The following is a 67,805-nucleotide window of genomic DNA, read 5'->3' as shown; positions in this document are numbered from 1 at the left end:
ACAGGGCGGGGGTCGGGCGAGGGTCCACGCATGCGTGCCGGGCGCGGCTTTCCCTCCCCGACTCGCGCACGACGGGAAAGCCCTGGCGCCGTTGAGACAACCCCCGCGCAGGCGCAGTGAGTGTCCGGCGTCCCCGCGGCACCGCCTGGTCGTCAAGGCAACGCGCGCGGGGAGGGCTGGGAGCGCACGGAACTCCCGTCTCACGCCCCCTCCCGCGCACTGCGGCGAAGCCGGGGATTCCCTGCTGCCCGCACGCATGCGCCAGCCTGGGATTCCGCGGGGATGAGGCCAGAAAGCGTCAGAAGAGGATTTTCTTTGAAACAGAACAGTCGTTATTACCGTCGTCTTTATGTGTGAGGAATGAAGGCGGCCCTCTCAGCACCTGTCCTGAGTTTTACCTTCATTCTCTGGCCTACCAGCCGTCCGCCTACAAGTCCCCAGCAGAGCTTGCCACGCGCAGCTCCGGTGCTCTTCCTACTGTCTGCTCACACACCTGCCATGGCTCCCCGTCGCCCTGGGGTGAAGTCCCATTCATCGCCCCATTCTTCAGCGTGGCGTCCAAGGCCCTGCACGCTCCGCTGGCTTCTTCCCTCCAGTTAATCACCATTGGTCCCCGACCTTCCCTAATCGCCGGCCACAAATACCCCAACGTGGCCATGCAGGAGGTTCCTTTGCCAAGCTCTTCTTCAGCATCTGCCCTTCCTAGGCACCATCTCGTTGATTCTCGAGATAGCCTAGGGTTAGATACTGTTTCAGTCCTGTTTTATATAGGCGGAAACAGGCTCAGACCCATTAAGGCCCTGGCCTAAGGCCCCCAGAGGTAAGAAGGGGAGCTCAAATGGCTCCACTTGTGGGGAGCCATCTGGGCTCCTCCACCCGTTATTCGGCTGACATCTCAATCCCCAATTCCGGGCCCCACCTCCACCCCGGTGGCTCACCAACAGTCTGGGTGCTTCCTGGCTATGTGACACAGGGAGATGACTTAGTTTTCCCATCTAGAAAGAAGATCAGTATAACACAGGGCTCTCCCCAGGGCTCAGTGAAATGCCATTACCATGTGCTAGGCCAGGGCCCAGCATCCAGTGGATGCTTCGCACAGCATCTCACAATGGATTCTTCTCACAGTCCTCCCAGGTGAGGGTTCAGCTCATTGGCACCCCCTGTAGGGCTCCTTCCGTCTGTCTCACTTCCCTCAACCCCTACTGGGTCTTCCTGGGGTCCATCCTAGATCCCTCACATGCCCCCTAGTCCTTGTCGCAGAGTTGGTTCCTGGGGAAATCCCCAAACTAAGCCAGTGCTCAATATATGTTGGTTAGTTTTTATGTCAGCTACCATTGTTTCAGGTACCTGCCATACTGCACTTCAGCTGTACCCAATTATTAATAGCACCCCCCCCCCCCGAACAGGAGTTGTGACCTCCAGGCCTTTGCATGTGTGGTCCCTTCAGCCTTTTCGGTCCCTTGTCTGTGTGGAGAACTCCCATCCTTCAAGGCCCTCCCTCCATGAAGACTTTTACCTCCCTACTTCTGGGCAGAGCCTGGCTCCCTTAGGCTCAGCCGTGACCCCACAGAGTTGGGGACATCTGTGAGGATCTGCATCTGAGACTTGACACCTGGGAGAATAGAGTTCTTGGCATAGGCCTGAGAGGGAACAAGTCTGCTGTGTTGGAGAAGTTGGGAACAAGGAGATAGTGGGGCCAGAGCTGGGGGGCTGGTGGAGAGTGAGGGGGATAGGGGCCAGAGGTGCAGGGGCAGGCTTGTGAGTGCAGGCAGGGTGTCACTTGGATGGGAGCCCATAGCAGTGGCCTGGTAAATGCGTGGACCCCACCCCAGACACTTGGGCCCATCTCCCAGCTACCCTTCCTCTCTACTGACTCCCTGAGGCCAACTAAGCTCTAGGAAGCCAGAACCAAGTTGAGTTCTCACCCAGCCCTTCCCAGATATTAGGCCTCCGATGGGATACTCCTTTCTACCCGGATCCACCTGCCCACTCCAGCCTCCAGGCCCTTGCCTGCCCAGTGCCCTGCCTCTGCGATGGAAACTGACTCATCTTCCACTAAGGCCTGCTCTAAAGAAATCCTCCACCAGGAAGCCTGCCCTGTTATTCCAGATGCCTCCCGTGTTGGAATAACAGCAGAGCAGCCTGCATCTCCTGACCCCAAGCACAGTATGTGACCTGGCTGCTGACTCTGAACCAGAATCTCAGGGTGCCAACAACTCGCCTCCAGCTCTCCTCTAGTTCCGCCTCTGAAGTGCTGTGTGACCTGGAGCCAGTGCTTCAACCTCTCTGAGCTACCCCCAGCAAGGCTTCCGGGGATGATGGTACAGGTCTCTCACTGGATAACTGGCCCAGCCGGGAGCCGACCACAGCTCTCAGCTAGCCTGCTAGGATAGGAGCGCGGTTGGGGGCCCCTTCTCTGGCTGTGGCCTGTGCGTTCCACCTCATTCCAGCCCTTCTTTCCCACCACCCACCCAGTCACGTAGACTTCAAGGGCACACTCTGCCTCACCAACTGCCTTTATTGGGCACTCAGCCCCAGGACACTGGCGCGTGCGGGAAGGGCGAGGGGTGTCACTGGAGCAGGGACCCTCGGGCGGGAGGTGTGGCCAGTGATGCCTCCTAGCCCCCAGGACACGCGCCGTGGCCCCCAGACATCTCTGTAACCCTCGGAGCTGACCCAACGGAAGGGCGTGTGGGGTCGTGACCCTGACCGCCCACGGGGCGTCTCCCCCAGTTCCAGGCTCACTTGGGGGTGTTGAAGGGCACGGCGCGCTGATTCATGGGGTTGTCCGGCGAACGCAGCCACTCCTTCTTGAGCATCTGCTTCAGCTGTGACAGCCGCATGTTGGGGTTTTCTTGCTTGAGCCGCGGCAGCTGCGCCTCCTCGAAGGCAGTGTACGCCGCCCGCATTCTGCGCTCAGGATGTCTGTCTGCCGCCTCCTCCGCCACGCTGGTAAAGACGCAGGCGTCAAGGGGGCTGGGGCGTGGCCCGCCCCGCCCCCAGAGGCTCAAGCTCCCCTCCGGGCCCCAAGCCCCACCCCAAAGACCTCTGCCCTGCCCCGTACCTGAGCACTGCGATGGCATCCTCGATGGTGCGCGCCTCCACGCTGCCCTCCTCCAGCAAGCGGCGGTTCACATTCTCCTCCAACGGCACTTCCAAGTGGCTCTTGGCTTTCTCGGCTGGGGGCGGGAGCGGCCGGGGGACAGAGACATACCAGAAACAGAGAGAAATAAGCAGAGACGCAGAGTTCCATGGAGATGAGAGACATCATAGGGGAAGAAGCAGGGGAGAAAGGGAGGGAGGCAGGCAGGCCGAGAAAGATGGGGGAGGATGGAAACGCAACTTGAGCTCCCCGCCCAGTCCTGCCTTTGGGATGGGCCAGTCCTGCCTGCCCAGTCCCCAAACTAACTTCCCTGCAGCCCACCACTCAGGAGACACCTCATACGTGGCTGCTGTCTCCTCACCTCGGGGCACCACATCAGCTGTGGGGACCCCGGGGAGACAAGCCAGGGTCAGGTGCAGAGTAATCACACACGTGTGTGCCTATGGCGACCGTGCTCAGAGCCAGGCCTGCCAAGACACCGCCCACCCACCCTTCACCTTGCAGAGCCCAGGCAGCTTCTCTGGAGGTGAGGAGGGGGGTCTGGACTCAGTCCAGGGGGTAGGCCCACTGCCTATTGCTCATCAGGTAAAAGGGCAGCTCCAGAGTGGGCCGAGGCCCCCACCTGTGTCCGGGGCTTCCTTGTGCTGATGGTCTCGGCGGAGCGTCTCCTCAATCTGGGCGCGGGTGACCTTGCTGGAGGTGGCCACTCGCGGGGCCTTGCTGCCCTTAAGCCTCGAGTCCTCCTCCTCCAGCAGCCGCTGTGCCTCCTTCTTGCGCTCCAGCTGCTCCAGGCGCCGCTTCTCCTTCTCCTCCTGGGGGATTGGGAGACAGGAGTGGACCCCGTCCCACCGGCATGGGGTCCAGTCTGCATCTCAACCAGTGTGGATGGAGGCCTTGCTGTGTGCTAGACCCCGTGATGGGCGTAGGGGACACTGATGGGAGCACGATGAGCCTACCTGGGGGCTCCCATCCTATATGACTAGGGAACAACAGGGAACCTTGGCCAAGGCAGTGGGTGGGTGGCTCTTGAAGAAAAAGTGATACCTGGGCTGGAGGAGGAGCCAGCCAGGAAAAGAGCTGGGGAAGAGGAGAGTCCTTAGTGGTGGGAACGGTGGGTGTAAAGGTCCTGAGGCAGGAACCACCTAGCATGACAGAGGAACAGCACAGAGGCTGGTGTGGCTGGAGGGAGGAGGGAAGTGTGGAGGACAAAGACGTGGGGAGGGCAGAGGTGGTACCATGGGGAGCCTCAAGGGCATGCGGAGGGGTTTGTACTGGATTCCAAAGGTGACAGGAGCCACTGGGGTCTGGACCCATTTGCCAGCTGGGACAGTGCTTCTGCCTTTATGAGCCAGGAGACCTTGGGAGGCACCATCGAAGTGTTCCCATCTGAGCGTCACAGGGGCTGGGACTGATCCCACCTTGGTTCCCCAGGGAGGCCCGCATGCCAGCTGGTCGAGGGGACATGTGGCCTGTAGGACTTGTCCTTGGCCGCTGCCCCTCCACTGCTCCAGGGACAGAGCAAGGCTCTGGTTCCTTTGTAGTGCAGTGTGGCTGTGCGGCCGTAGGCTTGGAATATTCTGCCGCCTCCCGCCCAGCACCCCCAAAGGGCCCTGCACTGCAGGCACTCCCACCTGCCCACTCACTGCCTGCAACTCTGCCATCTGCCCGCCAGGCCTCAGGGGCGGTCCCTATGCCTGCAGTGCCCCCCGTGACAGGGCTAAGTGCCCCAGAAAAGGGGTTCCTGAGGACATGTACTGGGCCTCTGACCTCCAACCTGCCTGCATGATAGGAAAGAAGCCGGGGGGGGGGGGTTGTGGGCGGCAGGGATGGTGGCGGTTAAAGATCAAGGCTGTTTGGGCACAGCTGCTAGGATCCCATGTCTGTGGTCAGACGCCTGGGGTAGCGCCATTGTGCTCTGAGTCTCAGTTACCCCATCGGTCAGAAGTAATGCCCTCCTTAGGCTCCCCGACCACTGCGTGGTGCGTGTACAGCCCACGTTCACCCTGTCCACAGCACGGCCTTGCCTCACGGCCTTTGCACTAGCTGTTCTACCCTGCTGGAGCACCACTGCCGGCCTCCTTTCCTGATTAACTCTGGCTCATCCTGAGCTCCTGGCTCCCTGTCCTGCTCTACCACACGGCTCTTTCCTGTGTTCCACAAATCCCTGTTTTCTAGTCTTCCGATTATCTGGTTAGTCCCTGAGGCAGAAGGCAGGCCCTGGCCCAGCACACAGTAGGTGCTTAAGTAAAAGTGTGCTGGATGAATGAGTGAATGAATTCCAGAAGGCTCCAATCTCAGGAAGGACATGCAGAATGGGGCCATTAGTCTCTAGGGACATGGGACTGAGGCGGGAACATGAGCATTTATACTTTGACATTCAGCAGACTTTTCTGAAAAAGACGCTCGCAGTTTTTTAAAAAGGCCAATTAGCAATTGGCAGCATCTGGTGATGGGTGAAGGATGAGGCTGCGGACGGAATATTCTGGAGCCATCAAAAATGAGCCTCCTAAATAATTGAGATGGAACCCAGAGAGTCAGGTGCTCATTGCCGAGTTGCTTAATATGGAACAAAGGGAAATGAAGTGCCAACCTCCGGGCGAGGCGATGAATTATGGCCCAGCCCAAGGCTGATGCCTGGCGGCTGGCAGAAATCTGGCTGTGCGATCCCATTTAACGGAGGACATGGCCTTTAGGGTATGGCATTGGGTGAGAAGAGCCTTTGGTGTCACATGGGTGGGAGGTGCTGCGTTTTTTTTAGTGTTTTGGAACAAATGTGGATTTGTTTCTTTTTCATAAAAACAGTATCTTTTTAAAGCAGCTGTCACATAAGGAAAGAGAGGGACCGGGTATGCTGTGTAGACTGTGGGCCCCCCTCACCCATCAGCAGGAAGAGGGATAAACAAAACCCAGAAAACCACCCCATGGGGAAGGAGAACCATCAATAGCTCCAGGTAAAACACTCAGGAGGGGGGACTGCCTGGGAGGGGCATGGGGGCTGGGAATGTTCTAGAGAGCAGGGGTTGGCAAACTCTGGCCCTTCACCTGTTTTGGTAAAGTTTTAGCCTATTTGCACATGGTGGCTTTGTGCTACAGCGACAGGGTCGAGTAGCTTTGAGAGCCTGTCTGGCCCCTATTGCCTGTCGGACCTCTGCCCTGTGCATTCTTCCAGGTGTGTGCTACACAGGTGAGTGGACAGGCAAATGCTCCCTGGGCCACACCCCTGGGGCATGGACGCTTGCAAGGCTATTAGTCAAACCTCATCACAAACCAGAAGGCAGATCCCTGGCTTCAGCTAGCGCCAGCCTGGCTCCAGCCCCTCCTCACAGCCCTGTGACCTGGACTTCCTGCCTTGTCTGTGCCTTGGTTTCCTCATTTAGAGGATGGGGATGACACCGAGGCCCAAGATGCAGGCCTGGGGAGGGCTCCTGGGGCCCTGGGCTGGGCTGCTGCCTCTGGGACTGTGGAAAAGTCTCTGGCTTTTCTGTCTAGATAATGGATCCCTGGCAGACATTAGTTTTCCTTTTGGGTTTTCAACCTTCCTATATTGTCAAAATGTTGGCAGTCAAAAAGAAAATTTAAAGACCTCCATGGACCCAGTGCAACATTGGGGGCGCTGAGGGGAGGGAACCAGGGATATTCAATTCCAACTAAAAACAAGGCAGGATCCAGCCCTGCACAGAAAGACAATGGGAAAAACTCACAAAAGTGCCCAGGCGCCCCCTGAACTGCGCATGCAGGGGTGGTGTGTCACCACTGCTATTCCAGAACCTTTAACAGTCCCAGCTGGAGCCTCCCACCAGCCCAGGGGACTAGAAGAGGCTAAGAATGGTTTCTGGTGCCACCTACTGGGCCAAGAGTGTCAGCATCAGCCCTGAACCACTCCCGGACACCAAGTAAGCACCCACTGTGTGTGTGGCGCTGCGGCCCCGCAGGAGACAGCCAACCATCCTAGCCCTCTTTTGTGTTTTTATAAACACCCGGAAATGCCTGCAGGCCCCAGGTCAGCAGGTCAGAAACAGGATCTATCAGCACGTGTCAGCCTCGGCACTGCTGAAGCCGGGCTGGCTCACTCTGCTGTGGGGCCATCCTGTGTGCTGCCAGGTATTGAGCAGTATCCTGGGCCTCTGCCCACCAGCTGCCCAGTAGCACCCTCCAGCTGCCAGTTGTGACAACCAAAAATGTCTCTAGATGTTGTCAAGTGTCCCCTGGGTGCAGAATCGCTCCAGAGTGAGGTCCTACCAGTCTAGACCAACCCTGGCATCACACGAAGGAGAGAAACAAGCTCGTGGAGGGCTTGCCGTTCCCTAAATGTGGCAAGTCCTGGCCACCCCTGGGCCTTTGCACGAGCCTTTGCCTCTGTTTCTGTCTCCCTCCTTGCCCTTGCTCCATGTCCAATGACTCCTCACCCTTCAGGCCAAAGACCCAGGGGCCTCTCACCACCTTCTACCGTGTTGCCCAGCCACCTTGCCCACGGGTGGGGCGCGGAGCCCAGGGCACACCCACCTTGCGCTGCTCCTTCCTCATGACGTGTTTGTCCTCATCTTTCCAGTAGGCATCCTCCAACTCCTTCTGCTTCTTGGCATCAGCTGCTGCCTTGGCCTCAGCCCTCCGTGCCCGGGCCGCTGCCGATTTAGTGTTCTCGCCCTGGAACTTCTTGGGCATCCCTCAGAACGCTGTGAGTGGAGGGCAGGGACCAGTGACTCTGGGGCATCCACCCTCGGCAGCCCCAGACTCACACCTGTGCAGCTACGACCCCCTTGGGGCCTCAATAGCTCTGTCTATAAAACAAGGGCTTTGGATTTATTCATCTCTCTTTTAAAAAAAAAATCTACTGAGGTGAATTTTACATAATACAAAATGAACCATCTTAAAGTGCACAGTTCAGTGGTATTTAGCACATTCACAATGTTGTGCAACCATTACCTCTATCTAGTTCCAGAACATTTCCATCACCCACAAAGGAGACCCGTCCCCATGAGCAGTCCCTCCCCACCTCCCCTCCCCCAGCAACCACTAATCTAATTTCTGTCTCTATGGATTTGCCTATTCTGGACTTCTTTCACTCAGCATCATGTTTTCGAGGTTCATCCATGTTTGAACATCTGTCAGTGCTTCATTCCTTTTTATGTCTGAATAATATTCCATTGTAGGGATGCGCCACATTTTGTTTATCCATCTGTCCATGATGGACACGTGGGTTGTTTCTACTTTTCAGCTCTTACAAGTCATGTTGCTCTAGATCCCCGCGGGCCAGTCTGTGTGTGGACCCTCCCACTCTGCCGGCTATGAGGCCTCAGTGTCCCGGCCCCACAGCCCTGAGGCCGAATCCCCTCCCCCTGGGTAAGCAGCTGCCATGAACTGTTCCCAATGATCCAGCCCAGGCTCGCACAGCCAGGAGATTTTATAACAATCGTAAAGCTGCTGTCCAGTGGGCACCTGGTCTGTGTGAGTCCCCTACTGGGTGCTGAGGAAATGATGACACCAAATGGGAGGTGCCACCCTCCCCACACCCGGTCCCTTACTAAGCATTTTATATGGCCCAACTACATCGAATGCTCTCAAAGCCTTAAACACGGGGACTGCCCTTATTCCCTTTCGAAGGTGGGTAAGTCAAGGTACCTGGCTAAGTTGCACAGGGCTGAGCCTGGAGTCTCACCTCCAAAGCCTGCCTTTCAGGTGAGGAAGGGAAGCCAAGAAATTAAGATCACCCCACCTCCAGAGTACTGACTGAGGACATAAGCACTCTGTGGTCAGGGCAAGCCTTCAGCTCTCTGGGCCTCAGTTTTCCTCATCTGGGAAATGGGCTGATGTCCCTCACTCCTGGTTGTCCTCTCCCCACTGAGAATCTTCAGCTCAGTCCCTTGCTGAACCTTGGGGAAGTAGGCCCAGCATCGAGAATGAAGGGGAAAGAATGTAGGGCCATCCTGACTCAGGACCACCAGGCAACCCCCCACCACCAACCTCCTAGCTGTGTGGCTTATGGGGGAGGGAGCTCCCATCTCTGAGCCCTATCAGCTCCTGTTTGCAGCAGTCATGCACGCTGGGCTAAATGCTTTACATACAGCGTCTTGTGAATTCTCACAACCCTGGCAGGTGACAGCCAAGCTGAGACCTGAAGGATGGGTTGGAGGCAGCTTGGTGGGGATGAAGGGTTGAGACTTCTGGGCAGAGGGCACAGGATGTGCAAAGACCCTGTGGCAGGAACGAGGCCATGTGCTACAGGCTGCATGGAGGCAACTGAATCCGGTGTGGGTGAGCGAGGGGGAAGGGGAGGGAAGAGAGTGAGTGGGAGGGTGTGAGGCTGACAAGGAGGGATGAGAAAGAGCAAGGATTTTATTCTCTGGGCACCAGGGAACTGTTAGGCGGCTCTGAGCAGGGCATGAACACATTCTGATTTACGCTGTCATGTGGGTGGGCGAGGGGCTGAGGGAATTACGATGGTGCAATGGGCAAAGCCAGGGGTTTGGAGTCAGATGGAGCCGGGCAATAATAACCGGAATGCTGACTGACTGATGTAGTCTAAACTATGTCATCCCCCGGCAGTAGCAAGGCCAGGTACTTTTCTCCCCATTTTACCGATGAAAAATCTGAGGCCTTGAGAGGGTAAGTGACATGCTCAGGGCCACAGAGTGGGTTAGTGGAGGGGCCCGGATTCCAATCGAGGCCCAGCCCCTCAGTCCCAACTTCGTCCTCCTAACCACTGCCCCACCACAGGGTCCCAGCTGGCCTCTCAGGGAACATCAATGCAGATCAGGTCTCTGAGGCCACTGGTGCCCCTCACGTGACACAGAGAGGCAGTTCCTCCAGGCTGAGACTGGGGGGCGAATCCCATGGGGCAGAGCAGGGCAAAGTAAGGGAGATCAATGGACCCAGGAGACTCAAGGTTGAGTCCTGGCTCTGCAATCGTGGCTGAAATGCTCCCCTAAGCCTCAGTTTCCTCATCTGAGAAGTGGGGTTGATTCCAGTCCCTCCCTACACAGGATGCAAGAGCTGCCACGGCGGGGCTGGATATGCCAGCCTGATCCTGTACTTCTCCCAGCTGCTCCTGGGCCCCCTGAATCAAGCATTCATTACTGAGCATCTACAATGTACCCAACAGAAAACCTCACCTGGATTCCCCAGAAGAGCACTAAGAAGTGGGTGGGGGTCACAGTCTAAGTGTCAGGTGAGGAAACTCCCCACATGCCACCTCTCTCTCCATCTCCCCCTCACTCTCTCAGCAGCAGCCACAGCAACCTCCTTGCCTTTTTTCAAGCCTACAAAGCATGTTCCCACCTCAGGGCCTTTGCACTTGCTCTGCCCACCACTTTTGCTCCTCTTTTTACCCAGTTAATTCCTATTTAAACTTTAGGGCTCAGCTCAGGTGTTGCCACCTCCAGGAAGCCTTCCCTGACACACCCCCTGACTCAGACCATAAACTTCTCTCTGAGGTACTTGTTTAGGTTGCTATCTACGTTCATTTACAGGATTATTCGACAAATGTCCATCTTCCCCACCAGGCTGGGAGCTCTATGAGGGCAGGGCTGGGACTGCTTCAGTCAGTGCCCTGCAGAGTAGGGGCTCAAAAAATGTTTTGCGCAAATGAATGAACAAGCATCTATTTCCAGGGTTCCCTCAGTATTTACTTCACACTCTGTGTTGTGTCCAAACTCAGCTTCTCACTTCTCTTCCCACTCACTTCCCTCTCCAGCCTCTGAGCCTTTGCTCTTGCTATGCCTTCACCTGATACACCCTCCTCTGTCCCCTCCTCCTGTGAAAACCTACCCACTCACAGAGACTCAGCCCCAGCATCTCCTCCTCCTCGTGTTGCTTAAGACCCCCAATTCCATCCCAAAGCCTGACAGGGCTTTTCTGACCCCCTCTGCAGGCCAGGACTGAATATTTATGTCCCTCCAAAATTTATATGTCGAAGCCCTAACCCTCAATATGACTGTATTTAGAGACAAAGCTGGGACTTCCCTGGTGGCGCGGTGGTTAAGAATCCGCCTGCCAATGCAGGGGACACAGGTTCGATCCCTGGTCAGGGAAGATCCCTCTTAGATGCCGCGGAGCAACTAAGCCTGTGCACCACAGCTACTGAGCCTGCGCTCTAGAGCCTGCGAGCCACAACTACTGAGTCCGCGTGCCACAACTACTGAAGCCCGTGCGCCTAGTGCCTGTGCTCCACAACAAGAGAAGCCACAGCAATGAGAAGCCCGTGCACCGCAACAAACAGTAGCCCCCGCTCGCCACAACTAGAGAAAGCTCACGCGCAGCAACGAAGACCCAATGCAGCCAAAATATAAATAAACTAATTTTTAAAAACGGTACCTTATCCTTAAAAAAAAAAAAAAAAAAGAGAGACAGGGCCAGTGAGGAGGTGATAAATGTTAAATAAGGTCTTAAGAGTGGGGCCCTAATCTAGTAGAGCTGGTGTCCCTATAAGAAGAGAAAAAGTCACCAGAGCTTGCTCTCTCCACCATGTGAGGACACAGTGAGGAGGTGCGCATCTGCAAGTCAGGAGGAAAGCCTGCACCTGGAACCAAACTGGCTGGCACCCTGATCTTAGACTTCCCAGACTCCACAATTGTGAGCAAATAAATCTGTTGTTTAAGCCACCCAGTCGGTGGTATTTTGTTATGGCAGCCAGAGCCTAATACAGACAGCTTCTCTCCTCTGATAAACACTCACACACATACACTTTGTCATTCAGTAAACACGCACTGTACACCTAGTATGTGTGGGATGCTGGGGAAAGAGGCAGTGCTGATGGGCTTCCTGACAGAATGGGACTCCCAGGCTGGTTGGGAGATAGACAATAAGAGTGGTAACTCCAGATCAGAGCTGTGATGGGGCCATATGGACGCTGAGGAAGTCGGGAGGGGGCTTCTGACCCAGCCTGGGGAGGGATGGGGAGGGGGTGTCAAAGGGCTTCCTGAAGGAAACATCAAAGGAAAGACTTAAGGGAGTGGGGAGATCCAAGCCCCCAGGGGTGTGGGGGAGGCAGACTGGGAAGAGGGGATTTGTATTCCAGGGTGATGGGAAGGTGCGGAGGGCGTCAGAGCCCTCTGGGGTTGGTAAGGAGGTGAACTGGAAGATTGAGACAGAAGCATGGAGCTCAAACAGGGGGTCTAAGGAGTGGCTTTGGCTAAGCAGTGGGTACACTTAGGGGGGAATCAAGACCTTCGTGGTTGATTGGATGTGAAAGTAAGAAAGAGAATAAAAGATGAAACTCAACGCTGCCTCCTCCAAGAAGTCCTCCCGCTACCCCTTCTAGGCTCCCCCAGTCCGTCGTCCCTCTCCCCAGCCCTGATCCCATTGCAAGAGGCCAGGGACGTCCGTACCCAGCTCTGTCACCCCCAGGCCCGTAAGCTGCTCAGGAGCAGGACCGGAGCTAGGTGGCCTCGAGCACGACGCTGTCCCTCTGGGTCTCAATCGTCCGCTCCGGGAAATGAGCATAGCCCCTGCGGGAGCCCTGGAGACGGTGGTCAAAAGCGCCTCCGTCTCCGAGCACCCCATCTCCAACCCTCCCGGGGAGGTGGTCCCAGGCCCAGCAGCCCCACTGGGCCCACCCGTCCCCCGCCCCCCGCCCCCCGCCCCCCGGCTCCGCCCGCGCCGCTGCCGCTCCTACCTCCTTCCCCCGGCGCCGGCCCGGTCGCACCTCTGTGCCGTCACCGCAGGGCTTGCGCGCTAAGCCCCAGGGGGGCGCGTGCTGATTACGTCTCGGCTCCGTCGCCATCTTGGTAGAGCAGATGCTGCTCCAATCCAAGACAAGGGCGTTAGCCGTTTCTTTTTGTCTTCAAGAAGAGAATATTTTATAAACCCTCATCCCTTGCGCTCACTTCATACGTTATCTAGTCAGGAGAGGAGAGCAGAAACTACAATCTGGACTATTGTCTCTACCAAGATGGCCATTGCCCAGATGAAAAATGAAGTCCTCGGTTTCACATGTGGGTCTGGCGGCGTCAGTCAGGAGTTGCTTGGCCGCCAGGGCGCGCCAGAACCCGCGGTCCGCGCGTGGTTAGACGCGCTTCGCCTGAGGGAGAGTCAGGCCCTTTAACATCGCTTTGCGGTTTGAAGACGCTCTCCTAGTCCACATTCTCTGCCTCCCTCCTGCGAAGTTGAAGTGGGAGGGAGCAGAAGAAAGGGACTGAGAAGTTAAAACACTCCGCGCTGTCCAGGTGGGGAAACAGGCTCAGAGAGACCAGAAATTGAATTTGACCAAAGTGTAATCGAAGGACTCAGAATCCCTCCTCCTGTGCTATCCACCCCCGCACACACCTTGCTCTTTTATTTTATTCAACAATTAGGTTTTGGGGACCAGTTTGTCCTAGGCACCTATACTTTAGATTTTCTGCACTTACTAAGCCTCAGTGTCCTCATCTGTAAAAATGGGAGTACTAGGGGGCTGAGAATGATTATACTGGGCCTGGCTGTACGGAGAGAAGCAGGGCATGGATTTAGGGGCAGTTTAGGCAGGACGGGTTGACCGCGGAGTCCATACTCCAAAAGGCAATCCCAGTGACACTGCTGGCAACTGAGTCGGATCGTTTACCTCCCCTGCTCTCAAGCCTTGAGTGGGTCCCCCTGCCCTGCAGGACTCACCCCACCTTCCCATCTCATCTCCCTCCTCTTCCCCACTCTCTCTCAGCTCCAGCCACACCAGCCTCCTTTCTCCCAATTGCCAGACACAACCCTGCCTCAGGGAATTTGCCTGTGCTGTTCCCTCTGCCCGCAGCTTTTCGCACGGACGACTCCTTCACTTCTTTCAGACCTTGGCTCAAATATCCCTTCCTGAAAAAGACCTCCCTGACTTCCCCAAGGATCAATAGTTGGTGCCCCGCCCCCAGCCCTCTTTATTTCCTTCGTAGCATCAACTTGCTTTGTTGGTTTACCTGTTTATTTTCAGTCTCCCCTATGGCTGTGTTGTCTGGAGGATGGAACCCCTTCACCTGGAATATTTGTCACCTAGAAGAAGGAGCTCAGCATAAACATTTATTGTTGTTCAGTATGGGCTGAGGGGTGAAAGTGCCAAAGGCAACACCTAGTTAAGCTTCTACTGGTAAAGAACCAGGCTTTAAAAAGAAAAAAAAAGTGTTTTTTTTTAATTTAAAAAAAGAGCCAGGCTTGTCACATCTTCCTGAGGGCGGGGCCTCTTATGTCTGTTGACATATCTGAGGGGTGCAGGTCAAGTGAATCGTTCCAGAACAAGTTAAGTCTTCTACAAGGAGACTTCTGCCACCTCCCAGGCCACAGGGCATGGCTCCCATTCCTGAGAACTCTTGACTTCTATTGTTCTGACATTCTATAGCTCTTAGATGCTCACATTCTCAAGTAAGTATTGAGGGTCTACTCTGTGCCTGTGCTGGGAGCGCAGCCGTGAATGAGACAGACACAGTCCCTGGTCTCCTGGGGCTCACAGTCAGGAAGTCATACCAAAAATTATGATCCTAACCTTGGCTGGAAGATGTGCTCCGTGTTGAGAGTGGGCTATAGAAGCCTGCAGGCAAATTTTATGTGACACACACGGTTTTATCTGATACAATGATACATTTTATTTCTCTATTATATATTTGTATATTCATATACCCCTGTATGCCTAAATACACACATAGAGAGCTATATTAACAAATACTGCACTGCAAATTGTTAATGAATAATGTACACAATGAGGAAAATTCAAATTTGGGTCTTTTTTTCCCTGTAAAGTGGCTGTTACTTCATGTTAAGATGCACAGACATTGCCTTTTTTTTTTTTTTTAAATTTATTTATTTATTTATTTATTTTTGGCTGTGTTGGGTCTTCATTTCTGTGCGAGGGCTTTCTCTAGTTGTGGCGAGTGGGGGCCACTCTTCATCGCGGTGCGCGGGCCTCTCACTATCGCGGCCTCTCTTGTTGCGGAGCACAAGCTCCAGACGCACAGGCTCAGCAGTTGTGGCTCACAGGCCTAGTTGCTCCGCGGCATGTGGGATCTTCCCAGACCAGGGCTCGAACCTGTGTCCGCTGCATTGGCAGGCAGATTCCCAACCACTGCGCCACCAGGGAAGCCCCAGACATTGCCTTTTGTCCCCCAAATATTGTTAACTCTTATGCTTTTTGAAATGTTCCCAAATTGTTTTTTGAAAAGATCCCTTACTTTTGAAAAAAATTAAGTCCCTCATAACCATTGTTTATTGCCAGGAAAATATTTCTCGTCTTTATGACTTAAATCTTTTCTCCAGCAACCATCATGATTTTACCTTTCCTAAATTCAGTCTCCAAATTCAGAATAAGACAACTCTGAAGATGTCTTTTATGCCTCAACTCTCGTTGGGCATCCTGAGATTGCCATTGGTTAACACAGATATTTGTTCCTTCACCTATAGAAGCAAGGACAAAAGTATCATCAAGTTTGTCTAGAATTCTTGGGGACTTCCCTGGTGGCCCGGTGGTTAAGAATCCGTCTTCCAATGCAGGGGACGCAGATTGGATCCCTGGTTGGGGAGCTAAGATCCCACAGGCCGCAGGGCAACTAAGCCCGTGCGCCACAACTAGAGAGGAGCCTGTGCAGGGCAACTAAGCCTGTGCTGCAACTACTGAGCCTGTGCACCAGAACTACAGAGAAGCCCCCCACAATTAGAGAGGAGCCTGTGCGCTGCAACGAAAGATCCCACATGCCGAAACTAGGACCCGACGCAGCCAAAAATAAATAAATAAATATTTTTAAAAAAAGTTTGTCTAGAATTCTCCAAATTTTAATTAATTCCAAACTGTTAGGAGAGCTTTTTCATTTACCAAATTTAGGATTTTTTTTTTTAAAGTGACAAAAAGAGAGCCATATTCCTCCGTTGGTTGTACTGATGTAAAATTTGCTAAGATAAGTATCTTCCAATGATTGTATACTTTTCAGGTTACAAGAAGCATGGCCATGCAGAAGCACAAAGATTGCTACAAAAAGCAGCTGCAAAAGTATTTGTTTCTTGGATTCTAGATCCACAAATTCTTTTCTCTTTTTGTTCAGTGAAAGGGCTGGAGAGGCAGTAGGGATCTTGACTCAGTCACATGGGAGTCGTCCAGCACCATTGTTTATTTCAATCTTTCATTGGATTCAGTAGCCAGGATTCAGTAACCTTGTGTAAGAACTAGGGCAGCAGCAGCAGAATTTGTGGAAGCTTCAGTGACTGGGTTCTGGGGTCTCCGCTCAGCTAATTGGACCCCATGCCTGCAGACTGCGCTTCAGATAGAAAACACTCAGCATTCTCAGCTCCTGTGACATATTCCCGTTTTCCCCTTCACGTGTCACTCTCCATCACCGTGACACTCTAAACTCTGCTACCCTCCTTCCCTCCTCAAAGAAGGAGAATCCACAGTTGCCTCCCCATGTTAAAGAATTATCCCGACTCAGGACTCCCCTGGTGGCCCAGTGGTACAGAATCCACCTTTCAGGGCAGGGGATGCGGTTTGATCCCTGGTCGGGGAACTAAGATCCCACATGCTGCGGGGCAACTAAGCCCGTGTGCCACAACTACTGAGCCTGAGCGCCTCAACTAGAGAGAGAAAACCCGCACGCCACAACTAGAGAGAAGCCTGCATGCTGCAACTAGAGAGAAGCCCATGCTCCACAACGAAGATCCTGCGTGCGACAATGAAGACCTTATGCAGCCAAAAAATAAAAAATAAAAGAATTATCCTGACTCAGGGGCGATCTTATAGAGCTGTGCTGTCCATTAGAAATAAAGGTAAGGTGGGCCACTGATTGGGTTTAATACTTCCTAGGCACCACATTAAAAAAGAAAAGAAACAGGTGGAATTCACTTCCTGATAAATTTCACTTAGCCCAATGGAGCCAGGATATTGTGACTTCAACAACTAATGGAATTCTAAAACAAGACATAGCAAAGATCTCAGAAATCTCCCATCTTCCAAGGTCTAAACTTGCCAATAGCCTTGTCGGCACTAAAAATCAAACCCCTCAAGTTATCTCATTGTGAGTAAATAGTAGTCTGACATGCATGTGATGGTTCTACTTCCAGTCCTGAAGTCTACCCTATCACAGGCTAACGTGACTAAATACTGCAGGCGACTCGGAGGATGCCCACACGGTATCACTGACACGTGCAAGCTGCTTTTCCACATTGTCCAGTAAGCAATCCCAGCATCACCTGAAACCTCAAGAGACAGTGTTCTGAAAAAGTCATCAGAGGAAATTTGCCCTTGAATCTTTTTTTTTTTTTAATTTATTTTTTGGCCGTGCAGCACAGCATGCAGGATCTTAGTTCCCCAACCAGGGATCGAACCCGTGACCCCTGCACTGGGAGCATGGAGTCTTAACCAGTGGACTGCCAGGGAAGTCCCTGCCCTGAGTCTTGATGGAAAGAGTTTCATCAGGCTCTGTGATCTGTGTTTCCCAATTAAAAACAGTTAGTTCATCCTATCCTGACCACTGGATATCCATTCCATCGGGAGACCTTAAACTGAGGATTCTTGGCACGCTCTAGAAACCTACAGCTGCAGTAGACAGACAAGTCCCTGTGAAAATTAATAGAGGGAAATCTCATTTAAAATGGAGTCAGGAAGCCCTGAAGGGGGAGCTCTCCCTCTCACAGACATACCTTCTGTTGCAGCTTACTTTACACTCCTGGGCAGGAAGAAGACTACTACCCCAGCAGGAGGAAGGAAGATTTTTTCTTTGCCCAGCAACAGCCCAGCCAATGAGAAACTACCACAACTCACCACTGTCACCACCCTGATTTCTTGCTTTCCTCCAGTGGACTTTCCTTCAAAGCAGCGCTCCCCCACCAACTTCCCACTTTCCTCTGTAAAGTAATGTTCTCCTTTGTTCTCTGGACTTGCATATGATTTGCCATAGCTTGCACGTGCTGAATTGCAATTCCTCTGCCATTCCCTAGTAAACTCATTTCACTAGTAAAATAACTGGCTATTTTAAAGGTTGACACCCCCTACCCCCCACCACATAACCGTCAGCTGTGGATGACTTCCTCCCGAGAAGACAAGATTAATTTTCTGATTCCACAGTCATTTTTTTACTTTTCTTTCCCCCTGTTCATCTTGCGTATTATCGTATGTTGGCACCCTCTATTAAATGCCTAAAAGTTTTCTCAGTATGCTCTTTCTCATCTTCATCCTGGACTAGAGACCTCCTATGGTTTTCTTCTGCCTCTTAAACAAGAAAAAATCTCTGTTGTGTGTGTTTCACAGACTGCAGCTACTCTTCCGGATAATAGCTGATTGCTGCATCTTCATTCCCCACCTGATCCTGCTGACAAAAACGTAATAGCTATGCTTCTAAACAATTCAGAAGATAGGTGTTGAGGGTTGACTTGTGTCTCCCCAAACTACCTATTCAAATCCTAGCCCCTGGTACCTGTGAATGCGACCTTATTTGGAAATAGGTTCTTTGCAGATACAATCAAGTTACAATGAGGTCATATTTGATTAAGGTGGGCTGTAAGGCAATGATGGTGTCCTTATGAGAAGAGGACAGTTTGGACACAGACATACAGAGGGAGAAGGCCACGTGAGGACAGAGGCAGAGGTTGGAGTGACGCTGCTCTAAGGCAAGGAACTCCAAGGACTGCAGGCAGCCTCCAGAAGCCAGGAGAGAGGCACGGAACAGTTTTCTCTCTGAGTCTCCAGAAGGGTCCAACTTGCCGATGCCTTGATTTCAAACTGAGAAAGTCAAAATAAATATCTGTCAGTTTAAGCCACCCAATTTGTGGAACTTTGTTACAGCGGTCTCAGGAAACCAATATAGTAGATTTCCTTCTATAGGCCCCTCCTACTATGTACACTTTCCTCACCTACTTAATCCCAAACATCATTTTGTAAAAATTGGATCTTGATCTAAGGTCAACAAAAGGCTTCTGCTGAGGTCATTACAACTGTATCAGCAAACCCAGCCCATCAAAAGTAGAGACAAATATTTGGGTTATCTCACGTATAATAATGTGTTCCTCTTAGAGACACCCCATTCTGCTCAGAAGAGCTCTCCCCTTAAGAGACTGATGTTTGATTCACTCCTGCTGTGGTAAACAGTACTTGTGTTCCCATTCAACCTCTCCTTTTCTGTATTACTGCTTCTTAGGAGGTCCAGCTTCTGCTCTAGAAGTCCCACAGACCCGTTTAAATTCCTTCGCCAGTGTCGATTTCCTCGTCGTAGCCAGCCCAGGGCAGTCTATGCTACTGGCAAACACTTCCTGCTACACAAGATAATACTGCAGGTCAAGCAGAACAGTCTGTGACCAGAAAAAAGAAAAAGCGGCTTGGATCTCTAGAACAGACCCCAGGTTGAATTGGGGGCATGTTTCCTTTGCCTGGATTTGGTCATATAGGCTCCTGGCTTTGGGGCCCGTAAGGGGTGGCTTTCAAGATTGTCCCCAGTGATCCCCCACCATCCAGTATTTTATGCCTTTGTGTAAATCCCTCCCTTTGGAGCGGGCCGGACTTATTAACTTGCTATTTTTTTGGGGGGGGCCGTACTGCACGGTTTGCAGGATCTTAGTTCCCTCACCAGGGATCGAACCTGGACCCTCTGCAGTGGAAGCGCAGAGTCCTAACCACTGGACCACCAGGGAATTCCCTTACTTGCATTTAATGAATATCACACAGCAAAAGTGATGAGATGTCACTTCCAAGATTAGGTTTCGTAGACTATGGGTTCCTATGCCCCAAATTCCTAGCCTCCTTTGCAGTAAGGATGGCCATGTATGGAAGTATGCTGTGGGGATTTCTAGGAAAGCTTTTTCTATCCTGATAAAAGGGAGATGCATTTAAAAAAAATATATTTATTTATAAATATTTATTTATTTATATCTGGCTGCATTGGGTCTTAGTTGTGGCATGTGGGATCTTCATTGCGACACGCGGGATCTTTCGTTGTGGTGCCTGGGCTTCTCTCTAGTTGTGGCCCACAGGCTCCAGAGCGCACGGGCTCAGTAGTTGCAGCGTGTGGGCTTACTTGCCCCACGGCATGTGGGATCTTAGTTCCCCGACCAGGGATCAAACCCACATCCCCTGCATTGGAAGGCGGATTCTTAACCACTGGACCACTAGGGAAGTCCCAGGGAGATGCATTTTTGTCTTGAATGTAGATGTGATACCTGGACATGCAGCAGCCATTTTGCAATCAGAAGGCAACAAGCCTGGGGATAAAGAGGACACACTAAAGATGGGGCAGCCAAAAAAGAAAAAGTCTGTGGTATCATGGAGTAGGTGAAAGGGCACCTGGAGCTGCCTAGTTCTGGATTCTGGACTTCTTGTTACATAAGAAAAATGCGTCCATGTGTTTAAGGAAAAAAAAAAGAAAAAAAAGACCAGAACATACCTTCCATCTTGGGTGTTCTCTCTTGGAACACTTATCCTAGTGGAAGCCAGCTGCTGTGTCATGAGGCAGCCCTGTGGAGCGAGTGAGTATGGAAGTGGATCCTCTAACCCCAGTGGAGCCTTGAACTGACCTCAACCCTGGCTGCAGCCTCATAAGAGACCTTAAGCCACAAGTACCCAGTGTGAAACTGAATAAAGGAAACTTCATTTAAAATAGAGGATTTCCCTGGTGGCGCAGTGGTTGAGAATCTGCCTGTCAATGCAGGGGACACGGGTTCGAGCCCTGGTCTGGGAAGATCCCACATGCTGCGGAGCAACTGGGCCCGCGAGCCACAACTACTGAGCCTGCGCGTCTGGAGCCTGTGCTCCGCAACAAGAGAGACCGCGATAGTGAGAGGTCCGCGCACCACGATGAAGAGTGGTCCCAGCTTGCCACAACTAGAGAAAGCCCTCGCACAGAAACGAAGACCCAACACAGCCATAAATAAATAAGTAAATAAATAAATAAAAATTTAAAAAAAAGAAATTAAGGCACAGTTACATAAGTTTTTTAAAAAATAAATAAATAAATAAAATAAAATGGAGTCAGGAGGCCAGAAGGGGGAGCTCTCATGCACTATCACTTAATGTCAATTACACATCCCAACAGGAAGAGATCTACCTTGCATTCCCAGCAGGAAAGTGTCTCTACTTTACTGCCCCAGCAGGAAGAAGGGAGTTTTCTTCTTGCCCAGCAATAGCCCAGCCAGTGGGAACTGTCACAACTTAGCCAACCGGAAGCCATCACTGCCCTGAACTCTTACTGTCCTCCAATGGACTTTCCTTCAAAGCAACCCCTCCCAACTTCCCCCTTTTCTCTAAACATAACATTCCTCTCCTTTGTTTGCTGGACTTGCCTACAGTTTTTGCTATGGCATGCTTGCCCCGAATTGCAATTCTCTGCTATTCCTGCATAAACCCATTTTGCTGGTAAAATAACTGGTTGTTTTATTTTTAAGGTCAATGCCAGCTAAGCCACTCCCAGATTCCTGACCCACAGAAACCGTGAGATAAATGTTGTTTTCTGCTGCTAAGTTTTAGGGTCATTTGTTACGCATCAGTAGATAGCTAATATAGGGCCTAATAAGCTAATATAGGGCTAATATAAGGACTATTAAAGAGGACTTCCCTGGTGACGCAGTGGTTGGGAATCCGCCTGCCAATGCAGGGGACACAGGTTCGAGCCCTGGTCCGGGAAGATCCCACATGCCACAGAGCAACTAAGCCTGTGCGCCACAACTACTGAAGCCCACGCGGCTAGAGCCCATATTCCGCAACAAGAGAAGCCACCGCAATGAGAAGTCCGCGCACTGCAATGAAGAGTAGCCCCCGCTCGCCACAACTACAGAAAGCCCACGTGCAGCAACGAAGATGCAACGCAACGCAGCCAAAAATAAATAAATTAATTAATTTAAAAAAAAGAAGGACTAATAAAGGGTTTGTTTCTGGGTGTTGCTATGGTGCAGTTAGCCAACATAGCCCGTCCAGAGTCTTAATTCTGCTGCAGAGCCAATTGTCTTGTCAGATGATCCAACAACTGCAACCAAAAGAGCAGGAAGGGTTAACTCCATCCAACAACGTTTTCTGGATAACCACATGAACAGCAAGATCTCGGCAGGGTGAGGTGCTGGATATCATGGTCTACTGTCCCACACCCTGACTTCATGTGTATTAGTCAAAAGGAGGGACTGAGAAGAAAACACAGCCTGACTGCTGTTAGCTGGAAGTTGATCTGGCTCTACCAGCTTGGCTAGCAACAATGTCACAGAACCTCAAGTGAGGCCATTCTGTGAGCAGCAAGATAGAAACAAGAGGCCTGAAATCGAGTCCCACCGCCTGAAGTCTAGTTAATTGTGCTGTGCCAACCTCAGTTTCCTGGTTTGGATAATGTACTAAAGTTACCTAAGATGTTACTGTTGGAGGTAGCTGGGTGGTGGGTACTCAACTCTGTACTCTTTTGCAACTTGTTGTGACCTGTGGGGATATGGGAACATGTGCATGCATATGGCTGATTCACATTGTTGTACGACAGAAACTAACACAGTATTGTGAAGCAATTACACTCCAATAAAGATCTATTAAAAAATACCTCTTCATAATCATGTCTGAGCACAGACAAAAACAAGGACACTGTGCAAACCAAAACTATGGTCAGAAGTCACACACCCTGGCTACCAGGAGCAACCATCATGTCTCACGCTTCCTAGCAGTAGCCTCGTGCCTTTCGTCCTGTCTCCTAGATAAAAATCAAGAGGCCCATGGGCTTCCCTGGTGGTGCAGTGGTTAAGAATCCGCCTGCCAACGCAGGGGACATGGGTTCGATCCCTGGTCTGGGAAGATCCCACATGCCGCGGAGCAACTAATCCCGTGCGCCACAACTACTGAGCCTGTGCTCTAGAGCCTGCAAGCCACAACTACTGAGCCCACGTGCCACAACTACTGAAGCCCGCGTGCCTAGAGCCTGTGCTCCACAACAAGAGAAGCCACCGCAGTGAGAAGCCCGCGCACCGCAACGAGGAGTGGCCCCACTCTCTGCAACCAGCGAAAAGCCCGCGTGCAGCAACGAAGCCCCAACGTGGCCTAAAATAAAATTAATTAATTAATTAAAAAAAAAAAATCAAGAGGCCCAAATAGAGAATTGTTCCACTTTCTGTCTGTGCCCGATTCAGAGCAAAACTACACCTCCTTGTTATAATTTTTTTTTTTTTTTTGGCTGTGCCACACGGAATGTGGGACCTTAGTTCCCCAACCAGGGATTGAACCCACGCCTCCTGCACTGGAAGCATGGAGTCTTAACCACTGGGCCACCAGGGAAATCCCAAAACTACACCTCCTTGAACCCAAATATAAGAACAAGGCCCTTCTCTAACTCTGGCTGAGATGCTCACAGGTCCCCATGGTGTGTGTCTCCCTGGTTACGAGGAGCCAGTAACCCAACATACCTAGCATTGTTCAACCAGAGTTCCTGACAGGTCTGCCCAGGCCACTGGGAGAGGGTGCAACAGACAGCTGGTGCTGCCTGCCATGGTCAGAGCCTGGAGTGTGGTTAGAGGGAAAGGTTTTTACCCCTAAAGTCCCCAAATTCTAGGAATCTGACACTTCAAAACTCTAGATTCTTTTTTTTTCTTACATTGGGCTAAAATATACATAACAAAAAATGTATCATTTTAACCATTTTTAAGTGTACAGTTCAGTGGCACATTAAGTACATTCACACTGTTGGACAAAACCATCACCACTATCCATCCACAGATATTTTGAATCATCCCAAACTGCAACTCTGTCCCCGTTAAACGCTAACTCCCCATTTCCTCCCCTACAGCCCCTGGTAACCCCCATTCTACTTTCTGTCTCTATAAATCTGATTACTCTAGGGACCTCATATTAGTGGAATCTTAGAGTATTTATCCTTTTGGTATTGGCTTATTATACGTAGCATAATGTCCTCGAGGTTCATCCATGTTGTAGCATGTGTCAGAATTTCCTTCCTTTTTAAGGGTGACTAATATTCCACTGTATGATATGCTGCATTTTGTTTATCCATTCATCTGTCTGTGGACACCTGGGTTGCTTCCCCCTTTTGGCTATTCTGAATAATGCTGCTATGACCATGAATGTGCAAGAATCTGTTTGATATTTGCTTTCAACTCTTTTGCGTATGTACCCAGAAATGTGTTGCTGGATCATGTGATAATTCTATGTTTAATTTGTTGAGGAACCCCCAAACTTCTCCATGCTGGCTGTGATTCTTTTCATTTGGCTGCGGCGGGTCTTAGTTGCGGCATGTGGGATCTAGTTCCCTGACCAGGTGTTGAAACTGGGCCCCTTGCATTGGGAGCACGGAACCTTAGCCACTGGACCACCAGGGAAGTCCCTGTGATTCTTTTTTTTAAATCAAATTATTTTGTTTATTTTTGTTTATTGAGGTGAAATTCACATGACATCAAATTCACCAATTGCAATGTAAAATTCAGTGACATTTAATACATTCATGATGTTGTGCAACCCTCACCTCTATCTAATTCCAGAATATTTTCACGACCCCAAAAGAAACCCAGGCCCCATTAGTAATCTCTCCCCAAACCCCCTTCTGCAGCCCCTGGCAACCACCAATCTGCTTTCTGTTCGTATAGATTTGCCTGTTCTGGACATTTCATATGAATGGAATCACACGCCCTGTGGTTTTTTGTGATTGGCTTCTTTCACTGAGCATGACGTTTAAAGGTTCATCCATGTTGCAGTGTCTATCAGTACTTCATTCCTTTTTATGGCGAGGGCTCTAGATCCTGAGTCTGTGGCTCTGAATGGTGCGTGTTCACCCACCACAGGACTACTGGCTCCAAGACTCAGGCCTGGAGAGAAGCCCATGGGTCCAGCCACGTGCAGCCTCGTGAAGCCCGGGCCCTGTGCCTTGCTCCTCCTCCACCTCGGCTGTGGGCTCCCACCCTGGCTAAAGGGCATGAGGCCCCTGCAGGCGTCTTGTCTTGAAAACAAATGTTTGAACAAGGGCTGAATTCAGCAAATATGCTGCACCTTCGTGTGGATGTCAATGACCGAATGGGCTGGGGTGGGGACCAGGCGTTAACATGTGACCAGCCCCCTCGAGGACACAAAGTCACTGTTTGCTTTCCGGGGTTGACCCTTCTCCCTGATAGATGCAATCTGTGGGCTCCCCGCTGTCCTTGCGCACCTCGGGTGTGTTTTCACTTTGCCCCGATAATGGCCAATCTGGTGCCTCTTTCCCTACATCAAACATGGACCTTTATCAACAACCCTGGGCTGGGGTCCCCTCAGACCCTGCGGTCATCCTGGCAATGCCTCTGGTCAAGGGCACTGCCCTTCGAACATGCACCCATTTTTATGCACCAGAAAACTGAAGCTTCTGGAAAACTGAGCTGCCCAGTCACTTTAACTAGTAAACAGCAAAGTCAGGATTTGACCCCTACCCTGGCCTTACATTTAGAGTCTTCACCCCCTCTCTGTGGGCCGGGATGAAGAGGGGAGGAAGGAGGGAGAGCAGGGGGTCGGACAGATTTTGTTCCAAGGCAATAAAGATCTATGGAGGGTGTGTGAGCTGGGGAGAAAAGTAGGTGTTAGATCCCTCGGGAGTGGGGGGAGGGCAGGGTAGAGGACAGAGTGCTGGCACGAGAGACAGAGGGGCTGGTTCAGAGCTTGAATGACAGGGATCAGGGGACCAGTGGGTGCTGGGAGTGGGTGAGAGAGAAGTTCATATTTCTCCCCTGATTGTGTTTTTCTTGATTTCATCAAACACGGTAACTGTGAGGGGCTATAAATTGTTGTAACAAGGCTTCCAGAACAATCTGGCTCTTTAAATCTAATACGGTGTGATAAAAGGTAACCAAAAAAGCCAAAGTTTTTATAAATCAAAAGATGAATAAGATTTACAATTACTGCTCATGAAACATTTCTATGATTTACTCTTTTTTAAAAAAATAATTTTTTTATTATTATTTTTATTTATTTTATTTATTTATTTTTGGCTGCATTGGGTCTTCGTTGCCGCACACGGGCTTTCTCTAGTTGCGGCGAGCGGGGGCTACTCTCCGTTGTGGTGCGTTGGCTTGTCATTGCAGTGGCTTCTCTTGTTGCGGAGCACAGGCTCTAGGGCGTGCGGGCTTCAGTAGTTGTGGCATGCGGGCTCAATAGTTGTGGCTCGCGGGCTCCAGAGCTCAGGCTCAGTAGTTGTGGTGCACAGACTTAGTTGCTCCGCGGCATGTGGGATCTTCCTGGACCAGGGCTCAATCCTGTGTCCCCTGCATTGGCAGGCGGATTCTTAACCACTGTGCCCCCAGGGAAGCCCCTATGATTTACTCTTAAAGGAAAAAAGTAGATTTCATGGTAATGTGAATAATGTGATCCAGTATTCAGTTTTTTTAAAAGGAAAAGAAAATCTTTCCCTCTTTAGATCTTTTTTCTTTTTTCATTATGTAAGGGCTTTGTGTTGCTGGGCTACTGTGAGTTTGACCTGTTCTTTGAGTGACTCATTGTCAGGTCAGGATTTGGAGGAAGCGATGTGGATGACCCAGAGAGGGGCAGCAGACTGCGCAGCAAATTTCATCAGGATTCTATACTGTGTGGTGGGTGGTGACCTGTGAGGTGAGCTGCCTCCTGAGGAGCTTCTGGTTTAGGGGGCATCCCAGGTCCCAGTCCCAGTCTGAGACCTGGCGCTGGGGAGGACAGAATTAAGGGTGGATCCTCCATCCTTGCACTGTTGTGCCCCAGGTGCACCTGAAACCAGCTGAACCTGAAGGTAACACAAGTAGTTGACCTGGCGAAGAGGTAGGTGTGACCACGCCAGTGGAAACTTACCTACTTCCTGTCCCAGGTCCTGTCTTCTGCTCAGTCTGGCTTCTTGACAACTCTCCCACCGCACCAGAACAAACAAGAATTTGGGTCCTCTGTCTTGGCCTCAGCTGCAGATGCCAAGATCAGCAGGGGAGACTGAGACACGCCTTCAGCCCTGGGGTGTGTGTGTAGGGGGGCGGGGAGCTGTGTGGCTTGTCCCTTCCCCCATTTAGGAGAACAAGTCAACAGGAGTGGGGGTGTAGATGGTGAGGAGGAACAGAAGGCTAGGTTGCTTCCTAGGGTGCCAGGGTGCATCAGGGTCGCTGGGGGCGGGGGGGGGGAGGAGCAGTTTTGGGAGGGAGGCTAGGGAGCTGCTGGCTTGGAGTCACCGGGTTGAACTCATGCAGATGTTCTGAGCATGTACAATGTACCTCCTCCCATGTACCCTGTGGGACGCAGCTCAGCTGCAGGCTATGGAGATGCCAGGAAGGGGTCAGGAGCCTGGGTGCATGCAAAAATGCTAAATAAAATATTAGCAAATTGAGTTCAGCTGCTTTTTAAAGGACAACATACCAGGGGCGTGCAAGGTATTATTCCAAGGAGGCAAGAAAAATTCAGCCTCAGAAAACCTCATTTACTCAATGAAGAGATGAAAGGAGAAAAATATCAAATGATCATCTCACCGTGCTGGAAAAACATTGGATAACATTCAGCAACCACTTCCAATCTTTTAAAAAGTTTTTAGTAAATGGGGAATAGGAAGAAATTAGTCTGATCAAAGGTCGTCATTAGAAAGGAAACATGTGCATTGTGTTGGATGGTGAAACAGAAGAGGTGACATATTCCAGAACAAGGTACGGCTGCTAACAGTCATGGCTAATATTTAATACTGATGCAGAAGTGCTAGTTAATGCAATAAGATAAGAAAAAGAACTGAGACCAGATGATACAATCGTCTAGAGAAAATCAAAAAGAATAAGCAAACAAAAATGGATAGAACCTAATGAAGAGACCAAAGGCAAGTCCAATATAGGTGGAACACAGAGGATTTTTAGTGCAGTAAAACTCTTCTGTCTGATACTGTAATGACGGAGAGATAACATGATGCTTTTATCAAACCCATGAACTGCACAACACAAAGAGTCAACTCTAATGTAAACTGTGGACTTCAGAGTTAATAATAATGCATCAATATTCACTCAGCAATTGTAACATTGGCACAATCAATTGTTCTAATGAAAGTTAAATAGGGAATTCCCTGGCAGTCCAGTGGTTAGGACTCTTCACTCTCACTGCCAAGGGCCCAGGTTCAATCACTGGCTGGGGAAGTAATACCCCACAAGGCGTGTGGCACGGCCAAAAAAAAAAAAAAAAGTTAAATATAGGGGAAACTGAGGGAGAGAGGGATATATGGAAGCTCTCTGAAATTTCTGCTCAATTTTTCTATAAACCTAAAACTGCTCTAAAATATAGTCTATTGATTAAAAAAAAATCAATAAAATAATTACCAAAAAAATGTGCTTACTACTGAGTCATTGCTAAATAAACATCAATATTCTACCATGAGTAAACTGCTTGGCACATAGTGTATGCTCAAGAAATGTGAACCATTTCAAAATATTCTTCTGATTATAAAAATTATTCACTTTAAAAATCAAATATACAATATGGGAAAGGAAACCTTACATATATCATCTTGACTCTTTGGGGGCATAGAATAGTCATGCTTAACCAGGAATGATTCTGTGCTCCCCCCAGACACTGGCAACGTCTGGAGACATCTTTGGTTGTCACAACTGGGGGTCGGGGGGCGGGGGTGGGGGGAGAAGGTGTTATTGATCTCTAGTGAGTGAAGGCCAAGGATGCTGCTTAACGCCCTACAATCCATAGGAGTATTCAGCCCAAAATGTCCACAGTGCCAAGGCTGAGAAATTCTGGCACAGACTAACTCTCTCTCTCTCTCTTTTATAATTTTTTTTATTTTTTCATCTAAGTGAGACCTGACTATTGATATCACTGGGCAACTTGCTTTTTCTTCCTGTCACCTGAGTCCTGGGCAGCCCCACCCTGGTCTTTTTATCACCTGCCTAGTTTTCTGTCATCTGAAAACACCATGTCCTGGATGCCAGGTTCTCAAGATGACCACCTGGATTTTCTTACTTTTTTTTTTTTTTTCCTTTAATCTCAATGGCTTTTCTGAACCCTGTTGTGTTCTCCACATACACTGGCCCATTTCCTTGGACAAGGGTTGAGTAGCATCATTCAAAGGTTTGGAGTCCCTGAGCCTTGCTGAGGCTTACTATAAAGTTATGGTAATCAAGACAGGTGGGACTGGGAGACTTCCCCGGTGGTCCAGTGGTTAAGATTCAGCGCTTCCACTGCAGGAGGCACGAGTTCGATCCCTGGTCGGGGAACTAAGATCCCGCATGCTGCGCAGTGCAGCCAAAAAAAGAAAAAGACAGGTGGTACTGGTATAGGCATACACCAGAAGTTCTCACCCAGGGGTGGTTTTGCACCTTCAGGGGATACTGGGAAACGTCTGGAGACATTTCTGGTTGTCAAGACTGAGGAGGGGGTGCGGCGGGGATGTGCTCCTGGCATCTGGTGAGTCAAGGGCAAGGATGCTGTTAAATATCCGACAATGCACAGGACAGTCCTTGCCACAAAGAATGGTCCAGTCCCAAATACCTGTAATGCTGAGGATGCAAAACTGTGGGATAGAGAAATAGACCAGTTGGCCAAAATAGGGCATCCAGAAATAACCCCACCCATATTTTGGCTCCTTGATTTTTTTTTTTTTTTTTGAAAAAGATGCCAATGGGACTTCCCTGATGGGCCAGTGTATAAGACTCCGTGCTTCCACTGCAGGGGGTGCGGGTTTGATCCCCAGTGGGGGAACTAAGATCCCACATGCTGAAGGGCATGGCCAAAAAAAAAAAAAAAAAAAGATGCCAGGGTAGTTCACTAGGGATTAGAAATGGGAAAACTTTTCATACAAAAAGTTTAACTCTTAAAAAAATGTAGTTTCTAGAAGGAAACAAGGAGAATGCCTTAGTGATCTTAAATTGAGCAAAAATTTCTTAGAGTGAACACAAAAGGCATCAACATCAAAAAAAAAAAATTACATTACCTTGATACCAAAGCCAGACAAAGACACTATAGAAAAAAAGAACACTACAGACCAATATCTCTTATGAATATTGATGCAAAAATTCTCAACGGTATACTACCAAATTGATTTCAGCAGCACATTAAAAAATTAAACACCATGACCAAGCAGGATTTACTCCTGGAATACAAGGATAGTTCAACATACAAAAATATCAATGTAATATATCACATTAACAAATTTCTTTTAAAATTTATTTATTTTATTTATTTATTTTTGGCTGCGTTGGGTCTTTGTTGCTGCGCGCGGGCCCTCTCCAGCTGCAGCGAGCTGAGACCACTCTTCATTGTGGTGCCTGGGCCTCCCATCGTGGTGGCCCCTCTTGCTGCAGAGCATGGGCTCTAGGCACCCGGGCTTCAGGAGTTGTGGCTCACGGGTCCCGGAGCGCAGGCCCAGCAGTTGTGGTGCACGGGCCCAGCTACTCTGTGGCATGTGGGCTCCTCCCAGACCAGGGCTCGAACCCATGTCCCCTGCACTGGCAGGTGGATTCTCAACCACTGCACCACCAGGGAAGCCCCACGTTAACAAACTGAATGAAAAAAAACCATGATTGCCTCAAATGATGCAGAAAAAAAAGCATTTGATGAAATTCAACACACTTTTGTTATAAAAACACTCAACAAACCAAGAATAGAAGGAAACTACCTTAATATAATAAAGACCATGTATGAAAAACCCACAGCTCACATCATACTCAATGGTGAAAGACTGAAAGCTTTTCCTCTACTATTAGGAATAAGACAAGGATGTCTGCTTTTGCCACTTTTATCGACATAGTATTGGAAGTTCTAGCCAAAGCAATTAGGCATGAAAAAGAAATCAAAGGTATCCAAATTGAAAAGGAAGAAATAAAATTATCTCTTCTGGCAGATGACATGATCTCATATGTAGAAAACCCTGAAGATTCCGTAAAAAACTGTTAGAACTAATAAACCATTTTATCAAAGTTTCAGAACACAACTTTGCAGGATGCAAATCAACACCCAAAAATCAGTTGCATTTCTTTTTTTTCTTATTGGGGTATAGTTGATTTACAATATTATATTGGTTTCAGGTGTACAACATAGTGATTCAAAATTTTTACAGATTATACTCCATTTAAATTACTATAAAATATTGCTATATTCCCTGTGATACAATATATCCTTGTAGTTTATTTTTTATTTTTTAAATTTATTTATTTATTTTTGGCTGCGTTGGGTCTTCATTTCTGTGCGAGGGCTTTCTCCAGTTGCGGTGAGTGGGGGCCACTCTTGATCGCGCTGCATGGGCCTCTCACTATCACAGACTCTCCTGTTGTGGAGCACAGGCCCCAGATGCGCAAGCTCAGTTGTTGTGGCTCACGGGCCCAGTCGCTCTGCGGCATGTGGGATCCTCCCAGACCAGGGCCCGAACCCGTGTCCCCTGCACTGGCAGGCAGACTCTCAACCACTGTGCCACCAGGGAAGCCCCTTATTTTATTTTATACATATTAGTTTGTACCTCTTAATTGTCTACCCCTATCTTGCCCCTCCCCATTCCCTCCCCCCAGTGGTAACCACTAGTTTGTTCTCTATATCTGTGACTATCTTTCTGTTTCATTATATTCATTCATTCACTTGTTTTATTTTTTAGATTCTACATATAAGTGATAGCATACAGTATTTGTCTATCTCTGTCTAACTTACTTCACTAAGCATAATACCCTCCAGGTCTATCCATGTTATTGCAAATGGCAAAATTTCATTCTTTTTAATGGCTGAGTATATTCCATTGTATATATACACCACATCTTCTTTATCCATTCATCTGTTGATGGACATTTAGGTTGCTTCCATGTCTTAGCTATTGTAAATAGTGCTACTATGAACATTCGGGTGCATGTATCTTTTTGAATTAGTGTTTGTGTCTTCTTTGGATATATACCCAGCAGTGGAATTGCTGGGTCATATGGTAGTTATATTTTTAGTTTTTTGAGAAACCTCCACACTGTTTTTCATAGTGGCTGCACCAATTTACATTCCACCAATGGTGTACAAGGGTTCCATTTTCTTCACATCCTCTCTAACATTTGTTATTTGTGTTCTGTTTGATGATAGCCATTCTGACAGGTATGAGGTGATATCTCTATGTGGCTTTGCTTTGCATTTCTCTGATGATTAGCCATCTTGAGCATCTTTTTGTGTGCCTGTTGGGGCCATCTGTATGTCTTCTGTGGAAAAATGTCTATTCAGGTCAGCTGCCCATTTTTTGATTGGGTCTTTTTTTTTGATATTGAGTTTTACGAGCTGTTTGTATATTTTGGATACTAACCCCTTATCAGTCATATCATTTGCAAGTATTTTCTCTCATGCAGTAGGTTGTCATTTCATTTTGTCAGTGGTTTCTTTTGCTGTGCAAAAGCTTTTAAGTTGAATTAGGTCTCATTTGTCTATATTTGCTTTTGTTTCTTTTGCCTTAAGAGACAGATCCAAAAAAGTATTGCTATGATTTATGTCAAAGAGTGTCCTGTCTGTGTTTTCTTCTAGGAATTTTGTGGCTTCCAGTCTTAAATTTAGGTATTTAATCTATTTTGAGTTTACTTTTGTATATGGCATGAGAAAATATTCTAATTTCATTCTTTATTAATTATTATTATTATTATTATTTGTGGCTGTGTTGGGTCTTGGTAGCTGCACACGGACTTTTCTCTAGTTGCAGCGAGCAGGGGCTACTCTTCATTGCAGTGCGTGGGCTTCTCATTACAGTGGCTTCTCTTGTTGTGGAGCATGGGCTCTAGGAGCGCAGGCTTCAGTAGTTGTGGCATGCGGGCTCAGCAGTTGTGGCCCGCAGGCTCTAGAGCACAGGCTCAGTTGTTGTGGTGCTCCACGGCATGTGGGATCTTTTTGGACCAGGGCTCGAACCCATGTCCCCTGCATTGGCAGGCAGATTCTTAACCACTGTACCACCAGGGAAGCCCCTAATTTCATTCTTTCACATGTAGCTGTCCAAGTTTCCCAGCACCACTCATTGAAGAGACTGTCTTTTCCCCATTGTATATTCTTGCTTCCTTTGTTGTAGATTAATTGATCATAAATGTGTGGGTTTTTTCTGGGCTCTTTATTCTGTTCCACTGACCTATGTATCTGTTTTTGTGGCCAGTACCATACAGTTTTTATTACTGCAGTTTGTAGTATAGCCTGAAGTCAGGAAGTGTGATACCTCCAGCTCTGTTCTTCTTACTCAAGATTGCTTTGGTTATTCAGGGTCTTTGGCGTTTTTATACAAATTTTAGAATTATTTGTTCTAGTTCTATGAAAAATGCTATTGGTATTTTGATAGGGATTGTATTGAATCTGTAGATAGCTTTGGGTAGTATGGTCATTTTAACAATATAATTTCTTCCAATCCATGAACACGGTGTATCTTTCCATCTGCTCTTGTCATCTTCACTGTCTTTCATCAGTGTCATAGTTTTTTGAGTACAGGTCTTTTATAGCCTTAGTTAGATTTATTCCTAGTTATTTTATTCTTTTTGATGTGATGGTAAATAGGATTGTTTTCTTAATTTCTCTTTTGGATAGTTTGTTATTAGTGTATAGAAATGCAACAGATTTCTGTATATTAATTTTATATCCTGCAACTTTACCTAATTCATTGATTAGCTCCAGCAACTTTTGGTTTGCATCTTTAGGATTTTCTATGTAGAGTATTATGTCATCTGCAAACAGTGACAGTTTTTGTTTCTTCCTTTCCAACTTGGATTTCTTTTATTTTTTTTCTTGTCTGATGGCTGTGGCTAGGACTTCCAATACTATGTAGAATAAAAGTAGCGAGAATGGACATACTTGTCTTGCTCTTGATCTTAGAGGAAATGCTTTCAGCTTTTTACCATTGAGTATGTTGTTAGCTGTGGGCTTATCATATATGGCTTTTATTATGTTGAGGTATAGTCTCTCTATACTCACTTCACGGAGAATTTTTATTATAAGTGGATGTTGAATTTTGTCAAAAGCTTTTTCTTCATCTATTGAGATGATCATATGATTTTTATTCTTCAGTTTGTTAATATGGTGTATTACATTGATTGATTTGTGGACATTGAACCAAACTTGCATCCCTGGGATAAATCCCACTTGATCATTGTGTATGATCCTTTTAACATATTGTTGAATTTGGTTTACTAGTTTTTTGTTGAGGATTTTTGCATCTATGTTCATCAGTGATATTGGCCTGTAATTTTCTTTTTTGTGTGATATCTTAATCTGGTTGGGGTATTAGGATGATGCCAACCTCATAGAATGAGTTCGGAAGCATTCTTTCCTCTGAAATTTTTCGGAATACTTTGAGAAGGATAGGTGTTAACTCTTCTCTAAATGTTTGGTAGAATTCACCTGTGAAGGCATCTGGTCCTACACTTTTGTTTGTTGGAGTTTTTCTTCTTATTATTATTATTACTGATTCAATTTCATTATTGGTAATTGATCTGTTGATGTTTTCTGTTTCTTCCTTGTTCAGTCTTGGGAGATTTTACATTTCTAGGAGTTTACCCATGTCTTCCAGGTTGTCCATTTTACTGAGGTATAATTGTTTATAGTAATCTTATGATCCTTTGTATTTCTGTGGTGTCAGTTATAACTTCTTTTTCATCTCTGATTTTATTGATTTGGGACCTCTCTCTTCTTTTCTTCTTGAGTCTGGCTAAAGTTTTATTGATTTTGTTTATATTTTCAAAACCAAGCTCTTAATTTCATTGATCTTTTCTATTGCTTTTTTGGTCTCTGTTTCATTTATTTCTGCTCTGATCTTTACAATTTCTTTCCTTCTTCTAACTTCGGGTTTTGTTTGTTCTTCTTTTTCTAGTTCCTTTACATGTAAAGTTAGGTTGTTTATTTGACTTTTTCTTGTTTCCTGAGATAGGCTTTTATCTCTATAAACTCCCCTCTTAGAACTGCTTTTCCTGCATCCCATAGATTTTGGATCATTGTGTTTTCATTTTTATTTGTCAGGTATTTTAAAATTTCTTCTTTGATTTCCTCAGTGACCCATTGGTTGTTTAGTAACATATTGTTTAGCCTCCATGTGTTTGTGGTTTTTTGCAGTTCTTTTTTTTTCTTGTAGTTGCTTTCTAGTCTCACAGTGTTGTGGTCAGAAAAGATGCTTGACATGATTTCAGTTTTCTTAAATTTACTGGGACTTGTTTTGTGGCCTAACATGTAATCTATCCTGGAGAATTTTCCATGCACACTTGGAAAAAATGTGTATTCTGCTGCTTTTGGATGGAATGTTCCATATATATATATATATGGAGTCCTAGTGTGTGACACACATTTGATCTAGTGTGTCATTTAAGGCCAGTGTTTCCTTATTAATTTTCTATCTGATAACCTGTCCAGTGATGTAAGTGGGGTGTTAAAATCCCCTACTATTATTATGTTACTGCCAATTTCTCTCTTTATGTCTGTTAATATTTGGTGGGAATGTAAAACAGTATTTTAAAAATTAAATAGTATTTAAAACAGGAATGTAAAACAATATTTAAAAAATTAAACCAAATTACCATATGATCCAGTTTTCCACTTCTGGGTATAATCCCCAAAGAATTGAAAGCAAATATAGAATGATATTTTGACATCAATAGTCACAGCAGTATCATTCACAATAGCCAAAAGGTGGAAACAATCCAAAAGTCTATTGATGGATGAATGGATAAACAAATGTGGTATATACATACAGTGGAATATTAGTCAGCCTCTAAATGGAAGGAAATTCTGACAGCTGCTTCAGCATGAATGAACTTTGAAGACATTATGCTAAATGAAATAAGCCAGACACAAAAAGACAAATAATGTATGATTCACTTATATGAGCTCCATAGAATAGTCAAATTCATAGGCAAAGAAAATAGAATGGTGAGGAAATTCCCTGGCGGTCCAGTGGTTAGAACTCCAAGCTTCCACTGCAGGGGGCCCGGGATTGATCCCTGGTTGGGGAACTAAGATCCTGCAAGCTTCATGGCACAGCCAAAAAATAAAATAGAATGATGGCTACCAGGGGCTGGTGGGAGAGGAGAATTGGGAATTAGTATTTATGGGTATAGAATTTCAGTGTCAGATGAGTAAAAAGTTCTGGAGATGGATAGTCGTGATTGTACAACAATGTGAATGTACTTAATGCCACTGAACTATACACTTAAAAATGGGGGCTTCCCTGGTGGTGCAGTGGTCGAGAATCTGCCTGCCAATGCAGGGGACACGGGTTCGAGCCCTGGTCTGGGAAGATCCCACATGCCGTGGAGCAACTAGGCCCGTGAGCCACAACTACTGAGCCTGCGCGTCTGGAGCCTGTGCTCCGCAACAAGAGAGGCCGCGATAGTGAGAGGCCCGCGCACCGCGATGAAGAGTGGCCCCTGCTTGCCGCAACTAGAGAAAGCCCTCGCACAGAAACAAAGACCCAACACAGCCAAAAATAAATATAAAAATAAATTAATTAATTTAAAAAAATGGTTAAAATCATGACTTTTATTTTATGTAATTTTTGTCACAAAGAGGAAAGGAAAAAATTATAATTTTTCGGAAATCAAAACTACAATTCTGATCTTTCAAAGGGAGTATTAAGCAACTAAAGAGGCAAGACACAATTTGGGAGAAAATATTGGCAATGCTTATAACCAATGAAGAACTTGTATCCAGAATACAAAAATAATTCTTGCAACAATAAGAAAATAAAGAACCCAATTAAGAATTGGGCAAAAGGTTTGAATGATACTTGGTCAAAACTATATGGATAGATAACAAGCAAGCGAAAAGATGTTCAAAATCTTCAGTCATCAGAAAAATATAAATCAATACCACATTGAGATACTACCCCACACACACTAGAATGGCCAAAATTAAAAGGATGGACCATGTAAGTTCTGTCAAGGATGTTGAGCAGTTGGAACTCATATATTGTTTGTGACAGTGTAAAATGAGTCAACTACTTTGGAAAACAGTTTGACAATTTCTAAAATAAACATACACCTACCGTTGGATCCAGTCATTTCATTCCTAAGAATTGACCCAAGAGAAATGTAAGTTCACACAAAAACATGTACACTAATGTTTTTAGCAACTTTATTTGTAATAGCCCAAAGCTGGAAATAACATGAATGTTAGTGAATGGATGAACAGACAGTGGTCCATCCATATAGTGGAGTACTACTCAGCAATAGTAAGTGATGAACTACCGATACACACGACAACATGGCTGGATCTCTAAAACAGCAGCCAGACCAGCTTGTTCTGCCTGCACTGGGAAGCCTCAGCCCTGCTCCCTGCCGCACCCCCAAATGTGCTTTGAGGAAGGACCATCAACCAGCCGAAAGTCTGGTTCCCACCTTACTCAGTCACTGATTTAAAATTTATGATGGTCATTTTTTTTTTTTTTTTTTGGCTGTGTTGGGTCTTCGTTGCTGTGCGAGGGCTTTCTCTAGTTGCGGCGAGCGGGGGCCACTCTTCGTCGCGGTGTGCGGGCCTCTCACTGTCACGGCCTCTCTTGTTGCGGAGTACAGGCTCCAGACGCGCAGGCTCAGTAGTTGTGGCTCACGGGCCTAGTTGCTCCATGGCATGTGGGATCTTCCCAGACCAGTTCTTCGAACCCGTGGCCACTGCATTGGCAGGCAGATTGTCAACCGCTGTGCCACCAGGGAAGTCCTGTGATGGTCATTTTTAAGTCCAAATCTAAAGGTCTCCATAAAACAGCCTGCACAGAGGGCCAGGTTTCTGAGTGGTCAAGAGAGGCCAGATCAGGAGGGGTATATTCATTTCCTGAGGCTGCCACAGCTTAACACAATAGAAAGTAATTTTCTCGCAGTACTGGAGGCCCGAAGTTCGAAATCAAGATGTTGGCAGGGCCGTGTTTCCTCTGAAGGCCCTAGGATAGAATCCCTCCCCTGCCTCACTTCCAGCTTCTGGTGACTCCAGCAATCCTTGGCATCCCTTGGCTTGTAGGTACATTACTCATCTCTGCCTCTTTGTTCACATGGTTTTCTCCCTGTGTGTCTGTGTCTTTTCTCCTCTTGTAATAAGGACACAGTCATTAGATTCAGGGCCCATTCTAATCAGTATGACCTAATTTTTATTTTTAATTAATTTGTTTATTTTTGGCTGCATTGGGTCTTCATTGCTGCACGCAGGCTTTCTCTAGTTGTGGCGAGCGGGGGCTACTCTTCGTTGTGGTGCGTGGGCTTCTCATTGCGGTGGCTTCTCTTTGTTATGGAGCACAGGCTCTAGGCGTTTAGGCTTCACTAGTTGTGCACGTGGGCTCAGTAGTTGCGGCTCACGGGCTCTAGAGCACAGGCTCAGTAGTTGCGGTGCACAGGCTTAGTTGCTCCGCGGCATGTGGGATCTTCCTGGACCAGGGATCGAACCTGTGTCCCCTGCACTGGCAGGCGGATTCTCAACCACTGCGCCACCAGGGAAGTCCCAGTATGACCTAATCTTAACTTGACCAAGCACACCTGCCAAGACCCTATTTTCAAAGAAGCTTACATTCTGAGTTTCCAGGTAGATGTGAATTTTGGGGCTACCATATTGAACCTAGTATAAGGGCCCCAACTGCCAAATGAGCAGGGGACGTTTCCCTGGAGGCCATGGGAGCCATGGCAGTTGTGGGCAGAGGTGGGTACAGCCAGCTCTCAGGGTCACAGAAACCCCAAGGGCTGGTGCAGGGACAGTGTACAAAGGGCAGTGAGGAGGGGATGCTTTGGGAGGGAGTCAGGAGGGGAGAGAAGCTGTGTGTCTGGGAAGGCAGTGTAATGCACCCTAGCGTGGGAGTGATCACCTTGCTCTGATGCTTTAAATACTCAGGTTTATTCATCATAGGCTCGGGGATAGTGATAAAGAGATTTGCACTCAGATCTGACTGAGGAGATCTAGGGTGACAGCCAGAATGATTTTTCAGAGAAGACAGAACCTCAAGAGTCCATTTACTTGATGTGCGTGGATGAAGTCTCCAACCAAGGGTCAGCCGCATCTCTGGTACGTGAGCTCCCCTGTATACCAGCAACACGTCGTCAACGGAGCCTCAGCATCACGCAGCACCCAGGGCTGTCCCTGCCTTGACCCGACTCACTGTGCGACCTCAGGCAACCTCGCTGAGCCTCAGTTTCTTCCTCTGTAAAGTGGGCTCATGGTCCTTAATGGTTGAGATGGGTAAAGTGTCCAGGCACAGAAGGAAGGCTGAAAACATTATTCCTCCTTTCTCCTCCCCTCCTCCTCACAAGATCAGAGGCCATGTGACGTCTGTCCCTCCAAAGGGAGGAAAACAGGGAAGGGATGAAGGAGGGAGAGCTGGTGTCCAACTCTCGATGAGTCTCTGGTTTGTTCTGTGACCTCGGCCAAGTCAATGCCCCTTTCCAGGCCTTGGTTTCCCTACCTGTGAAGTGGGCATAAGGGGTTGGGCCTGAGGACCTCCAAAATCATTGCTAAGGTTCAGATACTTCCCAGGGAAGAACTGGGGTCTTTCTCAGACCCCAGTGTTGGGCCTGGGGATTTCCCATGTTGTCCAGAGGGGACTCCAACATCTTTCTCTTGTAGGTAGAGAAATATCTGGCCTTGTTTTGGGGGAGTGGGCAGGGGTGCAGCATCTAAGACTTGGGTCCAGCTGGAAGGAGGAAGCAGGATAAAATGACTTTCTGGAGGTGGGGCTTCACCTCTTCCCATAGGGCAGGGACGTGCAGTCCCAAGCTTATTTGCATATGATGTGGCCTAGCCAATAGGAGCCCAAGACCATCGGCTCATGGCCTGGGATTGGCTCCCCTGGGGTTCCATCCCAGGCGGTCGGTCCCTGACTGTCTCAGAGGTCTGTCTCTCGCAGGTCAAGACCTTTGTCATGTTCACTGCCTGGGGTCCTGGAGCCAGCTCCATTCATCTCCTTCTGACCCAGGAAGAGCTGATGGTCCTCGTCAGTGCGCAGGAAGTCAGGAGGCCGCTTGGCTCCTGGGGGCAATTCTTCAGCACCCTGGGGGGAGGAGAGAAGAAAGACCCTGTCATAAAGACCACTTCTGCTGTGTCAGCTCAGATATCCTCCAGTTGGGGACAGAGGGCCTGGGAGGACAGAACCTGGGCAGAGCTGCACAATATCCCCTTGCCCAGTGCATAGGTCAGTCCTGTCCCTTCTGCCTCCAAAACCTCCATCCACTTCTCTCCCCCATGCCCGTGTCACCTACAGTCCAGGCCATCAGTGCTTCCGTGGATGCCTGCCCACCTCCTCTCTCTGACTCTGCCTTATTGTTCTTCAAGAAAATAAATATTTTCCCACAGCAGCTGGAGGGAGCTTTAAAACACTTAAGCCAAATCCCCTCCCTCCCCAGCTCTCACCGTTGAGTCTGCTCTGGCCTCAGACCCTTTGCACCTGCTGTGCCCTCCACCAAGAATGTCCTTCCCTCAGATTTCCCTGTGGCTGTCTCCTTCTCACTCTGGACTCTATTAATGTCACCTCTTCCAAGAGGCCATCCCCATCATAGTATTCTGCTTTATTTTCTTCCTACTCTTCACCACCTGCTTAGATCCTATTCCTTTCTTGGTTTAGCTTTCTTCTGCTCCTGCCAGTACGGGTCTGGGTACACAGCAAGTGCTTAATAAACAAGGGAATGAAACAGGGAATCCAAAGCAAGAGCAGGCCTGGATCAGACCCCCCAGGGACAATGTTTCTCAAACTCAGGACATTCCAATAGCAACCGCACGGCTTTGGCCAAGGTTGGTCTACTCCCTGTGGTGTTTCTTATGTAAGATTTTTCCTAAGTTGACTCACTTTTGAATTAAGCAATTTTATTTTCAGGAGACATTTTGTATCAACACCAAAAGACAAACCCGTTTCACTTGCCATAGATTGGAAGTAATTGTAAAAACAGATACAATGAAAATGAATTCTGCTCAGTGCTTGTTAAAGGGGGTAATAGAAAGTGTTGAAGACACATTAGCTCCCAACTGAGCCTTTCCACTGGAGGTAAGGAGAAGTTGAGAAAGACAAAGATGGTGACTCACCCTGTCACTTCCCTGAGTTATGGCCACACACAGAGTACCCGAAGCCACTTCACTGCCCCTCCCCCAACTCCGGGAGCACAGCCCTGAGACTGACCTTCATCAAGCTGTCATCCAGGGTGGCCACTTCTTCCTTAGGGGCCACAGATGCCGTCTGCCGTGTGAGGTCCCACCACAGCAGACCAGGACCCAGGGCACTGCGCTTGGTGGGGCCTGAGGGGGCAGAGAGAAAATGGAACTATTTAGCGAGGGGTGGGGGGCGGGGACTGGACACCAGGCCCTGGGGAGGGGAAGGGAGAGCTCTGATGGTTTCCAATCCGAGATCCGATAGTGACCCACTGGGGACACTGGCAAGCCTCTGCCCCTCTCTGGGCTTCAGTTTTCTCATCTATACAGTGAGGGGTTGTAATAGAACAACAGTGGATGGCCAGGAGCGTCCGGCCCATGGTCCGTTCACTCCTATGTCCCTATCGTCTAGAATATTGTCCAACAGAGAAAGACTCAATAAAGGCCTGGTGAATGTAAAGTCTGAGACTCAGGAAGCGAGAACAGGTCCTATTATCTCTATTGATTTCTTTTGATCTCTTTCCACTTCTCCATGAGCTTCAGAATTCCTGGAGGAGCGCAGAGTTGCTAAGGCCTTGATGAGAAGATATATCAGCACCAGGGACAGCGTCTCGTGGCCCTACCCGACTTCCTCTAGCAAAGACTTAATTTTGGGGGGCGAAGAGGGAATAGAGAGGTGGATAGGGGATGCCTCTGTTTCTGCCTTTGCAAAATAGGACAAGTCCCACGAGGTGGAGGGTTGTCCTGAAGGTGACGCAGCACAAAGGGTGTAGATGCGGCTAGCACGCAGTGGCCACTTGGCTGGCAGAAGGATCCTTCCTTCCCTCCCTGTCTGGTGGGTCCTAGAGGCAGAGGGATGGTCAGGATGACGTCTAAGGATGCCACGCGCCCTCCTTACCCGTCAGGCAGCTGACGAGGGCTCCACATAGCACGGTGCTCAGTGTGCCCAGGGCACCATAATAGAGATAGGAAATGGCGTAGAAGCTGTCAGCCAAGGTGTGTTGATCAGGGTCCATTTCGAGGCTGGGGGAGGGAGAGATGAGCTTGAGTCTAAAATCCACTCCCAGTCCATTTGCTTCTTCCTGTCTCCACTCCCACGACCCAGCCCAGTCCTCCGTTATCGCTCATCTGGACATGTGCCAGTTCTCCTTCCCTGCTGCTATCCCACCAGCACCCTCAGGCATTCTGTACACACAAGCAGAGGGAGCGTTACTAAAATGTAACTCAGGGCTTCCCTGGTGGCGCAGTGGTTGAGAATCTGCCTGCCAATGCAGGGGACATGGGTTCGAGCCCTGGTCTGGGAAGATCCCACGTGCCGCGGAGCAACTAGACCCGTGAGCCACAACTACTGAGCCTGCGCCTCTGGAGCCTGTGCTCCGCAACAAGAGAGGCCGCGATAGTGAGAGGCCCGCGCACCACGATGAAGAGTGGCCCCCGCTCGCCGCAACTAGAGAAAGCCCTCGCGCAGAGACGAAGACCCAACGCAGCCATAAAAAAAAAACAAAAACAAAAACAAAAAAACCCAGTAACTTAAGCCTCATTAAAAAAAAAAAAATGTAACTCAGATCACCTCCTGCTACTGCTCATCACCCTGCATGGACCCCTATTGCCCTCAGAATCAAACCAAATTAAGCTCTAAGAAGGAAACAGCTGTGAATCTTTAGGACCTTGGATTTGGCAATAGTTTCTTAGATGTGATAGCAAAAGCACAAGCAACCAAAGAAAACACAGAGGGAATTCCCTGGCGGTCCAGTGGTTAGGACTCCTTGCTTTCACTGCTGAGGGTGGGGCGGGGGGTTCAATCCCTGGTCAGGGAACTAAGATCCTAAAAACCACGTAGCACAGCCAAACAAAACAAAACAAAGAAAACATAGATAAACTGGACTTCATCAAAATGGAAAACGTTTGTGTATCAAAGGATACTGTCAATAGAATGAAAGACAACACAGAATGAGAGAAAATAGTTGCACATCATACATCTCATAAGGATCTAATATCCAGAATTATAAAGATATAAAGAATATATAAATTACAACTCAACAATGAAAAGACAAATGGCCCAGTTTAAAAGTGAGCAAGGGATCTGAGTAGACATTTCTCCAAAGAAGATATAAATATGGCCAGTAAGCACAGGAAAAGATGGTCAACATCATTAGTCATTAGGGTAACACAAATCAAAACCACAATGAGATATCACTTCATACCCAGTAGGATGGCTAGAATTTTTAAAAGGGGAAAATAACAAGTATTGGAGAGGATGTGGAGAAATTGGAACACTCATACATTGCTGGTGGGAATGTAAAATGATGTAGTCACTGTGGAAAAGTCTGGTGGCTCCTCAAAAAGTTAAACATAGAATTACCATATGATCCAGCAATTCCACTCCTAGGTATATATCAAGAGAAATGAAAACATATGTCTACACCAATACTTGTACACAAATGTTCATAGCAGCACTGTTCACAATCACTAAATGTCCGTCAACTGATGTATAACTGATTCACTTTGTTATAAAGCAGAAACTAACACACCATCGTAAAGCAATTATACTCCAATAAAGATGTTAGAAAAAAAAGGATAAATAAAATTGATCCACCCATACCGTGAAATATTACTCAGCCATAAAAGGAATGAAGCACTGATACACACTACAGTGTGGATGAACCTTAAAAACACCACGCTGAGTGAAGGAAGCCAGAGACAACAGGCCATATAGTGTACAAGCTCATTCACATGAAATGTCCAGAATAGGCAAATCCATAGCGACAGAAACTGGATTAGTGGTTGCCAGGGGCTAGAGGGAGGTGGAAATGGGGAGTGACTGCTAAAGTGTACAGAGTTTTATTTTGTGGTCTATTTTTGTTTTGCTTGTTTTTGTTTTTGAGGTAATGAAAATGTTCTTCAGTTAGTGGTGATGATTGTATAACCAGGGGAATATACTAAAAACCACTTTTAAACGGCTAATTTTATGGTCTGTAAATGATATCTCAATTTGGAAAGAAAAGAATCAGATTCCTCTGGCTGGACCTCATCTCCTATCCTTACTCCTCCCATTAAATCCACCCCAACCTCACCATAGTTGGAATGCACTAAACTGAACCCTGGGGGACTTCCCTGGTGGCGCAGTGGTTAAGAATCCGTCTGCCAATGCAGGGAACACGGGTTCGATCCCTGGTCCGGGAAGATCCCACATGCCGTGGAGCAACTAAGCCCGCGTGCCACAACTGCTGAAGCCCACGCGCCTAGAGCCCATGCTCTGCAGCAAGAGAAGCCACCGCGACGAGAAGCCTGCGCACCGCAACGAAGAGTAGCCCCCGCTCGCCACAACTAGAGAAAGCTGCCCGCAGCAACGAAGACCCAACGCAGCCAAAAAAAAAAAAAAAAAAAAAAAAGATTAAACTGAACCCTGGTCTCAGAGCCTTTGCACTTTCTTTCCCCTCTGCTGGGAATGCCCTTCCCTGACTTCTTCCTGCTCCCCGCTCCTCCTCTCAATCGGGATTCAGCTGAAGGATCCCTCCCTGGCCACGCCTCCCGCTCAGACCTGCTCACTCACCTGGAGGCCCTGCTGGAGGCGTTGGCGGCGAGAAGCGGGTCTAGGAGGCCAGAGGCGTTGGCCGAGGGCACAGCACAGCCGGCGGCCGATGAAGGCAGGACCCCCATGGACTGTGCACTAGGCGGGTACAGAGTGGCACCCACGGCCACCCACAGCGACAGCGCCAAGCCCACCGCCAGCCCGGACAGGACGCCCTGATGGGGGACCCAGTGTCAGTGGAGGGTACTCCCAGCCCCTCACCTCGCTCAGCCCCACTCACCAGCGTATTGCAGGCGGGGAGGAACATTCCCAGGATGAAGGCTCCTAGGAGGGGGCCGCTGATGACTCCCATGATGGTGAAGGAGCCCTGGGAGAGTGGGTGGGGGTGAGACTGAGAGCAGAGCTCTCCCACCTTTCCTGTCCTCAGTTTACCCGCTGGGAAAGGAAGACCTGGGGAATTCTACTGTGGACCTTGAGACTCCTCTGTGCCCTAAAGGGGAGGGGACTCCCCAAAGGGGAGGGGACTCCTTGTGCCTGCCTCTCTCCCAAAGATGCTGATTCTCTCTCTTGACAAACTTGGTTCCACCTCCAGGCCAGGAGGAGGCCCTTCTTGCCCCCAGGCCACCACTCCCCCTCCTAGCTGTCCCCCCCCCCCCAACCGCCCCGCTTCTGGCCAGGTGGCTGCAGGAAGTATCCTGCCTGTGGCATCAGTCAGAACTCAGTTCTGCCGCTGACATGTATAACCTTCTCGGAGCCTCATTTCGACGTGGATGTTGCCTCACCTCTTGGGGAGATTAGGGCAGGGTGGGGAGCGGGGCTCACCTCGAGAACGCCGCCCCCCAGCAGGGAGGACAGAGCTGCCACAGTGAGACAGGCCGAGCCGTAGATGAGCGCTGTAGTGGATGGGGATGGCACTGTCAGCGGGGAGAGGCTGCCCTGGCCCCCCACCCAGGTCCCCCCAACTCACACAGCCCCTTGGAGATGATGACAAGTCTCCGGGGGGTCAGACTCGGCAGCCGAGGTTTGATGAGGTCCTCCACAGTGACGGCAGCCATGGCATTGATGCTGGTGGATGCAGTGCTGGCGGGTACAAGGGAGGGGGGAGGGGTGTCCTCAGGCCACATCAAGGGATTGGCCACACAGCCCCTGGGGCCTACCTGCTAGGGGAGGCCCCCAGCTGCCCACACTATCTGGCCTGCCAGGACCCCCAGCCAGCCCAGGGGCAGAGGCAGGGGCGACAGAATTCCTCAGGAGTGGAGATGCCCACATCCCCACACTACCCCATAGACCTGAGACACCCTCGCAGGAGCAAGGACACCCATGACCAAGGACACAAATGACACAGGTTCTCATTACAGAGCAATAATGGGGTGCAGAGAACAGTCACATGGAACTCTGGTCACAGCAGGAGCAGGCCAGAAGCTGCGGAAGATTTGAAACCACCAGAGTGTAAGGCCCCTGAGGGCAAGAATGGGGGACCGCTTGGCCATGGCTGTGCCCCAGTATTTAGAACAGCAGTACCTGCCACATAGGTGCTTAACAAACATTTGTTTGGGGGATGGAGGACAGAAAGAAGGGAAAGGAGTCTCGTGTGGCCCTGCCAGGCAATAAGAAGGTAAAGATTCCGGAGCTGGGGTCCTTATGCCCAGGGTGTGCCCTTTGACAGAGCCCACCTGATGGGGACTGAGCAGTAAATGATGGACATGCCCAGAACATTCCATCCCACAGGGGAGTGGCTGGTACAGACAAGGAGGACCCACGGGCTCAGATGTGGCCAAGTGAGCAAGCTGCGCCACTCACCTGAGGGTGCCACTGTAGGCACAGGCCAGAAAGAGCCCAGGGACTCCAGGCAGGTCCTCGAAGATGTCCAGCACCATCAGGGGCATGTACTGGGGGGAATCAGGGGTCAACCTCCAGGACAGCAGCACCCCAAGGGCAGGGGCTTCTGTCTGTCCTTACACTGCACATCCCCAGCACCCTGTACAGACCAGGCTCACAGTGGGCACTTAGCGTGTGTGTGTTTGTTGATTGACTTTGTGATACCATGCAAAGAGCCCTGGGACCTGAGTGAGGCAAGGTCCTGTGTCATCCCCACTTTACTGATGGAGCCAGTGAGACCAAAGAGGTACACACCTTGCTTGAGGTTACACAGTCAGACAGTCCAGGATCTGACCCCAGAGGAGGATCTGATGGGATGGTCTTGCAGCCTCTGCCAGCTCTGAGCCTCAGGGTCAGAGATCTCGCCAGGGTGTGCAGGTCTAGGTCTTGGCCCTGGTGCTGCCCCTGACTTGCCTGTGGACCTCAGGCAATTGCTCTACCCGTGACCTCCTGCCTCAGTTTCCTCATCTGGAAGTCAAGGGCCATGGCAACCTTGGCCTCATCACGTGTTGAAAGATCTGATGGGAAATTAACTGCTTGTGAAGGGAACAGCATGAGGCACAGAGTAGACACTTGGGACATGAGAGAGGGTCATTATGGTTAATGTCATCATTTCATGATGGACCATGGTCCCATCTCCTCCTTGAGAGCCTTCAGGTAGTCTGAAATGCCCCTCCCCTACTCCCTCCCATGGCTTCCCATCACCTCCCAGATCCTCCTGTGAGCTGAGCTCTTTCCTGCCTCTGGACCTTTGCACAGGCTGTCTCTACTTTTCCACTCTCACCCGCAGAGACTCATCCAGAGGTTCACAGTGGGGGTGGGTAGATAGAAGTGGCCTAGGAGCCTGGACCAGACTCACCTGGTCTGGGGCAGAGATACGCCCTGCCAGGAGAGGGTCACAGTCAAGGTAGAATGTGAACATGATGATACCACAGGCAGCAGCACTGGACACGATCAGGAACAGGCCCAGTTGGTTGATGAGCACGGCCCTGGGGGGAGAGGTGGTCTCAGAAGGGGAGGGGAGCAGCAAGTCCCCGAGGTATCCGCTTTGCCCCTCCCAAATACTCACAGCTTGGCCTGTTTCTCCGTGCGACAGGCCATGTAACGCTGCACCTGTGCTTGGTTCACACCATACATTGAGAGCCACACCAATGTGCCACCGACAACAAAAGTCCAGAATGTGTAGCGGCTTCTTGGGTCCAGGTCAAAGCTGGATGAGGGCAGGGCAAGTCAGCCATGTGGGGATGCCACACTGACTTCACCTTCCCAAAGTGCCCCAGATAGCCATTCTGGACCTTATGGGCCTTAAAGGGATATTTGGGGTAGGTTCTGAAGTGTGAATAGGAGTTTGAATCATCCATGTATGCATTCAGAAAACATTTTTTCTATGTTCAGCTGGGAGCTCAGAGAGCCTGCAGTCCCCAGTCTGGGCTAGGGGGTGGGGTGGTGCAGAAGACTGGGCCAGATGGAGGGATGGGGGCTATGGGAGTACAGAGAGGGGGAGCCAGGGTTCTGTCCATGGGGAGTCTGGAGGGGGGGAGCAAGGAGGGCTTCCTGGAGCAGGAGGCATTGGTTGGCTTCTCCCAGGGCAGACAGATGTCAGCTCCATCGTTTGGCAGTATCCCCCTTTATGTTTTCACTTACTCCATCAGGTTGATCCTGGAGTGGTTCTTGGCAAGCTCAAGTACTTGCCCAGGTCCACCCATGAGCATAGTTCCGCGAGCCAGGACAACCCAGAAACCACTCAGCATCACTAAGACCTGAAACACGTCGGTCCAGATCACAGCCTTCATGCCGCCCTGCAAGATGTGACAGAGAGGGAGACAGGGTGTCAGACGGGAATCTGTCTGGGGCCTACAGGACAGGGCAGAGGTAGGAGGGAGGAGTCAGGTGGCGGACCTGGCTGGGGCCAACCTGGCCTGGCCTCCAGCAGTGGCTGGGACCAATACCCCTCTCTGTCTCGGTTTCCTTATCTGTAAAATGGGGGTAATAACAGTACCTTCCTCAGGGTATCATTGTGAGGACTAAATTAGTTAATACAAGAAAAATATTTGGAAGAGCATCTGGCACATACAAGTGTTCAGTGAGTGATGGCTGCCACCATTATTATCATTATTAGTACTACTGTTATTATTAGCTGTTGTTTTTACCCATCCAGCCTTCATGTCTTTGGCATGTTCTTCATGTTTTTGTCTTGGCAGCCCCTGGATTTTCCTTTGGAGAAGCCCCTTCCCCCCCACTCAGGTCATTTGGGTGAAGCTAACCCTGCTCCCAGCTCCAGGAATAGCCAATCAGAACATCCTAGCTACCCAAACATCTGTGAATGGCTCATCCGTCACAGAATACCAGAGCCAGCCAAACAGAGCCCTTCGGGGACTTCAGCCAGCCCATCCTAAAATTGGAACTCACTTGCTGCTGGAAGGAAGCCAAAAGGGGTGGAAGCCTGGAGCTAATGAGGTCCCTAGAGATGGGAGAGGGACCCAGAGGACTCTGTTGTAGCCCCTGGATCCAGCCATGCCTGAAGCTAGATTGTCGTTGGACTTTCAGCAATAAACTTTTCAAATCACCTTTCATAATAAAGATGAGGAAGTAGGCCCAGTTGGGACACAGGCTTCCTCCGGAGGAAGGGAAGGTAGGGAGTGGATGGGTCTGCCCACAGTCTCTCCCACTCAGTGGACATGGAGCCCCACGTCGGGTGGGGGTAGGGGGACATTCACCACAGTAGTGTAGAAGGTGCAGATGACTCCGGTAGACAGGAGCGATGCCCAGATGTCCAGCCCTGTCACTGCAAGGAGACCCTCCCATTAGGCCGCTGTGCAGGGTGTAAACTTGGCCTCCACTGTCTTGGGCCCTCTTCTCTCCAGGAGGATACTTCCCTCCCAAGTCTCTCCTAGGGCTGCCCCTTCCTTCCCCTGGTCCAGTCTCTAAGCTTTTGTCCCCTCCCCGTCACCCTCCCCCGAGTCAAACCTTGGTTCAGGATGAGCGCGGGGGCGTAGATCACGATGCCAGTGTACAGCATCTGCAGGTAGAGGGCAGGGGCAGGTGAGTAGGGGCGGGGGGATTGGGGGGCTCCTGGGTGAAGAAGGCATTAGGAGATAGGGGGAGAAGGGTGGTTGGGGTACGTGACTAGGGGCAGATGGGCAGGGCCATGTAGGGTCGCGGCAGGCTCGGGTAGCGCATATGCGAGAGGCCTGTGGGCCAAACTTGTATTATAGATGGAGCCTCTTGGGGGCGGGGCCAGAAGGATTGGGGGCGGGGCCTAGGCAAGGCTTTGCGGGGTGGGGGCGGGACCCACGGGGCGGGGTCGTGAGGGAAGGGAGAGGGCTGTGGGCGGGACCGACCAAGATTTGACCCGAGCTGGACCCTGGGGGCGAGGGCGGGGCCGAGGCCACTCACTGTAGCCACCAGGTACTGCAGTGTCCCGCAGAGCCGCACAGCGCGGCTGAAGCGCAGCTCCAGATACTGCAAAGAGGAGCCGAGGGCTCATGGTCACTTGGACAGGCCCTACCCAGGGGACCGAGGCGTCTGGGGTCCTTCACTGGCCCTCTTGGCTTCTGCCCGCCCTCGGGAGGGCAACTGCGCCCTCCGCACTCTTGCCCACGGGGGCTCCCGCCAGGAGCACACACTCCGACCTATCCGCACACACTTGCACACACGCGCCATCCCCGCGCCTGTGCACATGGCGTGTGCCCAGGAGGACTGAGCCATCAAGTGTGTACACATCAGCCCCACCCACTCCCACTCATGTCTGATTGTCCCCCGGGGCTGCCGCCTCTCTGAGTCAACTTTGGCAAGATACAGACAGTGCCTGTAGCTGGCTGCCTACCGTACACTGGTCAAGATTTTAATCACTTCGCCTACTGCCCTGGAGGGAGGTCCTGTAATTAGCCCAGTTTGACGTTTGGGAAACACGAGCAGAGAGGCAACCCCTTGCCGAAGGTAGGAGGAAGCGGAGATGTCGGATTTCGAATCCGGAGCCCGCCTCCCGGCGAGCACTCGGGTGTACGCAAGCTCAGGCATGTGGGTTGCAAGTGTGTGCCTGTTCGCACGTGAGTGCGCCCCTGGCCGAGCCTGGCCACGCCCTGACCGGGTTTCCACCAGAGAGAATCCGGACGCCGGCTCCTCTTCCTCCTTCCTGCCCCTGGCCCCAGTGCCTGGGGCTTCTTCCCAGAACCCTCGCCACCTGTCCGCCCGGGGGCCCCCACATTAAAGCACTACGGAGCCCGCCTGCGGCCCCCTGCGGCCCCCTGCACAGCAGTTCAAAGCCTCAGGATCTCCCCCGCCGCGACCCTGCGTTCCCAGCCAGGCAGGTCCTGACGCTGCCGGGCCTCTGCCTGGTACCTGGTAGGTGCTGGTGAGGCCCAGGCGGTAGAAGACCGGCAGGAAGAGCAGGGCAGTGAGCAGAGAGTTGAGCAGCTGTCCCAGGCACATCCAGAGGAACTTGAGGCCGTAGCGGTAGGCCTCGGCCGGCACACCCAGCACCTGTACCGCCGACATGAAGCTGGCGGCCAGCGAGAGGCCAACGGGCAGGGCAGTCAGGCGCCGGCCCCCGGTGAAGAAATCCTCGGCGCTGCGCTGCCCGCCCCGGGCTAGCCCGACCCATAGCCCGATGCCGGTGGACACCAGCAGCATGAGAGCGAAGACCCCGTAGTCCCAAGCTCCGAACGTGGCCTGCGCCCCTGCCTCGACGGCGGCCATGAGGTGTGGGTGAGGGGACCAGGCGTGTCCTCCGCCCTTCCAGCCACCCCGCTTGTCTCGGCTAAGGGAAGTTGGCAGTGGCAGAGGAGGCAGGACTGCGCAGAGGTGGGAGGATGCTCGGCCTCGGCAGCTGCACGGCAAACCTGTCCCCTTTGGTCCCCCGCGGGGCCGGGGCTCCCTGGGCAAGGAATCTGTGGCTCCTTGCTGCGGTCGCCTGTCTCCCTGTCCCTCCTCTTCGTCTTCGTGTCTGTCTCCACCGTCTGTCTGTCTGTCCACCTGGCCTCCCACTCGGTCCGATTGCCCGGTGCAGCTGTGCGTCCACCACCCACACGTCTGTCCCTCTCCCTGGGAGCTGTGCTCAGCGCTGACTGCAGGAGGTCTCGGTGGGGCTTAAAGGGGCAGCTCGCGGGCGGCGGGCTGTGGATTTATTGGGCTCCCGGGTCAGCGAAACTCCGCCCTCAGACGTGGGGGCGGGCAGGACCCGCACCCTTTCCTCCCTGGATTCGATCGGATAAGCCGGGACAGGACACGTAGGTGGCTGCTGGGGGGTGGGTGGAGGCTCCCAAATGCCCACCCTTGCTTCGTGTGGCACTTTCCGCTGACCATAAGCTGTTAATGCCTCCCTTTGACAGGTGGGGAAACTGAGGTTCTGAGATGGCATGTCACTCACCCAAGGCCACACAGCCTGGAGCAGTGGCTGCACCATTCAAATCCCCACTGTGCTTTTTGTACCTTGAGCTACGGGGAGCTCACTCACCCACAGGAGTGGGGTTTACTTTCAAGGTTGCAGGGTCCCATAAGGAAAGTTTGCTCTGCTTGAACCACCGCCCCCAACTGGCACCGTGACCCACTCCCTTTCTCTAGAGCCTAGAGGGAGGGCATCACCAAACCCCGCCCTTAGGCTAAGTTGAGTGGAAGGCATTCAAGTCCTGAACGCATACATATTTGAGGAAGTCTTTGCTTCTCTCTGGCCTCAGTTTCCCCATCTGTAAATGGGGGTAAAATAGCCCTTGTCTCAGAGGAATAAATTGAACCTGCATAACAAAAGCCTGGCACAGAGTAAGTACCTCATTCATTCATTTCTTTATCCATTCGTTGGTTCCTTCACCAAACATGAACTAGTGTCTACGCTGTGCCAGACATTAAGTGTATAATGGAGGTCATGGGGGAGGGATTGTCTGTGGCCATGAACCTGAATAAATGGAGACAGGACTACCTGGGGAAGTAGTGTCTGGCATGTCCCTATCGCACAAATGAGACCAGAGGTACAGGGGAAGGGGAAGTCCCTTGTCTAGGGTAATGCCATCAAGAAACACAGACACTGTCATCTGGAGGCTCTGACCTCTGGGTTCAAGTCCTAGCTTGACCCCCAAAAGCTGGGTTCCCTCCTCCATAAGTGAGAGGGATCTAAGAATTTGCCCGGTTTCATGCTAGGGCACTGGAACCCTCCCCAGCCTCTGCCACCCCCTGGTGGCCTCTTCGGGCCTACACACGTCACCCAAGCTGGGTCCAGCGTCCTCCAGGCATCCTCACGTTTCGCCCAGGACTGTCTTCTCACTCTCTCTCCGTGCAAGGGTGCAGAGCCGGCCTGCTCTTCCCTGCATCTGCTGCCTGCTGGTGTGCACCTTTCACCTGTGCCAGGAGGATGGGGAGGACACCGAATTCCTCCTCCTTCTACTCCCCTGCTGCATCCTCCTGGAAAACCTGGTGGGAAAGGGGAAATCCAGGATCCCCACAAAGCCAAGCAAGAGAATGCAAATATATGCAAATTGATGCAAACTCAGGCAAAAACCTGTCCTATCTCCCCAGGGAGGTTCTAGGAACAGGACACTGGGGACATAACAGGTTCCAGGTGGACCCATCCCGCACACGGCCTCATGACTCTGACCAAGCCAGCAGATGAATACCCATTTCAGAAGCTAACAGATGACAAAAGTGAAGCAAGGTCAAAGATGGAGACGGCCTGGGGGGGGGGGGCCACTTAATGTGGGGTCTCAGGGAGGGGCCCTGCAGGCAGAGAATGAGCCAGGCTTCGAGAGAGCTGGGGGGAGAGCCCTGAGGTGGGAAGGAGCAGGACAGGGAGGGACACAGTGGACCTTGAGCCTTGGCGAGGGGTCTGGGTTTTATTCTGAGGGCGCTGGTCAGTGGGGGCCGGCCGCACTTAAGAGAGTCTGGAGCAAATGAGGGACCTAACAAGAGTTCTAGGTTCTGAAAAGCCCACCATGTCCAAGGCAGGGATTGAGGGGTGGGGAGAAATGGGTGGATTCAGGACATGTTCTGGACTTCCTGCACTGGAGGCCCAGAGTTGGAAGCCCTGCAGGGTGGGTGGTGGAGGAGAAAGTATGGAGGAGGGCAGGGAGCAGGGAGGGGAAGCAGTCACACCTTCCCTGACCGTGTGATTTGTCATGGAATGGGAGGAGGGCAGGCAGGACCCCAGGACCCCCTGTCGATGGGGGGAGAGGAGCAGGGCGATCCCTGAAGACCCAGCAGCAGCAGTCTAAGCAAAAGGGGCAGGAATGTCGGGGTGCTGGGTGGGTGTCTGCTGCCCCCACTCCTGACTGCTGCCTGGGTTCCAGCGTTCCCACGTCTCCCTGGAGACACGGCAAGGGGCGGAGATGAGAGGTCATGAGGTACTCTAGCCCCAGCATGACCTGCTGGGCATCTGTCCTTGAACATCTAACCCTGCACTCAGTAAAAGCAAACCTTTACTACCACTGGTGGCTGTCATGGTCATTATCATTGTGAGATTCTCTGATTCCAAGTCCTAAGGATTCTGATCCTATGATTCTCAGAGTCTCTGGGTGTCAGGATCTACTACAGGTCTCCTGGCCGCCCCCCCCTCGTCTTGCCCTGACACCTGCCCTTGGTCCTGACACAGGAGTGAGGTGCAGGGTGGGTCAGGGATGGGCGGCTCTTCCCCAGGGCTCCCAGCCCTGCCCAGTTGTGACAGCTGGCACCTGGACAAGCCCAGGGGTGGGACCTGGGAGTGCCTCAGCACCTGAGGAGGAGGGAGGGGTCCACCAGGCCTCTCGGGTTCCAGATTCCTGCCCATCCTTGGACTGGCTGGGTGAGCCTGGGCAAGAACCTGTTCCTGGGCCCCAGCTGACCACAGAGAGGAGTCAGTGATCCAGGTGGCCAGTCCTGCCTCACAGACCACACATGGATGGGCCCATTTCCTCCTAGCTCTGGGCCTTTGCGCTGGTTGGTCCTGGCATCTCAACTCCCACTGGCGACTGAGGGTTCAGTTCAGTGGTCCTCACCTCCAGCCAGCTTTGGATGGCTGCTGTAAGCAGGGTTTGTGGGGGAATTGCCAGGTGGGTGGCTACATGGTAGGGGGTGACAAAGTGACAAGAGGATGAGTAGATGGCAGGGTGGGTGGATGAATACGGGTGTGGGCAAACTGGGGGCTCACTCATCACTTGGTTCAAGGCCTCCTCAATGAGACTGACCCCATCCCTTAGCTGGCTGGGGCAGAGCCCTCCCAACTGGTTCCCAGGCTGTAATGTGGATAAAGCCTTGGTGGAACTTCAAGGTAGGGATGGGGGTGCATGGGGGACATTTGCGGGTCCCTGGCTTTCCACTTTCCTGGTGGCGCATTCTCCCACCTGACACTCCTGGCCTCTCGACCTCTAGCTCATCTGAAGCCCTCACCCCCAGACCTGAGGGATCACTATTCCCACTTTACATAGGAAAAACCTAAGGCTCAGAGTGGACCGTGACTTGCCCCAGGCACAGGCATCAGGAGTTCCAGATCATAGCCTACAAAGGTGTTTACTTCTCATGTTCTAGTCGTGCAGACCCAGGGTAAAAACAGCTGCTGGAGTACCAGCCATTGTGCCTATATTCTAGCCAGATGGTAGTTCCTGGAAATGGCACACATCACTACTGCTAGTATCACATGCCCATCCCTAGGTTAAAAGGCTGGGAAACTTTTCTGGGTGGCATCTAGATATGGAGATTCCTTTTACTGAGGAAGGAGAGAAGGAATATTTAGGGCAACCAGGAATTTCTGCCAGAAAGCACAGGGTTAATGAAATCAACTAGGGAAACAAAGAAAAATTTGGCCTGGCCCCCCAAAATATACCTTAAACATCAGAAAGTACCCTGAGGAAAAAAGTATTTACAACATATGTAGAGATTTTTTTCAGGCTTTCGCCCCACATACCTGAGCTTTTTCTTCGGGAGGTGGGGTGGGTACACACCACACGACTTGCAGGATCTTAGTTCCCCAACCAGGGATTGAACCCGGGCCCCAGAGGTGAAAGCGCCGAGTCCTAACCACTGGACTGCCAGGGAATTATGATACCAGAGCTTTTAAAAAGTGATTCAACTTTGTAAGACTTTTTTCTTTCATGTAAACGATTTTTTTATCAGGGCAGAATGCTTTTGCATAAGGAAAAGCAAATTCAAATCCTAAGATGTGCTTTTTTTCAGCCACCGGCTTGCTAACCCAAGTTGTGGGCAAGGCTGGAGGAAAACATGACCCCTTCTTATTAAGTGCTGTTGAGAATGAATTGGAACATCCGTGGAAGACATTTTGGCAGAGTTAACATCAAAAATTTGGCCCAGCATTGCCAGACCCAGGACTTTTCCCCACGTGGTGCACATACAGGTAGAGGGATAGTCACTGGCCATCACCACTCTTCTCAGACTTACTTAACTCCTCCTGGTGATGCAGTGACACATGTGGTCCCTGCCCTCTCAGATTCCGTCTGGTGGGGGACAGAAACCCAATGGTTCACAGTCTTCAGCGAGGCAGTGATGATCTGTGGAGAGCAGTCTAGGCACAGCGCTCAGCAAGTGCAAAGGCCCGGGAGGTGGGAAAGAGGCACCGGTGTTGCAACAGGCAAAGCAGCCAGCAAGGACCCAGGGCCTGTCTTTCCCATGAGAATGGCTAGCTGTGCCTGAGCCCTGCCTTAGGCACCTCTCCAAGAACAGGTGGGGTTTGAAGTGAGCTGGTTTTCTGGAAACCACCCAGGACCATCCTGCCAACTAGTCCCACCGCCACAGGTGGGGAAGGGGAGACTGTGCCCCTATCCAGGACCACCCTCCAGGACTGGTTGCTCTCCCCGCCCCCCCAACTACCTCTTTGTGCCTCAGCTTCTTCCCAATCGACGGCTCTCTGGAACACAAGGCAGGTCCTCGTTGACCCGTGTACCCACTGCCTGCAGAGCAGTGTGACTCCCTAAGGCTTGTCAACTGAGCAAATCGGGTCAGTGTCCAGACCTTCTGAAGAGGACACCAAGGTTCAAAGGGCCAGGGTTGCCCAGGGTGACACACCAAGGACAGATGTTCCCAACATCTGAGCTCTTAGCTGTGCCTCAGCCTCCTGGCTGAGGAGCTCAGGCCAGGGTGGGATTATCTTCATGCCTGGAATTCCAGGAGACAGATGCCCACTGTGAAACCTTGACCTCCTTGGGCAGGATTAGGACAGCTTCATTCAAGAGGCCCCCAGCTGGCGAAGGGGAAACAAGCTAGCACAGCAGGCTCATGACCCTCTTGGACGCCCCCTTGTGTCTGCTGTGAGGATCTTGACCAGGGTTGTAGGCTGGGTGGGGAAGGCCACACACAGAATGAAACCAACCCCATCAACCTGATCTCCCTCAGGGTGCAGCTGTCATCTCACCACCACAGAAATGGGGGGCAGCGGGGGGACGCACAGAGCTGAGAATTGTGTCTAACAAGGCAGGTAAGAAAGATTTGGGGGCCAAACCTGTGGCCTACAGCATACCCCAAAGCTCACAGCACAGAGCTGCCTGCTGGCACTGAGAGAGCTGAGGGGGGCAGGGGCTGGCCATTCCTAGAGCTCCCCTTCTGGAGAATCCAATGTCAGGGCCCTACTCGAGGAGAGGAGGACTCCTCCCCGAGCACTCACAGCTTGGCTGCACCCTTTTGAGTTCTGCAGGGTGTGCAAAGAAAACAACTGCATCTGAGTGCCCGGTTTTCCCAACGAGTTTTATTTGGGCAGACCTGGGAACAGGGAGGCCCTGCATCTAAAAGAAGGTGTTGGGCCTCTTGGTGGTGAAGCGTGGCTTGTGCTGGCGACGGAGAACCCGGTGGGGCAGTGGGAATTTGATCTTGGAGTCCTGTAATATGAAAAGGCAGGCAAAGGTGTTGGGGGGAGGCTCTTAACCTTGTCTCCCAAGGACCACTGAGGTGTGGCCACCCCCACTGGGCTCCTGCGTCAAACCCGGTGCTTTACTGCATCTCCCAAGTCTGGAGGAGCTGCCAGGCCAGTCTGGCGTTCCAGGGCAGCCCCTTCAGCCCAGTCTGCCCAGCAGGGCCCCGAGGGCACTCACGTGGAACTGCTTGACTGCTGGTCGCCGGCACTTGCTGGCTGCGATCTCCTCCACCTTCATTATCTGGATCGAGTGGGCCCGGGCACGGTGCCGGGCGCCCATGTCTCGGTCTACAGGGATCAGAAAGGGGGGCACTTGGGGAACGAGTGGCCACAGCATCTGGTCCCAGCAGGTACTGGCTACCAAGTGTGTAGAACCTCCAAATTCACTTTGAGGGGCATGGCTGCAGGCCCCCAAAGGCGACAAGATCCACTTGCTGTTAGCACCTCTGTTTAAACCGCTGTTACAAGAAACAGCAGTTCTTGGGTTTAGGTGCTTGGACTCTGGTCCTGGTAGGTGACCCACCCTGGGAGCACCTGGGGCTGCAAATGGCAGGTCCCAACACTGGACAGGGGCTGGACTAAGTTCTGAGCAGCAGTTGTCTCTACACAAGGGGCTGATCTCAAACCTCAAGAAGGAGGTTCCAGATGCAGTTGGTGGTGGGTGACTGAACCAGCTCAGGAATGACTCGAGGACCCTCCCTCCAATCTCCTAAGTCCACTTGCTGCCAAGGTTCCAGAAAAAGGTGTGCTTGGGGCATCCTCTCCACTCCTCCTGCCCCCAAAGCAACACCTCCTGTGCCTCCCCTGTCACCATCCCTGGGACTCCCACCTACCCCCAAGAAAGCTCTTGCGTTTGTCCTGTCTTGCGTCTTCCTGTCCAGTCTGGCAGGAAGGATGTCAGACTGAGCTACAAGTGCCTGCTCTGTGAGCCTAAAGGAGGGACCTGGTTTGGGGACCCGGTGGCTTACAGCACTGGGTGACAGCACCGGCTGTGGTCAGGTCCCGGTACTCCCGGTACATGTTGTGGGTGCCACTGCGGGAGTCATAGCGCAGCCAGATGCCGAAGTTCTTCACCCGCAGGGGAGATTTTTCGAACACCTGCCAAGGAGAGGAGACCAGCTGAGGCGAGAGCAGCAAGTGGGCTTCAATCAGACCCCCTCCATCCCTGAACCTCTGCTCCCGCCCCGCCCCGCCACTCCAAAGGACAGCCCAGCCCCCAGGCCTCTCTTGCCTATTTCCCAGTCCCTGCACCTTCAGACATCTGAGGAGAAATCTGCTGTGCAAGGGAAATTCCCATAGCAACAGCAGGGATGCAGAGCAGACCAGGCCGAGATGCTTCCCCCATGGGGACTGACACAGCTCCAGACCACCCCTCAACACAACTCTCCTGGGACCATCTGGGCCCAAAACCACCTGCTGCCCAGTGTAGCCTCACAGTGCAGAGTCCAGCATCTCCCCCCACACTTTACAGATAAGACCCAGCCTCAACCAAGGGGTCCCAGCAGGCCTTCCCTGGGCCTTGGGCTTTCTCATTAGGAAAAGGGCACCAAGTCACCTATTCCATCCCAACCTAGGGCCTGAAGAGCACAAGGGAACAGACCAGAGTTTGTAAAGTCCGCTAATTCTGTTGGGTGACAGCTGCCCCATGGGAGGGTGTAAATCCTCTCCGGATCCCACCCAGCCTCAGACACCCCATACCTGTCCACAGTAGACAATTTCCCCTGAAGACTTCTTCATCTTCTTCAGCTGAGATACAAAGTACCAGAAGCGGGACTTGGCAACAACATGGTTAGGCGCAAAGATCCGCATGCGATAGAGGGGTGGCGTGCGGCACTTGGGGGTCGGCAGGCAGCGCCCCACCACCTTGTATTCTCGAAGCTGAAAGAGAAATGGGGGTGAGGTGGGGCCAGCACCCAAAGCCCAGAGGTAACTGTGGAGACTCACTCTGCTCCCCTTCCCAAGCCTGTTGACAACTGGATCAGGGGACGGAGAAGGGCAAGTCCCACCCCAGGGCCTCCATGTGAAATCTGGCTGACTGTGGGTCATGCCACTGTCTGAGCCTTCCACATAAAAGGGAGTGAGAGTGGGGAGGATTGACCAAGGTGCCTGTGTGCCCTTTGCCCTGGCTCAGGAAAGCTGGGTGAGGGTCTCAACCCCTCCCTTCCTCTCCCTTTCTATGGGCTGGCCTGGAACAGTCAAGCTGTCTCCTTCCTCCAGAGCATCTCTGCAGCTCACAGTAACTTGCCAAAATCCTCTTTCATTCCAGACCCCAGAGACAGTGACCAGCCTGGGATCTCACAGCCAACTCCAGGCAGAACCAGGACAAGAATCCAGTTCCCTGCCCAGCTCTGGGCTCCCTGCACTGCTGTCATGACTTGCAGCTGCCTCAGTTTTCCCAGCTGCAGTCCAAGGGGTTTGGACTCCCAAGTGTAAGCTCCCTGTTTACACAGATGCAAAAGGTGAAGATGTCTGCCAGGTCCAAATCCTGTGGTATACTAGAAAGGAGCCACCTCCATAAGATAACCTGTCACCATTTTACTACTATCAATAGAAAATTACCCCAAACCTCACAAACTCGGTTCCTACTTCTATCTCTCAACCTGACTCATCGGCCTCCCGGACCACCCATTCAGGAAGGGATACCGATGCGGTCGGCCCCTTTTCCAGTGTGGAAACTGGGGCTGGAAAGCTGAAAATGACCCACCCATACTGTTTCTCCCCAGGGCCTACTCTTCCATCTCTGTGCTATTAACACCCTCTGATTTTGCCCAGCACTCTCCACAGCGATAAGGCTCGCACTCTCCACGTCAGCTCGGACTTACAAATTTCTTCTATTTCTCTCACAGCCATGCCAGGAGAAACAGAATTCTATTGCCCTCCCTCCCCTCCCCGCCCTCCCGCCACCTTGTCCACTTTGCTGACGGGGATACTGAGGCTCGGAAGCTCGATGAGGTCCCGCGGCGCATGTTTCCACGCCGCGCAACTTGTCCCTTCCCCTGGAAAGGAGACTCGGCCTCCCCGGCCTCCGCGATCCCCGAGCCGGCCCGGGCCATGCACCGGCCTCCCCACGCGGCTCCGCAGTGGCCGCCATGTTGGCTGCAACTGGGGACGGCGGCGCGCGGGACCTAGCCGGAACAAGCACTTCCGCGTGTCCCATGCCTCCTCCCGTGGCCCACGATTCGGTCCGCTTCGCGTTCCCACTCCCTGCCCCACCGCGCTCGTCTTACCGTGCCCGAGGCCTTCATAACGCTCTATCCGCGCTCGCCGCCACCCTCGAAAAGGAAGTGACCGCCCTCGCGCAGCCGCTCAACTCGACTTCGTGGCCGGAAGTCCCTCCCATTCGAGGCCGCGAGCCCATTGGCTCGTCGGCCCCGAGCTCAATAAGATTTGCTTCTTCATTGGCTCCAGATGCACCAAACTCTCACAGCCTGGCCTCCGTTTGCGGCGAGACTACAACTCCCAAGACGTGGGGAGACTAGCCCTCCTGTTCAAACGCGACGTAAGGGAGCGTCGGCGCGCGCGCATGACGGGAGTTGTAGATACGCTGGGAGGTCTCGGTGGCCCGTTCCGGGTTCCACTTCCCTGGCAAACGTATGTATATAGAAGTACACCTCGGGTGGTCTAGGGGCTATGATGAGGTAGCGGCGCTTCTTCCCACTCCGGGTCTCTTTTCTCCCGGAGGTGTGTTACGGAGTTTTCGAGTTCTCTTCTGTTAAATGGGAATAATACTGGTGTTTTTCCTCCTGGAAATGTTACAATAATTAGATAAAATAGGGCTTCCCTGGTGGCGCAGTGGTTAAGAATCCACCTGCCAATGTAGGAGACACGGGTTCAAGCCCTGGTCCGGGAAGATCCCACATGCCGCGGAGCAACTAAACCCGTGCACCACAACTACTGAGTCTGCGCTCTAGAGCCTGTGAGCCACAATTACTGAACCCGCGAGCCACAACTACTGAAGCCTATGTGCCTAGAGCCCGTGCTCCGCAACGAGAGAAACCACCGCAATGAGAAGTCTGCGCACCTCAATGAAGAGTAGCCCCTGCTCGCCACAACTAGAGAAAGCCCGCGCACCGAAATGAAGACCCAACACCGCCAAAAATAAATTTAAAAAAAATTAGATAAAATAACTCGTGTAAAACGCCAGGCACAGAGCAATTAACAAGGGCTAACGTTCATTAAGAGATGGAATGGTAGTTATTATTATTATGGGGGGGTGTCTGATTTGTGTTTCATAGTAGCAGATATTCAAACCCCATCTGCTTGCTTCCAGTACAGATCCTGGGGCAGCGACGGACGGGGGTGCAGAGCGGGGGGGGGGGGGCGCTAGAACCGATCAAGATGCAGCCCCACCTTTGAGGGGCTCCGGGCTTAGCAATTTGTTGGGGCAAAAAGAGGCTCTCCTGGAGGGGAGACCGAGAATGGAAAAGGAAAGAACCCACGATGTCAGGCTGTGAAGAAAAGCAAAGAGGAAAGAGGGTAAATTGGAGGGTTTATTTTAGGAGGGAGGGTTCTTGGAGGAGGTGACAAATGAGCCCAATTAGAATTTTTTTTATTAAGTAAAAAATTAATAACGGCTTAAGATATAGTTCACATGCCATACAATTCACACATTTAAATTGTACAATTCAATGGTTTTTTAAATTGCATTTACAGATATATATATGTGTGTATGTATTTATATATATAAACACACACACACAGTTGTGCAACGTCACCGTAAAATTTGGAACATTTCCATAATCCCCCAAAGAAGCCCCTTACCCTTAGCAGTCACTTTCCATTCCCTCCCCCTTCCCCAGCCCAAGGGTACTAAGAATCTACTTTCTACCTCTGTGGAGTTCCCTATTCTAGACATTTTACATAATTGGAATCATATAAAGTGAGATCTTTTGTGATTGGCTTCTTTCACTTAGCATATGTTTTCAAGGTTCATTCACATTATATCATGGATCAGTACTTCATTTCTTTTTATGGCTGAATAATATTCTATTGTGTAGATATATTTTGTTCATCCATTCTTCAGTTGATGGACATTTTCGTGGTTTCCACTTTTTGGCTGTTGTAAATAAGGAGATAATTACAGTTGCTTGCAAATCTTTGTGTCAATGTATGCTTTCATTTCTCTTGGGTATTGCTAGAGGTGGAATTGCTGGGTCACATGGTAATTCTGTGTTTAACTGCCAGAGTATTTTATAAAATGCCTGCATCATTTTACATTCCCATCAGTAATGTGTGAGGGCTCCAAATTCACTTCCTCACTGACGCTTTTAATTATTTGTCTTTTATTATAACCATCCTAGTGGGTGTGAAGTGGTATCTCACTGTATTTTTTATTTGCTTTTCCCGGATGACTAATGATATTGGGCATCTTTTCCTGTGCTTATTGGCCATACGTATATCTTCTTCGGAGAAATGTCTATTCAAATTCTTTGCCCATTTTTAAATTGAGTGTGTTTTTTAAAAAATAACTGAGTTTTAAGGGTTCTTCATATATTCTAGAGATTCATAGTTTCTTATCAGATATATGATTTGCAAATTTTTTTTCATTCTATGGGTTAACGTTTCACTGTCTTGATGGAGTCCTTTGAAGCACAAAAGTTTTTAATTTTGAAGTCCAACTTATCTATTTTTTCTTTTGCTGCTTGTGCTTGTGGTGTCATGTCTAAGAAACTACTGCCTAATCCAGAGTTATGATGTTTATGTTTTCTTCTAATACTTTTATAATTTTAGCTCTTATATTTAGGCTTTTGATCCATTTTGAGTTAATTTTATGTGTGATATGAAACAACGGTCCACTTCATTCTTTCACATGTGGATATTCAGTTGTTCCAGAACCATTTGTTGAAAAGATTATTCTTTCCCCTTCGAATTGTCAAAGATAAATGTGTTTATTTCTGGCTTCTTAATTTTATTCCATTGATCTATATATCTACCTTTATGCCGGTACGACATTGTTTTGATTGCTGTAGCTTTGTAGTAAGTTTTGAATTGGGAAGTATGAATTCTACAGTTTTGATCTTGTTTTTCAAGATCAAAAAGGCTATTTGGGGTCCCTTAGATTTTCATATGAAGTTTAGGATTAACTTATCAATTTCTGCAAAGAAGCCAGCTGAGATTTTGACAGGGATTGTTTTGAATCTGTAGATCAATTGGGGGAGTGTTGTCACCTTAACAACAGTACATCTGCCATTTTACTTTTTGTTTTTCTATGTGTCCCACGTCTTTTTTGTCTTTCCTCTATTCTTCCTTTACTGCTTTCCTTTTTTCCCCCAGTTGTATTGAGATATAGTTGACATATAACACTGTATTAGTTTCAGGTGTACAATATAAGGATTTGATATACGTATATATTGTGAAATGATCACTACAATAAGTTTCGTTAACACATCCATTACCTGACATAGTTACAGTTTTTTTCCCTTGTGTTGAGAACTTTAAGATCTATTTTCTCAGCAAATTTCAAACATACAATACAGTATTGTTAACTATAGTCATCATGCTGTACATTACATCCCCAGAACTTATTTATCTTGTCACTGGAAGTTTGTACCTTTTGACTCCCTTCACCCATCTCCCCTACCCCACAGATGCGAAAGGTGAAGATGTGTTTCTGTGAGTTCATTTTTTTAGATTCCACATATAAATGGAACCTATGTGTGGTATCTACATGTAAGTGGGGATCATACAGTATTTGTTTTTCTCTGTGTGACTTATTTCACTAAGCATAATACCCTCAAGGTCCATCCATGTTGCTGGAAATAGCAAGATTTCCTTCTTTTCAACGGCTAATAGTCCCTTGTATACATATTCCACATTTTGTTTATCCAGTCATCTGTTGATGAACACATAGGTTGCTTCCATGTCCTAGCTATTGTAAATAATGCTGCAATGAAATGGGAGTGCAAATATCTTTTTGAGTGAGTGTTATTGCTTTCCTTCAGATAAATATACAGAGGTGGAATTGCTGGATCATATGGTAGTTCTAATTTTAATTTTTTTTTAGGAACCTCCATACTGTTTTCCATAGTGGCTTCGTCAATTTACATTTCTACCAACAGTGCAAGAGGGTTCCTTTTTCTCCATATTCTCACCTCCAATTGTTACCTCTTGTCTTTTTTTTTGGGGGGGGCGGGGGCGCACCGCAGGCATGTGCTATCTTAGTTCCCCGACCATGGATCGAACCCACGCCCCCTGCAGTGGAAGCACGGAGTTTTAACCGCTGGACTGCCAGGGAAGTCCCACTCTTGTCTTTTTGATGCTAGCCATTTTAACAGGTGTGAAGTGGTATTTCACTGTGTGTTTTTTTTTTTAATTAATTAATTAATTTGGCTGCGTTGGGTCTTCGTTGCTGCGCGCGGGCTTTCTCTAGTTGCGGTGAGCGGGGGCTACTCTTTGTTGAGGTGAGTGGGCTTCTCACTGCGGTGGCTTCTCTTGTTGCGGAGCACGGGCTCTAGGTGCGTGGGCTTCAGTATTTGTGGCACACGGGCTCAGTAGTTGTGGCTCGCGGGCTCTAGAGCACAGGCTCAGTAGTTGTGGTGCACGGGCTTAGTTGCTCTGCAGCATGTGGGATCTTCCCGGACCAGGGCTCGAACCCATGTCCCCTGCATTGGCAGGTGGATTCTTAAACACTGCACCACCAGGGAAGTCCTTTTTTAAAAAAAAAAAAATTTATTTATTTATTTATTTTGGCTGCACTGGCTCTTAGATATGGCAGGCGGGACCTTCGTTTTGGTGTGCAGGATCTTTAGTTGTTGCATGTGGACTCTTAGTTGCAGCATGCATGCAGGATCTCGTTCCCCAACCAGGGATTGAACCTGGGTCCTCTGCATTGGGAGCGTGGAGCCTTACCCAGTGGACCACCAGGGAAATCCCTGCCTTTTCATTTTGTTGATGGTTTCCTTTGCTGTGCAGAAGCTTTTTAGTTTGATATAGTACCACTTGTTTATTTCTTTACTGCTTTCTGTTGCATGAAGCAACTATTTTCTAATGTAACATTTTACTTCCTTTAATGATTTTTTTCACTATATTTTTTGAGTTATTTCCTTAGTGCTTGCTTTAGGGCTTACTGTATACATCTCAACTTAGAATCTTCTTGGATTTATGCTGCCTTAATTTTAAGGACATACAGAAATGTTGCTCCTACATAGCTCATTTCCTCTTCCCCTTTTTGTCCTATTATTGTTATTATTGTTATACATATTACATCTACATATGTTACAAAACAAACAATACATTGTTATAATGATTACTCCATGCAGTTATATGTCTGTTAAAGAATCCAAGAAAATAAAGGAGGGCAAGTATATATTTATAGAGTTGTTATATTAATTTTCTCCTTTCGAATTTCTGGTTCTCTTCCTTTGTTTTTGTCGATTAGAGTTACTGAAATGGAGCAGGACCCTATAGTCCTTCCCCCCCATGTCCTCTGCTTGCTTTTTGTCTGTGACAAAAACTTTAGCCAAAGCATAAGTTTAATCAGAGAAGTGAGAAAAATGCATAAACAAAGGAAAACAGTCCAACAAGACTAAATAATAATAGTTTAGTCAATAAACATAGTCAAGGACCTTTAGTTCCTCTTCATGGGCTATAGATAATATTCTGAGCTATATCCTGTGAGCTGTCTTATAGGTACCAAAATCCTCACCAGGTGGAAGAAGTTAACTACATGATGACCAGACTGTAGTCATGACATAAGCTGCCACAATTCCAAGAATTGGCCTCAAGGAAATGGGAACAAACCGACCCTAGAACTGAAAATTAACTGTACTTAAAACAATCAAGATGACGCTGGTCAGACAACCGCGTGACCAATTTCAAGACGACTGCCAGAGCTGACTGTGCAATTTCTGCACGTAGCCCCCTCCCTGTCTATAAAAGCTCTTGCCCACTGATTGTCAGTTGGGGGGAGTTGGCTTTTGGAAGGAGTTACCCCCCTCCCCCCCGCCGCCACTCGGTTGCCGGTATCCAAAATAAAGCAAACTTTCCACCAGCTTGCCTATTATTTATTTGTTTGTTTGTTTATTTATTTTTGGCTGCGTTGGGTGTTCGTTGCTGCACGCGGGCTTTCTCTAGCTGCGGCGAGCGGGGGCTACTCTTCGTTGCAGTGCGCGGGCTTCTCATTGCGGTGGCTTCTCTTGTTGTGGAGCACGGGCTCTAGGCATGTGGGCTTCAGTAGTTGTGGTGCATGGGCTTAGTTGCTCCGCGGCATGTGGGATCTTCCCGGTCCAGGGCTCCAACCCGTGTCCCCTGCATTGGCAGGCGGATTCTTAACCACTGCGCCACCAGGGAAGCTCTAGCTTGCCTCTTTATTGGCGTTTGAGCAGCGAGCAGCCGGACTGCACTTTCAGTAACATTACTACCTGGTGTCATTTCCTGACTTCAATACAGCTTTGTTCCTCTCATCTCCTTTGCGCTATTATTGACAAATATATTACATTTCTATATGTTATAGGCCCCCAAATAAAATTAATATATATTTTTATACACCCGCTTTTTAAAATCAGATGAGACAAAAGGAGAAGAAATATGCATGTATGCTCTTTATTATAATTACAGAATTACCTTAATCTGTGGTCTTTAATTTTTTTGTATGCATTCCAATTAATGCTTTTTATTTCCCCTCCCGCATTTTGGGGTCTTTCTGTGCTGAAGAAGTCGTGATCCCAACATGGGCAGGAGATAAGTTAGTCCATGTCTTCCAGGTGGACACTTAGGTTGTGAAAATTGGGAAACTTGGCGGGAGAACATGATGGAGGAAGGGCGGTCAGGGCATCAGGCCTACACCCTCCTGGCTCTGGCCCCTTGCCTGGGCCGTCCGACAGGCGAGAGGCGACTCCACCCGAACAGCGCTGCCGCAAGTGTCCACTAGGTGGCAGCAGAGCCCTTGGCCGTCTTTGCCGGGTCGAGGCCAATAGCCGGGGACATCTGTGTGGGATACGCACAGGTTCGAATCCCACCGAGTGTTTCCTGGCGCATCACTGCTCTGGGCCTCAGTTTCCCTATCCTTAGGTGAGGTTAATAATAGTCCCCAGCTCTTAGGATTGTTGGGAGGTTTAAATGGCGTGTAATTGTTTGGACTGGGGTGGCAGGGGCTCTGCCTTTGCTGGCTGTGCCCTTCCCACTGTGCCTGAACTCTAGGCCTCGGTTTCCCCAGGCTGCGGGGAGGGAACAGGCGGTGGAAAGAGGTCCTGGAGCCTGGGGCACAAATCGAGTCCTGGGAGGGCAGGAGAGGGTCCAGAGGCGGGGAAGTAAGAAGGACAGGGGAGGAGAAGGGAAAGGGGAGGAGGATGAAGTAGAGAGGGAGGGTCACAGGCAGAGCCCTGGCCTTGGACCTGGCGCTTCTATCTCCAAAGCCTGGGTCAGGGTGACCCCTGCAGCTAGGAGGAGGAACGAACGTGTGGGGTGTGTGTGTGTGTTCTGCCTAAAAACCTTTTTTTTGGCATTTTGGTTCTGCCTGGCAAGTTTTGCCATGGTCTCCGCCACGCCCCTGACCCACCCTCTTGCGCCTGCGCACCCCTCCCGGCTCCCCCACCTCGCGCCACGCAGGACCCGGAGCCGGATAAGCTGGTGCTGGACCGGGGATCTCAAGCCAGGCGTCCCTCCGTTTCTG

The 67,805-nt window shown here is 50.1% G+C and overlaps 3 protein-coding genes across 7 annotated transcripts; all 3 read right to left on the bottom strand.

Annotated features, from left to right (window-relative positions):
- Window positions 1-2,498: 2,498 nt before the first annotated feature.
- On the bottom strand, window positions 2,499-12,800 carry CCDC124 (coiled-coil domain containing 124). 3 transcript variants are annotated; one of them, XM_082456126.1, is made up of 6 exons: window positions 12,714-12,746; window positions 12,427-12,557; window positions 7,607-7,776; window positions 3,726-3,915; window positions 3,065-3,179; window positions 2,499-2,949 (listed from the first exon to the last, which is right to left on the bottom strand). In XM_082456126.1, exons 3-6 carry the CDS (start codon window positions 7,763-7,765, stop codon window positions 2,742-2,744), a joined length of 672 nt encoding a protein of 223 aa, XP_082312252.1. In that variant the 5' UTR covers window positions 7,766-7,776; window positions 12,427-12,557; window positions 12,714-12,746; the 3' UTR covers window positions 2,499-2,741. The 3 variants fall into 3 exon arrangements, with proteins under 3 accessions (XP_082312252.1, XP_082312251.1, XP_082312253.1); XM_082456125.1 differs by lacking the exon at window positions 12,427-12,557 and having other exon boundaries at window positions 12,714-12,800; XM_082456127.1 differs by lacking the exons at window positions 12,427-12,557; window positions 12,714-12,746 and adding an exon at window positions 10,568-10,588.
- Window positions 12,801-38,710: 25,910 nt separating this feature from the next.
- Window positions 38,711-67,196, bottom strand: SLC5A5 (solute carrier family 5 member 5). 3 transcript variants are annotated; one of them, XM_082456123.1, is made up of 16 exons: window positions 67,175-67,196; window positions 50,719-52,038; window positions 49,774-49,839; window positions 49,345-49,396; window positions 49,095-49,162; window positions 48,022-48,176; window positions 47,447-47,587; window positions 47,237-47,366; window positions 46,300-46,388; window positions 45,467-45,579; window positions 45,322-45,392; window positions 44,780-44,866; window positions 44,521-44,714; window positions 41,866-41,990; window positions 40,999-41,114; window positions 38,711-39,879 (listed from the first exon to the last, which is right to left on the bottom strand). In XM_082456123.1, the coding sequence occupies exons 2-16, from the start codon at window positions 51,073-51,075 to the stop codon at window positions 39,715-39,717; spliced, it is 1,929 nt and encodes a 642-aa protein (XP_082312249.1). In that variant the 5' UTR covers window positions 51,076-52,038; window positions 67,175-67,196; the 3' UTR covers window positions 38,711-39,714. The 3 variants fall into 3 exon arrangements, with proteins under 3 accessions (XP_082312249.1, XP_082312248.1, XP_082312250.1); XM_082456122.1 differs by lacking the exon at window positions 67,175-67,196 and having other exon boundaries at window positions 50,719-53,945; XM_082456124.1 differs by lacking the exons at window positions 49,095-49,162; window positions 49,345-49,396; window positions 49,774-49,839; window positions 67,175-67,196 and having other exon boundaries at window positions 50,719-53,945.
- Window positions 57,012-60,535, bottom strand: RPL18A (ribosomal protein L18a). The gene is made up of 5 exons (XM_082455582.1): window positions 60,424-60,535; window positions 58,895-59,074; window positions 58,165-58,294; window positions 57,375-57,484; window positions 57,012-57,161 (listed from the first exon to the last, which is right to left on the bottom strand). The coding sequence occupies exons 1-5, from the start codon at window positions 60,439-60,441 to the stop codon at window positions 57,069-57,071; spliced, it is 531 nt and encodes a 176-aa protein (XP_082311708.1). The 5' UTR covers window positions 60,442-60,535; the 3' UTR covers window positions 57,012-57,068.
- Window positions 67,197-67,805: the final 609 nt, after the last annotated feature.

This window comes from Balaenoptera physalus, assembly GCF_965194825.1.
Source record: "Balaenoptera physalus genome assembly, chromosome: 3".
Classification (NCBI taxonomy): Eukaryota; Metazoa; Chordata; class Mammalia; order Artiodactyla; family Balaenopteridae; genus Balaenoptera; species Balaenoptera physalus.
The sequence above is the reverse complement of the archived record's forward strand: the minus strand, read 5'-3'. Positions and strand labels throughout refer to the sequence as shown.

Excerpts from the sequence above, each read along its gene's own strand:
- CCDC124 (XM_082456125.1), bottom strand. The coding sequence starts at position 7,765 with ATGCCCAAGAAGTTCCAGGGCGAGAACACTAAATCGGCAGCGGCCCGG. Across the intron at positions 3,180-3,725 it reads CAAGGAAGCCCCGGACACAG|CCGAGAAAGCCAAGAGCCAC; the intron begins GTGGGGGCCTCG and ends TCCCGCCCCCAG. Across the intron at positions 2,950-3,064 it reads GATGCCATCGCAGTGCTCAG|CGTGGCGGAGGAGGCGGCAG; the intron begins GTACGGGGCAGG and ends CGTCTTTACCAG.
- RPL18A (XM_082455582.1), bottom strand. Across the intron at positions 58,295-58,894 it reads AAATTGTCTACTGTGGACAG|GTGTTCGAAAAATCTCCCCT; the intron begins GTATGGGGTGTC and ends TCTCCTTGGCAG. Across the intron at positions 57,162-57,374 it reads CAGCAGTCAAGCAGTTCCAC|GACTCCAAGATCAAATTCCC; the intron begins GTGAGTGCCCTC and ends TTCATATTACAG.
- SLC5A5 (XM_082456123.1), bottom strand. The coding sequence starts at position 51,075 with ATGGCCGCCGTCGAGGCAGGGGCGCAGGCCACGTTCGGAGCTTGGGAC. Across the intron at positions 48,177-49,094 it reads GCACCTTCTACACTACTGTG|GGCGGCATGAAGGCTGTGAT; the intron begins GTGAATGTCCCC and ends CACATCTTGCAG. Across the intron at positions 44,715-44,779 it reads TCCCCGCCTGCAATACGCTG|GGCGTCCTGTCCGGGCTGGC; the intron begins GTGAGTGGGGCT and ends GTCCCCCATCAG.